Source organism: Borostomias antarcticus (assembly GCF_949987555.1).
Source record: "Borostomias antarcticus genome assembly, chromosome: 24".
Taxonomy (NCBI): domain Eukaryota; kingdom Metazoa; phylum Chordata; class Actinopteri; order Stomiiformes; family Stomiidae; genus Borostomias; species Borostomias antarcticus.
The window spans coordinates 8,156,970-8,229,058 of record NC_140257.1 but is presented as its reverse complement, the minus strand read 5'-3'; the positions used below and the strand labels follow the sequence as shown (position 1 = coordinate 8,229,058).

General features: G+C 42.8%; 4 protein-coding genes across 5 annotated transcripts in view; 3 read left to right on the top strand and 1 right to left on the bottom strand.

Annotated features, from left to right (window-relative positions):
- The window catches only part of LOC311325481 (high affinity 3',5'-cyclic-AMP phosphodiesterase 7A-like), a gene marked incomplete at both ends in the record, with an annotated part of 19,189 nt that extends 9,063 nt beyond the window's left edge, over positions 1-10,126 (top strand). Inside the window, 12 exons of the mRNA XM_084458195.1 lie at positions 3,047-3,128; positions 3,791-3,883; positions 5,353-5,504; positions 5,747-5,810; positions 6,100-6,195; positions 6,421-6,521; positions 6,746-6,877; positions 7,473-7,564; positions 8,144-8,288; positions 8,805-8,901; positions 8,997-9,077; positions 9,912-10,126. Coding sequence (XP_084314321.1) covers positions 3,047-3,128; positions 3,791-3,883; positions 5,353-5,504; positions 5,747-5,810; positions 6,100-6,195; positions 6,421-6,521; positions 6,746-6,877; positions 7,473-7,564; positions 8,144-8,288; positions 8,805-8,901; positions 8,997-9,077; positions 9,912-10,126 — 1,350 coding nt within the window. The remainder of the gene's footprint in view (positions 1-3,046; positions 3,129-3,790; positions 3,884-5,352; positions 5,505-5,746; positions 5,811-6,099; positions 6,196-6,420; positions 6,522-6,745; positions 6,878-7,472; positions 7,565-8,143; positions 8,289-8,804; positions 8,902-8,996; positions 9,078-9,911) is intronic.
- Positions 10,127-13,305: 3,179 nt separating this feature from the next.
- Positions 13,306-18,954, top strand: LOC311325329 (armadillo repeat-containing protein 1-like). Its single transcript, XM_084458006.1, has 6 exons — positions 13,306-13,480; positions 13,664-13,755; positions 14,152-14,341; positions 14,755-14,871; positions 18,203-18,277; positions 18,745-18,954. Exons 1-6 carry the CDS (start codon positions 13,319-13,321, stop codon positions 18,934-18,936), a joined length of 828 nt encoding a protein of 275 aa, XP_084314132.1. The 5' UTR covers positions 13,306-13,318; the 3' UTR covers positions 18,937-18,954.
- A 13,731-nt stretch (positions 18,955-32,685) lies between these two features.
- On the top strand, positions 32,686-45,216 carry cyp7b1 (cytochrome P450, family 7, subfamily B, polypeptide 1; the record flags this gene model as incomplete). The annotated part of the gene is made up of 6 exons (XM_084458182.1): positions 32,686-32,772; positions 38,983-39,112; positions 39,374-39,985; positions 40,163-40,369; positions 42,274-42,452; positions 44,923-45,216. The coding sequence occupies 6 exons, from the start codon at positions 32,686-32,688 to the stop codon at positions 45,214-45,216; spliced, it is 1,509 nt and encodes a 502-aa protein (XP_084314308.1).
- A 19,353-nt stretch (positions 45,217-64,569) lies between these two features.
- Positions 64,570-67,329, bottom strand: LOC311325129 (uncharacterized protein). 2 transcript variants are annotated; one of them, XM_084457789.1, is made up of 6 exons: positions 67,156-67,329; positions 66,627-66,800; positions 66,026-66,531; positions 65,761-65,887; positions 65,039-65,131; positions 64,570-64,918 (listed from the first exon to the last, which is right to left on the bottom strand). In XM_084457789.1, exons 3-6 carry the CDS (start codon positions 66,121-66,123, stop codon positions 64,769-64,771), a joined length of 468 nt encoding a protein of 155 aa, XP_084313915.1. In that variant the 5' UTR covers positions 66,124-66,531; positions 66,627-66,800; positions 67,156-67,329; the 3' UTR covers positions 64,570-64,768. Both variants share the same exon structure in this region; 1 of them encodes a protein (XP_084313915.1).
- Positions 67,330-72,089: the final 4,760 nt, after the last annotated feature.

Here is a 72,089-nt window from a genome sequence, read left to right as displayed (position 1 = left end):
GTGGAGCCTGTCGGCCCGTGAGCATAGAATGTAATGTCGAGCCTCTAAGCAGGAGAGAGTGGCATGAGAGATGGTAGCACATGTCCGCCCCAGCCTGACAGACGCCACAGTGTTTTCACCAGTGCAGTGAGGCAAGCCGGTAGTGCCGCACGCAAGCGCTGAGCCTGTCGCGGCCCACATAGTTGGCGAGTGTGAGGGGAGATGCCAGTTGCTGCCTGGTGTGAAGAAGCACATGTATGGGCACAGCAAGACTGGTTGTCTTAATAGTCCTTGTCCCTCAAAGAACCAGATTCATCCTCCCCAGCCGTAAACAAAAACTGAATTGTGTAGGCTAAACATCGTCTTTGTTGGTACCCAAAACGCTGCCCTCAAGGATTTGTAGGGTCTCTTCTGTTCCTTTACTTTGCCGAGTAGTGTATTACTCCAGTATGCCTTTGGTTATCAACAAATAAAAGTGCATAGTAAACATATTGTCCCCTACCAAACTTCCAACAGGAGCTCACAAGAAAAATCTCCCACAATGCTCTGCGAACGTGATGCAGTGGAATCCAAACACTGACATTTTTAAAAACAATGGCGGAGAAAAATATCTCTAATGCGAGAGAAATTAAACTTAAAACGCCACCACCTTATTTATTTATTTTTTTACATTTGTTGCCTCTAATTACCTTAATGGGACTGACTCAAAAATAATTAAGTTAAATCAAACAAACAACTGCTCACAATGGATAATCGTTGCTGTTTATGAGCAGCTGGGTTTGACACAGCTGGCATTAGCTGATCGGGTAACCATTGCTAGTTTCATGACGACGTCCCATTCATGTCCTTTAACAGCCAAGCAAGTAAATTAATATATCTTCTTAAAAAGTAACCAGTTCGCTAGCTAGACACAGTAGCCAGTCAATCAGGTCGTCTCTTGTCTCTGATAGCTTTACTGGATGTATTAAGATACGATAGTGGCTTCTAGACACGTAAGATATCCTTTTGATGACCTCATCACATCTTTAGATTGAAGGGCTTCCTACTCTGTTGTTTACACACTGGAGATTCTGTATGCAAATGAGATCAACAGCTGCTCTTTTGAAAATGAGCGGACTCGTGGCTGGTGGTAGTAGCCTAGCCTACATGTGCAATCCATGTCAGCTGTTCTTTAGCAGTTCAATATGCAAACTAGACCACTTGCTAACATGGGGTCCATTGCCAATTTGAAAGTGCTGGTTTGAAAATCGGCCGACAATTGCCAAGGGCCTTCTGATAATGGGGAGTTAGAAGTTGTAATTTATTGTGAAGTGAAATGGATTTTCAGCATATAAACCAGTTATTTTCACAAAATTACCCTTTTCAGAGTGAATATGTCTATTCTGAACCTTCTAAAGCATCTTGAAATGTGGAAAGAATACCCGATACAAGATGATACCTTGTTTGTGCATTCTGTAAACGGGAGGTTTCTAGCCCACGTGTGGATTAGCTGCCCGGGCCAGTTGGTCCCATGTATCTGCACGTGAGGAGGACTTCTACTGGTACAAACTAGTTTGTTGGATGTAGGATGGGCAATATGGACCGAATCCATTTCAGGATGGTCATATCAGAATAATCTTATTGTAACCAATAGACCAATATATTATGTGATCTGACCTGGAGGATTATTCTTCAGTGTACCCTTTGGAGTGCTAGCTGATGGCATTGACCTATTTTATGCTTGAAAATCTGACCACAGGCTGCAAAATGGCTCTTCACAGAAGAGTGTATGCAACTTAAAATGCATTGTTTAAAAAAAAATATTTGGAACTGTTGTTTTATATCCCAGCAACCTTAATTTGTTGTAAGGCTAGATCTTGTGACCAAAGATACTGTTTAATCTCAAATAAAGGTCACTTGTGTGCGTCCGTTGTGGGACGCTGAGATGGTAAACAATACAAAGTATAGTGAAACCAAAGGAAATCTACTGTATGTTTAATGCCCTTTGCATTTAACAGTGTGGCATGTGTGGATAGGGCTTGGGGAATATCAATTATGCAAAGCGGTTGAGGGGATTGACGTCATCGGTTTGAATTTGATGCCATCTCAGGGGCACCCCCGGTGAGCTATCTGAATGCATTTCTGGTGATGAGCCAGCAATGTTCAAAAGGGAGAGGGGAGAGGTGTAGTTAGCTGACTCTCTCTCTCTCTCTCTCTCTCTATCTTTCTCTCTCTCTTTCTCTCTCTCTTTCTCTCTCTCTCTTTCTCTCTCTCTCTCTCTCTCTTTCTCTCTCTCTCTCTTTCTCTCTCTCTCTCTCTCTCTTTCTCTCTCTCTCTCTCTCTCTCTCTTTTGCTCTCTCTCTCTTTCTCTCTCTCTTTTGCTCTCTCTCTCTTTCTCTTTTTCTCTCTCTCTCTCTTTCTCTCTCCTTTCTCTTTCTCTCTCTCTCTCTCTCTCTCTCTCTCTCTCTTTCTCTCTGAGTTTTTCCTCTCTCTTTGTCTGAGCTTCTTTCTGTCTCTCAGCTTCTGTCCCTCTACATTTCTCTCCCGCTCCCTATTTCTCTCTCTCTCTCTCTCTCTCTCTCACACACACACACACACACACACACACACACACACACACACACACACACACACACACACACACACACACACACACACACACACACACACACAGTGTCCTGGCTGTGGCCATTTAGAGTAGAAGTATCACAGGGCACCAGACTTCTGCAATGAAGTCAGTGCATCCCAACCATGAGAATCAGTGAGTCTTATTGGATGAAATTGTCCATTGTAACCTTTTGTATTTTGTGTGCATAAAGCTCTTCACAACTCATGGTTACAGCAAGTTAATGCATAATTTCTTGTCAAACGCAGTTACGGCAATGGAATGTTGCAATCCAGCTTTTTTCCACATCATGTCAACCACCCTTTTACTCATATGCCTAGATGGTAAGATGTCACTGCCTAGTTCTTCCTCCCTTCAGAAATAAAGCCTCACAAAGAAATTGTTTACCTCACAAAGACAGTTTGATGAAACTGTTAGTAACTCGCATTCCATTTTATTCCACTAAACGTTGTTTCTTTGCAGAGACGAGGGGCGATCTCCTACGACAGCGAGGACCAGACGGCTCTCTACATTCGCATGATAGGTGCGTGGGACATTGACCTGGGTAACACTTTTTTTTTCACAGTCCTCCCAGATTATGATTATTAAGTAACATTTAACTAAATATCCACGCTACTAACCCTAGACTAACACTTTAACCAATTGTTGTTGCATATGAATATTTTTTTGTCTGTTGCTAGTTTGTTGGCAGTCTGGTGCTAGTTTGAGAATCTTTTAAGTTTAGCTGTCACCAGCTGCTTCACCTATTATTGTTATCCAGTCCAATTTAGAATGAGTCTTAATTAAAATGCAAAATGTTTGTCACTCTATTCTATTGCAATCATTTATTTAATTGTGGAATTGTGTGGATTTAATATCCGGATTGATGAGTTTGAAACTGAATTGACCCCAAACCTGCCTACAATGTCTCATCTAGTATAACTGAAGAATGGGATTTGTAATCTCTAGTCTGAATAGAGACACAGGATTCTTTAGCATTAGCTGCCAGTGCTAGCAGTGTGTGAATACTAATGGCCACTCTTGACACCACGCTTTAGACTGCTTCCTGTCCAGCTGTGTCCCTCTCCTGTATGCAAACGCTTAACTGGATGAGAAGCCAGCTTATTACTGCCTGTACCTTGAGGGTGTTTTGTTGTTGTTTATTGGCAGTACCTTGAGGGTGTTTTGTCGTTGTTTTTTTCTTTCACTTTACCCAATTCCCTCCAGGAGATGTGAGAGTCAGAAGCCAGGGGGGGTTTGTGGAACCAGAGAGACGAGGCTCTCATCCGTACTTGTATGTTGACTTCCGAACTTTGCACTGTGAGTATAAACTGTATTAATTAGTTCAGTGCTTCCGCAATGTTACAATGTTTTGCTGTCTACTGTATATCCCCAATACAATCATATACAGTACTCTGTAACCAAAACACTAAACCAAATGTCTTTTATCTTATATCCTTGTTACTTCACACTGGGAGCTAGGCTCATTATGTACATGCTTTGATTCATTTAAAAGAGTGAAATGTGAAAAGCAACTTTGTCATTCTCCCTAAATATATTATTTTCCAATAATGCCTATTGCATATCAGGAAGGTTTGTTGTGCTATAATCTCCTAAACAAATTGATAGGTGGGATCCAGCTGGTTGTCCTATTGACAAGTGATGTTGATGTGTGTGCTGACTGCAGAGTACTTTTCCACCGATCAATATTCATTTAGTGATTTGTTTGCACCAATGCCCAAACAAAAGGTTAAATAATTTGACCCAATTTCATGGAATAATACAAAATCTGGTGAAATAAATAAAATAGGGGAATTAACAGATATCCAAAAACTAAAATCAGCAGGAAATATCCAGATAAGGACTTCTCTGGTGTTCCCTTGCACTGTAAGTGAGTTTTCTAGAATGTTGCTTTGCTGCAGGAGGCCATTTGAGAATGGTGAGTGTGTGTTGACAATGCAGGATTCCGATTGGTTGGCTGCCAGCTGGCTGGGGAATGGGCTGCTGTGTCAGCAGCATGTCTGCGCACACTCACGCACGCGCGCGCGCACACACCACCAACCAACCATTGCACCATTCACAGAGCTAGTGGGCTTAGTGGCCATGGCAGGCTTGGATCCTCTCTGTGTTTGTCTTATAACGATGTAGATGTCATTGAAGGGCTGCTCACTGTTTGAATTGCATTGGTGCTAAAAAAAAAGGTTCATAGTACATATTCTTGGAGATCTGTGAAATGCCTGTGTTGACCATGCAACAATGTCTCCACTTTTGTTTCCTAAGTTGTCCTTCATCATTGGCCTTGTCCTCAGCCTTGATGCGTTGTGCTGTCATGTGTTTTAGTGTACAGTCTACTGCTCTGTAGACTAGATTTTGTATAAACATGGACGATGAGTGTCATTCTGTAGGACGTATAGAAGTGATAAAGAATTCTTCAACAGAACTGTATTTGAAAACCTCAGTATTCTAGAATCCTACAAGCCCAACAGTATTAATACTAGTTTTTTCAAGTCATAACATCACATGCAAACTAGATAACTGTAGGTTAACTTGCAAAATATACATGTCTATGGAACATGATAGTAATGGTAGGTAAGATTTCATAGCTATGATGTTGCCTATGGTGTTGGCTATAGTGTGTGCTTTTTGATAACACATTAGATTCAGTTAATGATAGCTGTAGTGGAAACTATAGGTGCATGTCATCATCCACCGTTAGGTTGCTAGGTTAGCAAGCTACCACTAATATGAATGTTGCTGTAGGGTAACTGTTCTGAATGTTTATGTAACAGCTCGACCCGAGTCTGCGGGGCCTGTGTCTACCAGGAACATCCGCAGGCTACTGAGCTTCCAGAGGTACCTTCACTCATCACGGTTCTTCCGAGGTCTCCCAGCCCTCAACCCTCTCTACATCCTTGACCATGACTACAATGGTCAAGCCAAGGTGTGTATGTGTGTGTGTGTGTGTGCGCGCGTGCGTGCGTCCGCCCGCCCGCATGTGCGTACGTCTCTCTATTGCCATTTGAAACTATTGCCTTTTTTCACTCCCCCTCAAATGTACATGGCTAAAGCTCGTGTCACACACACACAGCTGCAAGTGCATATGAAAGAAATTCAACTTGAAAAAGTTAACAGAAAAACGAATGAGCTGGTATGAAGAACTACCCTTTTCATTTTTTATTTCAGTGTATGCTGGAGAAGGTTGGGACCTGGAACTTTGATATTTTTCTGTTCGACAGACTTACAAACGGTAAGGGTTTTCCCAAGTGTGTGCTATTGCCCCCTGCTGTTAGGGAATTGCACATGCATACTGACTTAATGTCTAGGTAATATTAGAAATAGCCATCATTGCTCTCAATTTTGGTTAGAGAATAAATGTTTCAACATGAAATTATTTAGAGTCTAACCTGTGGTTGTGATTTAAACCTTTAGTCGACCATTAGGACTGTTAAAAATAGGTGTCCCTGGTCTGTTGTGATTACAAACTCTGGCGTTATTATTGGACGCATCAGCTGATGTTGTGACTTCTTTCCTTACAGGAAACAGCCTTGTCAACCTAACATTTCACTTGTTCAACCAGTATGGCTTGATTGAGCTCTTCCAGTTGGACATGGTCAAACTGCGACGATTCTTAGGTATGGAGAAATGTAGAAACGGCAAAATAATTAAAATGACTGCACAAAATCTCAGTACTGGTCACCATAGTGCACTTAATTATGAGGATCTCACCTCAATATTGTCTTGCGTTTTTTGATACTAGAAGTAATTTATAGCTGAATTCTATTTATGATACGACAGTACATCCCTGTGTCAATAACTTATTATTTTTTAAGATTGTTGTGTTGTTACTGTGTCAATAGTCATGATCCAAGAGGACTACCGTAGCCAGAATCCCTACCACCATGCAGTCCACGCTGCCGACGTGACTCAGGCCATGTACTGTTACCTAAAAGAGCCCAAGGTAAGAGGAAATACTACTGTTGACTGGTTACAGATATCAATTAGATTTTGCTTTATCTGTATCTATTTTAGTCCATTACCTTCCAAAAGATAAAAACAACAAGGATTAGTCGACTCGCTAGTACACGAGGAGAGACCCTTGTGTGTGACTTATAACAACTGTGTCCATGTGTGGGTGTGTGTTTGTCTTTATCTATGCCTGTGTGTGTGTTCATGCACTTCCAGCTTGCCAAAACACTCACTTCCTGTGACATCCTGTTGGGCTTGGTGGCCGCTGCTACCCATGATCTGGACCATCCAGGCGTCAATCAGCCTTTCCTCATCAAAACAGACCATTACCTCGCTGCACTGTACAAGGTAATGCCCCAGCGCTTAAACACTCTTGGTTTTAGACCATAGAGATTAAAACAGACCGCAGAGATTAAAACGGATAAGCACATTTATCTCTACAGTCAAGGCTTTTACCCCAATCAGACTCAAAGCCCTAATCCTAAATCCCAGACCTATACATTCCAATGTATTCTCTGACTAGCTGGTTGAAATTACTAGCATATTCCTTTCATCTGTCCAGATTACTCTGACCCCCTCAGTAGGGTTCAGGGCATGATTGAGGACCAGCCCTAAAACTTCCCAGTGGAGAAAGGGTTGGCAGTACATGTTAATTGTAGGCATAGTATCAACCTCTGTGTTTTCAATCCCACTAGAATCAAGAGTTCACTTGTTTAATGTTGCTGACAAATACCTTGAAAAGAACAAACTATCTAGTGACTAGATAGTTTGTTCTTTTCAAGGTATTTGTCAGCAACATTAAACAAGTGAACTCTTCACTTAACGACATGAGCTGAACTCTTCAATATCAACTCATCTGAATAAAGAACTGCGCGCTGTCTTCAATGAAAGCTCTTCAGTTTGTCTTGATCATGTTGTGGGTCCGGTTTGTGCTGCGTTTCAGAACAGCTCAGTTCTGGAGAACCACCACTGGAAGTCGGCAGTGGGGCTGCTCCGAGAGTCCGCCCTGCTCTCACACCTCCCTGCGGAGGACAGGTCAGACAGTTCACGCCCATACAGCCCTAATCCTAATTGCACCACATCATGATATCCAGATCTGTCATTTTTTGGTTAGTTGCATTTAGATTGATGGGCTATGAATGCTATTAACAGGCATTCATCCGTTCAGTAATGGCTATTCCTCTTTCGAAAATATATATTTTCCATTTTGTTGAGATAGCTTTCCCAGGCTTTCAGATTACATTATTACTTGGATCAGCAATATTGTGTCTCTGTGTGTGTGTGTGTGTGTGTGTGTCTGTGTCTAAATACTATTTGGTTGGAATTATTTCAATTACTTGATTTCTCTTGTCTGGCACAATGAAACCAATGCACTGTTCCCAGAAAATTACAGCTAACACTTCAGGCAGACTCAAGCAAAATGAAAGGATTTGAAATAGTATTTAGACCAAGCTCCGATCTGTATCTGACTAAACTACAGTAGTTGTATGTTCATGTTCAAAATCTTGGCTATGAACGTCATCTTAACAAATGAGTGAGACTGATTTCTACTACTACTGTACCAGTATTATTTACTGAGTTTACTGATCTGATGTTTTTTTTGGTGTCGTCTAGACTTAATATGGAGGAACGACTAGGTTCTCTGATCTTGGCCACAGACATCAGCCGTCAGAATGAGTATTTGTCTGAATTCAGGACACACCTAGACAAGGGAGACCTCTGTCTCAGCAGCCCACAGCACCGCCATTTTGTCCTCCAGGTAAGCAATGCAGTGTTCTTTCAGAGAGGGCCAAGAATGAGAGAACATGAACCTAACCCTAACCACCTGAACCTAACCCTAACCACCTGAACCTTGTGAATCTTAATCATTGAAGGAGTACGAGAGAGAGAGAGAGAGAGAGCGCTAACTACACCTCTCCCTTCTCCCTTTTGAACATTGCTGGCTCATCTCCAGAAATGCATTCAGATAGCTCACCGGGGGTGCCCCTGAGATGGCATCAAATTCAAACCGATGACGTCAATCCCCTCAACCGCTTTGCATAATTGATATTCCCCAAGCCCTATCCACAAATGCCACACTGTTGCCAGAGAGAGAGAGAGAGAGAGAGAGAGAGAGAGAGAGAGAGAGAGAGAGAGAGAGAGAGAGAGAGAGAGAGAGAGAGAGAGAGAGAGAGAGAGAGAGAGAGAGAGAGAGAGAGAGAGAGAGAGAGAGAGAGAGAGAGAGAGAGGTTTGCCTGTCCTGAGTTTCTGCTCTTTTCACCCATGTGCCCTGAAGATGGCCCTTAAGTGTGCAGATATCTGCAACCCCTGCCGACCATGGAAACTCAGCAAGCAGTGGAGCGAAAAGGTGACAGAGGAGTTCTTCCACCAAGGTAACACCTATTCCTCATTGTAATCCAAGCATTATTGTGTGCTTGTAACCCAAAGTTTTACAATAAGCTAACCACCTGAATTCTCTTGTCATTAGGGGATATTGAGAGGAATCATAATCTTGAAGTGACCCCGCTCTGTGATCGGCAATCCAACTCTGTGGCCAATATACAAATTGGTAAGACTGATTCACCATAAACCTATATATTATAAAACGGGTAGTTAAGTACAGTATATGAATGCAATGGACAAATAATATTTTAATGCTCCATGTTACATGTTGCTCTACTGCAGGAAGCCTAGCAGCTTCCCCTACCTGTGATGATATTCCCCGATATCACACGGCCTTTCTGGCATTATCATATTAGAAAAATCACACCCAGGTGGTGAAGTAAGTGGTTCGTGAGCAAACTCTACTACCCTCTGCTGGTGTGGTATTGACTACTCCTGATTGGTCTAAATCTCATGCGATGAACTAGGGATGTGCACAACTCACATTTTTCATAGTCGATTAATCAGTGGGTGGTATGAACGATGAATTGTTTTTTGGCCGACATTTGAAAGATTTGATTCCAATGTTTTAAAAGAAGTGTTTATTTGAAAAAGTAAAGACCACAATTCCATTGATGATTATGACATTGTCATTTAGCCCCCATTCCAATCAATATAGCACTACAGAATGGATGATGCATGACATTAGTTCAGTTCAATTGAAATATTTTTTAAAGGACATGTTTATTTGAATGAAAAAAAAATTTTAACCACAATTTTACCAAAATCGACTAGTGACCAAAAATCGACTTTGACTGTCATGAACGATTAATCGATTAATTGAACCCATCTCTACTATGAACAGACACACATACACACTGATGGACCTACACACGCCATGTATAGAAACGGCTGCACTGCTTAAAAAGCACATCTTGGAATGGCCTCTCAGACAATCAACTCAACTCAGTGTTAATTAATAAACATGACATGCAGTTACCAACCGATTCCCCTCCTGCAGGTTTCATAACGTACGTGGTGGAGCCACTGTTCGTGGAGTGGCGGCGTTTCTCTGACACGCGTCTCTCTCAGACCATGCTGGGCCACCTGAGCCTGAACAAGGCTGGCTGGAATGGGTCCCCACCCGACGAAGGCTCCTCCTCCGACCTGGCCCCTGTCCCCATCCCAAAGGACAGTCACTCCAAAGTAATACCTCAGGGAAGCAAAGACTTATGACACACCAGGCATGCCCAGCTGTGCCACAGCGAGGGGCGAGACCGGCAGGGACAGGGAGTGGGAGGGGGATGTGCATCGGACTGACATGTAAATGTAAAACGCCGCTCCCCGCATTGCCCACCTCAGCCAACATGCTCCCATCTAGGTATACCACTGATTTTTTTTTTTTTCTTCTCTCACCTAATTTAACTTAATTTATTTAATTTGGACCCATTTTCATCACTAGCTTCAGCAATACCTAGATACCTCATGTTGCTGCTGCTGTGTTTTCCTTTAGTTTGTTTTAATTTAATGTTTTATTTATGTTTCTGTAGCTGTGCTCTGGCATCACTGATTTGACACGCCTCCCTTTTTATATATTTCCACACAAAGCAAGAAAAAAGCTATTCTGATTAAAGTGCCATTTGCAAACATTTTGGTTGAATGCTTTGACAGTGAGAAAAGTAAGAAGCCTTGCAAGCAGAGGTTCATGTCGTTTGAGACGAGCTGTACTGCACTGTACTGTAGTAGGGTGCTGCATTCAAGACTAATAATCTTCCTGATGACAAAACAGTAGGTGATCTATGTGTATATTAATTCTATAATTACTTTAGTAGCAATACTGGGTTAGCTTGGGTTGGCACAATTAGATTGATGTGTGATTACATTGTCAATAGGGTGAAATATTTATTGATATTATACAAGTGTAAATGGTTCCAATTACACTTGTACGGTAACCTGAACCTCTCAAATGATGCCTTGTTCCCTGAAAGTACTCTCTGGAACAATGTGTGAATGCAGTGTTGTTACTGTAGTCATTACAGCCTAACCATACAGGCACCAGAGCAACTTAATGAAAAGTCTGACCATCTTCCTCAACATAGGATCATCATGTGAAGAGCCCACTTCATCTGCTGCCTCTGAAGACTGTTTACAAGCATCCATTTTGTGATATATAATGATTTACATTATTTTGTGTTGGATTTTTACAAAGGAAAGCACATACTGTAAGTGTAATAACCACTCACATGAAATCCTTATCCTGTTGACATAACTGTACTTATTGAACAAACATCTGGATCGCAGATCAACATACCAAATGCCATGACCGGACTCCTTTTGGTCCCTTGGTTGCTCCTTGCACTGTGAATTGTGACAGGTTTGACCTAAGAGTCAGGTTAAGACTACTAGTGGATTAAAAAAAATGTTTCTTTTGAATATATGTTGTGAAGTACATTTTGGAATGATTGGTTGTCTGGCATTGGGTGTTTAATCCAATCCTACAAATATTGTTCTGCAAGATGGGGAAAATGTGTCACATGTGGCCTTTCAGCCTTTCAACACTTGAAAACCACTCTTTGATACTAGTAGCGGATGGCTGAAATTTAACGAGTTAACTTTAAGCTTAATGGTATGACTAGGGCCCAGAGTTTTTTTTTCTTCTGTTTTGGTTATATTGGGAAAAACTCAGGGCCCATAAATATGACTACTTATGTGTAATGAGGAGACTGGCAACAGGTTTTGCCTTTGGTAGGGCTACACTATAACATAAAATGTTATATTTTTAGAAGGTGAGGTCCAGAATGCCACAGAATACACTAACAAATTTAATTACTGCAACAAATACCTTAGAGCTATGCACAAATCTAAGTGACCAAACGACTTGTTTTTATTAGGCAGAGTGTTGTCTCAGTGCATTGGCAATTGTTTTCCCTTGGTTTTAATTTCTTTTTCTCTTTTTGGCATTAGTAGTTTGGATAGTAACTCAACATAAACATTCCATATTTGATTTCTTTGTTGTTTTCATTCTGTGTTATAGACACAGTTGTGTCTGTTCACACTTTCACAATATATGAATGAACACTGGTGCTTTTCATATTATGGCAAGAATTTGTATTTTCTGAAAATTATTGCAGAACGTTTGATATAATTGTTTACCAATTTGATGTAACACGTTTTTGGGTAGGAACTTCCCTGGCAAGCTATTTTGTGAAAGCTTTGCCAAATTGATATTTTGATACATGCCAGTTGCAGTTACATCGTCATTAATAAAATATGTTGTCACATGTGTTGATTTGCTTTTTAACTGATAATGAAGACAGTGAGACTATTAGTAGGCCTATAGATAGCAAGCCAGCATTGCTGTGGGAATGGATCACATCAGATCAGCTACCTTGCTCATGCATGGACTTCAGACAAATAGTGTGCTTATGAGGAATGCCTCTGGGTTCACTGAGATACATTATTTGTGCGCAATTAATTGCATTTGTTTCCAAAGACAGCCATTATGTGTTTTAGTTCTGAACATTTATAAAAACGAATGCGGTCTCATCATCATGGAGGGTGGTGATCACACTGCGCGATTAGAGTGCGTGCACACTGGGCGTCGGCCTTGCAGTTCTAGAACAAGGACGCTGAATGGCTAGTGGGGTGAGGTGGTCGCCACCATCCAATCAGGGACGTATATACTAGTGGGTGGCCACTTCGTCGGTCCACCAGGAAGAACAGCAATTAAATAAACCAAACCGGTGCAGTGCTCTACCTCCATGGTGTAGTGTTAGTGCTATATCTCCATGGTGTAGTGTTAGTGCTATTTTCTCATGATAATTAGCTAGCTACTTTGATCAGCTGCCTACGTTCATGTTATTTGACGGCTAGACTCACGAGTCAGTCTCTAAACGGTTGTGTTCATGTTGTCTTGTCTGGGCGCTGCGAGCACATAGTGCTTTTTGGAAGAGGTTTTTCCGTAAGGTAGGTAGTGCTAGCATAGTTAGCTAGCTCGTCTAGTAGCTAGCATTGAACTATCTCAAACGTCAAACGTGCAAGTCCCATTGAAGATAGCTTAGCTATTTTCCTGACGATTGAAGCAAAGACCGGCAGCAGAAAAGGCTGTTCCATTCGCAAGCTCATTTAGCCATCCAACGTTAGCTAGGTAGTATAGCCTACCAGCTTTATACGTTTTAACGAAATCAGGACATCCAGGTTTGCATTCCTGCCATTCCTGTGATTTTGCTGCTCAGCTGCCAAAGGCAAGCCCTATCCATTTACTTCCTTACTTTTAGTGTGGAATTAGCCTTTGAACCATCAACGATGTAGCTAGCTAGCTAAATAGATCAAAACTGATGTGTATCCATAACTGCAACCTCCCATCTAACCCAGACGCTATTTTTGTTCTTTCAGACTTGCATGGGTCAGTAAAATCGAGGTTGGATCATGAGTGGGGAGCCAGACGCCTTGGCTGTGGTGAACCAGCTAAGGGATCTCGCTGCAGATCCCCTAAACAGAAGAGCCATCGTTCAGGATCAAGGCTGTTTACCAGGACTCATTCTGTTTCTGGACCATCCCAACCCCCAAGTTGTCTACTCTGCTCTGCTGGTAAGCACATCTACAGTTTCTGTTGCATCCTTTTTACTCCTGCAACTGTAGGAGGTACTAAGAATTGGCATCTCATTTTATATTGGCATAGATATGACTGGGGACTGATAAAGGAAGTATTTCTTATACAATTTCGTCCAAATCCATGTTGAGTTCCCTAACTCGTGACTGCCCCTCTCTCAGGCAGTGCGCTACCTGGCAGAATGCCGTGCCAACAGGGAGAAAATGAAGGATGAGCTGGGGATGATGTTAAGTCTGCAGAATGTCATGCAGAAGTGAGTGCCTTATTCTTCGAAAGCTTACCTCTGTGTGTTGTATTCTTGCTCATTTACTAATAGTAAATAAACAATACTCGTTTTGCCTAGTAACATCAGGCTGGTCTTGATTACCCCCCCCCCCCCCCCCCCACACACACACACACCAAAAAATAAATAAAATCAAAGGTTGTCATACTTTTAATTTGGAACGTTTAATGTTGCGAAACCTGTGTTTTTAAGATTCTATATATCTTGTGGAAAGACTGACTGTCTTGTTGTGGCTCTCCTGTCTGCACCTGGCTTAACACCACTTGTTTCCAGCTGTATACAGTACTGCATACAAAATGAAACATGCACGATCCACTAGCTGGATTACTGGGGACTAATCCCCCTTACCTTCTCTCCCTCCGCCAGGACCACCACTCCGGGAGAGACCAAACTCCTGGCCTCGGAGATCTACGAGCTCTTGCAGGCCTCCGTCAGCGCCGACTCTGAGCAGGCTGAGGCAGTCGCCACCAGCAGACGCAAAGCCCAGTTCTTCCTGGGCTCTACCAACAAGCGGGCCAAGACGGTGGTCCTCCAAATAGACGGCCTGGACGACTCCGTGAGTTTACCTCTGTACAGTCGGAGGAACCTTTTAATAGTACAAGGTTCCTGAGTCCTGATTTTAAGATGGGTGCCTTCTGAGGCAAGACGTTGATAGATGATCAAACAAAAATATGCTAAATCCAGTTCAACACATTTGTTATAATGTGAATTTGTTATAAAAGATACAAGTAGAGTTAATTTTTTCCGCGGTAGTTCCACCATCAGAGATGAGCTCACAGTTGTTTTCTCTCTCGGTTCCTGGGTAATCCCAGGTAATCCTGATTCAGGCTGAAACATGTTGGTTGTTCATGAAATAAAGGACTAGATAATTTTTGCTCATCAAGTTCTGTTTTGTCTTCCAAGTGTGGCTGAATCCTGTCCACACCGAGCGCTCTTTGACCTCTACTCTCCCTCTCACCCCTCCCTCAGAGTCGGAGGAGCCTGTGTGAGGAAGCCCTGCTGAAGATCAGAGGGGTCATCAGCTTCACCTTCCAGATGGCTGTCAAGAGGTGCATCATCCGAATCCGCTCTGACCTCAAGGCAGAGGTCAGTCATTTGGCTTCCATTACAAATCGTTCAGAATGTGCTGGTGGTCCTTCCAGGAAAGTCCTACGTCACTGTTCCAGTCTACCAGTCTACCAGGTTTTCACATTGCAAATGTCCGAGGGACTATATGGCAAACAGGCTGACGGGGCGCAGCCGACCATAATGTGGATGACCTAGAACACAACTCCAGACCATTGTCCTTTCGCAGGCAGTTTGTGCTAAAGAGGGCTTGGAGTGTTTGTGTTTGTGTGTGTGTCTTCTTTTGGAAGGGCTATCCCATTGGAGGACAACACCTGCATGGTGTGGGTCTGGCCATCAAGAACCATCTCCTCTCAAGTCTCACTGAAACACCAACTGGTATTAGTGAAAGGCTCATGTCAATCCGCATCCCCCTCGCAGGAAAGCAATACGCCACCCTCTTCAGTGCTTATGCACCCACCCTTCCATCAGAGGAGGACGTAAAAGACCGCTTCTATGCGAGGCTGGATGAAGCCCTTCACAAAGTCCCCAAAAACGACAAGATCCTGTTGATGGGCGACTTCAATGCAAGAGTTGGGAGGGACAGTGGCATTTGGAAAGGTGTACTGGGGCAGCATGGCATAGGCCACTCCAATGCAAATGGGATACGTCTCTTAAGTCTCTGCTGAAGACGGCCTCACCATCACCAACACCATATTCCAACAGAAAAACAAGTACAAAACATCCTGGATGCATCCCAGATCCAAGCACTGGCACCTCCTGGACTACATCATCGTCAGGCAGTCAGATCTGAGAGACGTCCAGATCATTCGAACCATGAGAGGGGCAGAGTGCTGGACGGACCATCGTTTGATCATGAGCATGCTCAAAATGAGGATCCGACCAGCAGTACGGCTCAAAGTCCAGCAAGGAAAGGCTGCACTGTGCCCGGCTACAGGAAACAGAGGCACGTAACACCTTCCGCCGGTCCCTAGCTAATCAGCTAGAGAATGTTGAGCCTCTCATGGAAAGGGACGGCACGACTGAAGAGAAGTGGCTGTGTCTCAGTGCATCACTTTACAAAGCTGCAGCCCAATCCATCGGCTACAGCAGGAAGAAACATCAGGACTGGTTCGACGAAAACTCCACAGATATCTCCACTCTCCTCAATAGTATGCACTCAGCTCATAAAGCCTCACTCAATAACCCATCCTCTGCTGCCCTTAAAAACAACTGGCAGGCACACAAGAGAAAGGTGCAGTGTACTCTGAGACAACTTCAAAACCAGTGGTGGGTATCCAAGGCGCAGGAAATACAATCATACGCAGACAGATATGATATGCACAATTTTTATGACGCAATAAAGTCCATCCATGGTCCAAGAACCCATACTGTCTGTCCCCTCAGAACTGCTGATGAATCCTCCCTCATTAAGGATCAAACATTGATTGTCCAGAGATGGGGAGAACATTTTGAGGCCCTGCTAAACCAGCCAGCCGCAATTGACATCTCGGTTCTAGAGGAGCTCCCAACCCTACCCACCATCCAGAGTCTTGACCTCCCACCTTCCTTCTCTGAAGTCCATGCTGCCATAAGGTCACTTGAAAACAATAAATCTCCTGGTCCTGACTCCATTCGTGCTGAGATCCTGAAGCAGGGGAGCTACATCTGTACCAGAGCAGTTCATCTCCCTAGTATGGCGGGAAGAAAGCATTCCCCAGCAATGGAAGGATGCAAACATTGTCACCATATACAAGAACAAGGGAGACAAATCCATCTGTGGAAACAGCCGAGGTATAGCGCTCCTCTCTGTTGCTGGTAAAGTCCTGGTAAAAATCATGCTCCACAGGCTCATCAACATCATCACTGAAGCCCTGCTACCGGATTCCCAGTGTGGATTCAGGAAAAACCGCAGCACAGTGGACATGATCTTCTCAAGACAGCTGCAGGAAAAATGTCGCGAACAAAAACAAGACCTGTTCATGGCCTTTGTGGATCTCTCCAAGGCATTTGACACCGTACATCGTGACCTCCTGTGGAGAGTTCTCCTGCAGTATGGCTGCCCGGCGAAGTTCGTGAACATCCTGCGGCAGTTTCACGATGGGATGATGGCCAAGGTCACGACAGGTGGACTGGAATCTGCCCCCTTTGGAGTAGCAACTGGTCTGAGACAAGGGTGCACTCTTGCCCTGGTCCTCTTCAACATTTTTCTCCTATGCGTAACAACACTTCTGCACAAGGAAATGGAGGAGGGGAGTGGGGTGCCCCTGGACGACAGGCTGGACGGGAGCCTCTTCAACATCAGGAGGCTCCAAGCAACAACTAAGCTTCAGTCTGAACACATACTGGAACTCCAGTATGCTGACGACTGTGCCCTTGTGGCGCACACACCAGAAGCCCTGCAGGCCACTATTGCAGCTGCTGTAAAAGCATACAGCAGAATGGGACTGTCTGTTAATGTATCCAAAACAGAAGTCCTCTGTCAATGGTCATCAGAATCCCCGCAGAGACCTCCACCTTTCACCGTGGCAGGCTCCCCACTCACCATCGTTCCACACTTCAAATACCTTGGAAGCATCCTCTCAGAAGACTGCAGCATCGACCAGGACATACAAAACTGGATCAAACAGGCATCATCCTCCTTTGGGCGACAAGAGTCTTTAACAAAAATAACCTCCACCTCCACACCAAAGTCTCGGTTTACAAGGCAATCTGCATCACAACCCTCCTATATGGTTGTGAGACATGGACAATCTATGCTCGCCATCTCAAGATGCTGGAGGCGTTTCACATAAGGTGCCACCAACGCATCTTACAGGTGACATGGCAGGATCGTGTTCCACACACTCTGGTCCTTCAGCGAACCAGCTGCAGGAGCATAGAGGTTACCATCATGCTTCACCAACTCAGATGGCTCGGCCATGTCACCAGAATGCCACCCAGCCACCTCCCGCGCAAAACCCTGTATGGCCAGCTCCACCTAAGCTGTCCCTCTGCAGGGGGCCAGAAGAAGAGGCTGAAAGACCAGCTCAAGACCCTCCTAAAGAAGTGTGAGATACAGCCTGCTGCCATGGAAGCTGCTGCCACAGATCGTTCCTCCTGGCGTGGACTCAAAGGAGCAGAGCTGGCAGAGGAGAACAGAAGAAAACACCATCTGGCAAAAAGAGAGAGGAGAGAGGCGGCCATGACTAAACCTGCCCCATCGGGTCAGGCCTTCACTTGCCCTGTCTGTGGTAGACAGTGTGCATCACGCATTGGACTGTACAGTCACCAAAGAACCCACAAACCAGTAGCAGAAGTCATCGGTCACGATGGACTACCATAAGCAGCAGAGTGTGAGTGTGCTAATGCTAAACTCTGACTTCCGCTTTAGGCTCTGGCTTCTGCCATCGCTTCCACCCAAGTGATGAAAGCTCAGCGGGTGGTGAGAGGAGAAGATGGGAAAGAGGTTGGTGTTATTTCTGAATGCTCATTCTTCTGAATCTTCTCCTTTGTTAGGTCTCTGCTAAGTTAATTAGTCAGTGCCTTTAAGGCCCATTCGTACTCTACGCAAGCTACGCTAGCACGAGCTACGCCAGGTGATTTTGACGCGTTCTTGCATAGAAACGTGTGTCATGCCAAAAATTGTCACTATGCGAGCGCAAGTGCTATTTCACACAAACTGATAGGGGCGTGGATGCAAGGCAGCGAACCCCACGTGCTCAGAGTGTACCGAAATACTTGCGTAGAGCCGCGTTCACAGCTGCGTCAGCGTAGCTTGCGTAGAGTATGAATCAGGCCTTACTCTCATGAGTAGCGAGCATTTGCCTCCACCAAGGTATTTGTAGGTCTTGAAATACTGGGTATGTTTGAAGATGTTGTGCATGTAGCATTGACTGCGTACTGACGGTTCTCTTGTGCTCTCTTGCCATTCAGGCATTGATCCCATTCCAGGAGGACGGTTCAGTGGAGGTGGAGCAGAATGTGGACCTTCCAGACTACCTCCCTGAGGAGGAGAGCCCCTCCCAGGACCCGGACAAGGCCGTGACCCGCGTGGGAACCGGGCAGGACAGCACGGGCTGGCTAGGCACGGCCGCCAACTTCCTCTCCCGCTCTTTCTACTGGTGACAGACTCAGGCCACCATACCTCCTCTTTCTTCTGCAGGTGCCTGTACAGGATCTGGCTTCCAGCTGCCACAGCCACAGAGCTGGACAGAAAAATGTGTTTGCGTGACAAAACCTTTCCTGACAGAGTGTACAGTACGTTACACATACTCGCCCCAACCCCAGAGTCTCTCATCAAACACACTTGTATTCTACCCCACAAAGAAGAGAGAGGTTGGAAAGGACTGGCTTCTGGAATGGATTGGTTTCATATTCGTTTTGAGTTTTTTTTCAGAGTGAGAACTAGAATATTTCTTTCCGTGCATGCAAACGGGTCCATCTTTCTGAAAACCAAAAAGTCTCATTGTGAGGATCTTAATCCAAGGTTGTTGTTAGGAACTGATTTATTGGAGCTCAAACCTTGCTATGAAAACAGTAGTTGGTGATTTTTTTCTGGCAAGGATCTGAAAGTGTGTTTGCATCAAGGGGCTTTTTCTCCCACTCACTTTTTATCTTGACTTTTCTAAATGATTGGACCAAGAAATGACTGATCCACTTGTTTCTCTCCAATGGTATTTCCACAATATGCAGCATGTGTGTTCAGTTAGCTGTGCCTTTGGTTTCATTGCGTTTACACAAATACCCTCGTATGACTGCCTTTCCAGCTTGCAGCTGCAGACGTTTCTTTAGCCTACAAGGCCTCCTCTGGTCAGGCGTTCCAAATGTAACAGACTTGCATCAAATACTGTCAAGTACTTTAGAGGGTGCTTGGAGTCAACCCTATACTGTATAATGAGTCCAATGGCACAGACTCAAAAGTTCAAAATCAAATGCACCTCAAATACCCTTGAGTATTTGATATATATATATATTTATTTGAGAAATTGTTCTTGCGATCGATTTCTGGAGTCCAGGAAAGGTTTACAGAACTGTGTGGGGAAAAAGAGACCCATCAAACAAACGTGGTACAACAGCATCTTAACATTGCATGACATTCCTGATGGAGCGGTGTTGTGGATTATAAATTATGTTTAGCATAATGGCTCATTCAAGTCGAGTATTCTTTCATAATTGTTGTTTTCCTCTCTGTAAAATAGTTTGTAATTTTCTTTCCGCAACATACTTTACTCAAGGCTTTGTACAATTTATCTGCTTGTAAGAGAAATTGCAAGGCTACATAGGGACTTTCTGTTAAGAGTGAACGTTGATTGGAGATGGACTGACTAGCTACTGTTGTAGAGAGCTCATGCAAGTTCAGGTTTGACTAAGGAAATCTCAAAACACTGCATTTTTCATGTACTGGATGATGATTCTCATCCTGTTTATCATGTTTGATTTCAGATACACTGATTAAAACTCAAATTGAACTGAAATGTATATTAAATATAATAATATATTATAATTTCCACATAAAGTATAAAGTTCCATAGTTGTCAAAGCAGTAGTGTCGATGACGGTGAATGTCTTGGATTGGTTCTTCAGAATGCTAGTGGATCTAACCTATCTAGCCTTCCATGATGGTAATGCTATCAACGCATGATACGGCGTATGGATGGCCAATGCCTGCTCTGCTGAGTTCATAGCTGAAGTTAATCTCTGCGTTCGGGGTGGTCATGCAGATCCGTTAAAAAGTTCTCCCACTGCCATGTTGTAAAAGTTCACTATTTGCCAAGAATATTTTTTGACAGTATGATTGTCTGTGGAGGAAAAACAAAATGTGTATAGAATTATGTAGAGGTGTCCTGCTGTTCTCTGTGTTTGTGCACGTGTTGCCCCGAGGTGTCCTCATCGCCCTTACAGACTGTCCCCCGAGGTGTCCTCATCGCCCTTACAGACTGTCCCCCGAGGTGTCCTCACCGCCCTTACAGACTGTCCCCCGAGGTGTCCTCACCGCCCTTACAGACTGTCCCCCGAGGTGTCCTCACCGCCCTTACAGACTGTCCCATCTCACTCCACCACACCTGGCCAGACGGGGCTAATCCTACTAGATTAGGCTTGACACTGCATCTTGCCATTTCTTAATGCTACTCATGATACTGTAATGTTTGTAATGTTTAGTTTATTTGATTAAGAGGGACAACATACATTAATAAACACATCGTGTAAATGCACCCGATTTTAACCAAAAGGCTAGTTTCCGTCGGCAGGCCCCCTGCCAGGAATTAAAAGGCCTACCTGCAATGGTAAAATTGGTTAGGCAATGTAAAGGAAAACTGTACAGTACACAGTGGTTAAAATCAAGACAGTACACACAACATTCAGGGACAGTACACCTGTAGATACTGCATCTTGCCATTCCTCAATACTACTCATGAATTGCTATTAATGATAGGAACAAAATATCTCTTCTCTGGGTGCTTCTTGCCTTACCTCTTTTTCATATCCTTTCTTCACTCTCTTTATTCCACTCAGGTGAAATTTATACCAAAATTATTTTTTCCCTCCTGATGATTGACATTGCAACTTTTATTTATATTCAGATTCTGATCGTTACATCAATACCATATGAATATGTACACAGTACGTTTTGTGAGTGTGCATCACTGGTAATGCTGCTGTATTGTCTGTAGTGTAAATGGGACATTGTGTATATGAAAAGTGTTTGTCATACTGCACATCATTGATTCACAAGAGTTACATTTGAAGAATATTAAAGGTCATGCTATTATATATTAAAGATATCTTCACTGCCCCCTGATTGGGAAATTGAATTGTACAGCCGGTTGTTCAATTTCACAAATACGTTTCGTTGACTAGATTTCATTAATGCTCGACAGACAACAGCCATGTTGTCGATTAGTCTTTTGTCTGGTTTCACCATTGGGTTCTTATCATAGTTGCAAAACACCGCAACTAGTCACTTTTTCCAGAATCTACAGATTCACTTGTGCTTGAATTCCTGTAAAACATTGCCTCTGTCATTACAAAAGGCGATTGTCTGAGACCTCCCTCTCAACCCTCTGTCCAGGGCTCTGGTACTACAGTAGAGGCTTGGCATGTGTCCAACCCTCCCACACATGAGCCCAGTGGGGCCTCGGGATTATGTTATGGTGAAACTTGGGTGAGATTGCCTATGGGCTTGCAGCTGTACAGCACTTGTATTGTAACTCAGATTTTTTCCTCATATGACATGATAAGAATCTTTAAATATTAGTTTTGCAGATAACAGAAAGATCACATGTTTATTCACACTTGCCTTGATTTAGTGTTGTTAGAACTGAGTGAACTTGAATAACAGAAAATGGGCATTGTCATTCGACTGCCATCAGTTTACAAAGGAGAATTCAGATGGAAAAGGATGCAGTTAGAGCAGCGTCAATGGAAGCCTGCATTAGAAGCTGTTCCCATGCATGCAAGCATGGTCCATCTATACAGTGGAAACAATCAAAATAGACACCACTGCCTTTTCTGGTCCCACACAGGAAGAGCATTATTGTACTGTAGCAGTCAGTGGGAATTTGGTAAGTTTGATAAGTTGTATTGTATTGTGTTTTGAGAAAAAAGCAAATCTGTATACCATCACATGATAGTTTTACTGAAAAATTTAATTGATACTAAATGTAATTTTGATTTTGCAATGTACTGTAGCCGATGCAATACATACAAATAGACAGAGAGTGGCAGTGTTGATCAAAATAAAGTATTGTGGCCCGCAGGTTTGTAACCTTTTCCAAATCTGATCAAGCTAGTCCTGGAGCCGTGGTGTGAACCTGGTTTTGTTGGGTAAAGTTTTTTTTCTCTGCTGATTCTTGTAGCTTGGGGGTACCTCTTCAAAATACAGGAGGGTGCTCGGTGATTTCCCTTGAGCATTTTCAGATATTCACACCCTTTTATTCCCCAAAACCCAGAAAAATACGGATTTATGAGATTTCATGCGAAATACTCAAATCAAATACATCAAATTTGCTTTCTCCAATGTTCATTCACAAAGTTGGTCATGTGCAATGTATTTGATTCCACATTAATGATAATTAACACTTTTAGGCCAAATACATTGATTACCTTTATGAATAAACACTGCAAATTTGATGCATTTGACTTGAGTATTTTGCACAAAATATCTTAAATCTCTCTTTTTCTGGGATTTGGGGCATAAAGGGGTTAATATCTGAAAATGCTCGAGGGATACCACCGAGCACCCTCCAGTATTTTGTAGATGGACCCCCAAGCTACAAGAATGAGCAGAGAAAAACTTTCATAAAAATATAGCAGCTTGACTCCCGGACTATGCCACCAGTCAGCACCTAATGGAACCTGCCTCTTAGCAACCCCAAAGGGTTTTTAGGGACAGGCAACGTGGGGGGTGGAAGAGGCCTGGGGCTGTTAGGACCATGCTCAATAGAACTCAGCTCTCAATGAAGTGCCTGCCACATACTTCAATGAGCACTACAGGCATGGCCTCAATGTCAGTTTGGATTGTTGAACTTTTAAAATATATATGTTTGACGACTCCCCAAATATATATCTGTTTTTCCCTATTGTCTGCCAGCAAAAACACCAATGATCACAACACATTTTTGCTCAAAACTGTTCATAATGATGACTGCAGTAGCATAGTCATAGTAATAGTGCCTCCCGTAGCTCACAGTGAATAGCCACTTGTCAGTGCTTGTAGACCGCAAGCCCAGACTGGGCTCTTAAATATCATTGATTATTTTATTTCCACAGAATGTACCCTTTAATGTCATCGAGTGAGTTGTGCCCCATGTTAAAATCATCTATAAATCAGAGTACCTACCAGTGAAGCGAGTAGTGGGAAATGTGTTGTTCTACAGCACTGCCATAAGGACTAGGAATAATGTGCAACTCATCAGGTTCAGTCAACCAATGTTGACTGAGGTAATTATTAATTGATGTAATTATTTCTTTCAGCGAAACGGCCCGTTAGTTTTGTAATAGATTAGATCTCTTGCTCTCTCTAGTTTTCAATTCATCACTACAGAGTGTAATTTAACAAGTTTGGTAGTGAATGATGGCGGTTTTTGTTGCTTGCAAGTTGACAAAAATGTATTGGGTACATGACTGTGTAGACTACTATTGAAGTCAAACTAGTCTGATGGCCTCTGAGGCTACTGCATGTGCAGATATTCGCCATACAGCACAGCAGGTAGTCTGATGTGCTGGACAATGGCACATGAAGGTCAGTCACGCCTGTATTCATCTGTCGAGGCGCCTGCAGACAGGGACTAGTGCGAGTAGAGAACAAGCTACAAGTCCGAGCCCATATGGCCAACCTCCCCATACCCAGCTGGGCTCTCCATGTGTGGCCGTACAAAACGACATGCACATGTGACCGACTGCACAGCAGAGCTAAAGCCAAGGCGTTGGGTCTCTTTAAATCTTCAGGTCTCTGACAAGCCTATTCATCAGACAGGCTGCTGTAAAAACACATCATTACAGACTAGCCTTGAGTCATTATCTAGTCATTGCGGTGTACAGTATGAGAGACAATCAGAGTGAGGAAGGGTAGGAAGCGTACTACAATCGCAGTGGTCAATGGAGGGAGGTCATCAACAGATGGTTAAATCATGCAATGCACTTCGATGACTCCGTGAGTCAGCCTACTTCTCTTTATATTGGCCATTTGTCTTCCTAAGGACTCCATCTCCACCTTTTAGTCTTAAGTGTGACTAGAAGCAAGGCATTTCCATATTAACTTGAGCCAACGTAAAGACATGGTTTTGAAGGTGTGTCACTGTAAAGCAAGATAAGATAATCCTTTATTAGTCCCACAAGGAGATATATATATATAAGTAAAAACCTTGTTTGATATATAATAGAGGCCAATTTTGACTTGGTATTGGCCGCTCAAACAAGGTTACTCAATGTTGACTTATATCACATAAACATCACGGTGTTCTTGTAATTAGGCCAATCGACAGCTGGTGGGATATTCAAATAAGCATCTCTGCGTTTATGCAAATACAGTTGATCATGTGTGAATTATCTTCCTTGCAGAAGCAGTTGGCAAGAATCTATTACAAGGCCTGTGTATCTGGGAATGGGGAACAACAGCTTGGTCTGAGTGTGTGGCAGTGTGTGTGTGTGTGTGTGTGTCTGAGAGAGAGTTTGAAGAGGAACAGCTTGCTGTGTGTATGTGTGGAGGAGGGTTTGCCACCTAAGGGGAATGGGTTGCGTTCCCCTAATGGCCGTCCTCCTCCTGCACGGAGATAAAGACTTATGATATGCCAGCGTGTCCACCATCTGGGTTCTACGCATGTGGTCCGACCAGGGGGGAGGGAGGGGTCGCTGCCCGATCTGTGCCATTATGAGTGGCAGTGGACACCCGAGAGTCGGCAGTGCCAGGCAATCAGGGTGACAGATGGCAAGGCTGCTGCTCTCGGCCTGGCAGAGGAGACCAAATTCACCTTCATTAAACTCTAACTGGCACAGGCTTCAGACGTCGATAAGAACTGGCATGAGGGGGATGCATGATCACCATGACAATGGGCACATTTTCCTAGTCAGAATAATCAGATTTGGATTTGTAGTGTTAATGTTCTGTGCTCCAAGATTCAAAGAGTAAATCTGTCAGTATTTGATATGAGGTAGCCTATTCTATGGATTGTATTGTGTATTGTGTACTGTTAGCAGACAGACCCTAATCTAAATATATGTATGTATGTATGTATGTATGTATGTATGTATGTATGTGTGTGTGTGTGTGTGTGTGTGTGTGTGTGTGTGTGTGTGTGTGTGTGTGTGTGTGTGTGTATGTGTGTATGTGTGTGTATGGATGTAGTACTTTTTTTTTGTTTGTCAAATGTGTGTACTACGTTATGTGTTGCATATGTGATCTGTGTCGCAAGACCAATTTCACCATTGCTGACAATAAAGTTATATCGTATCGTATCGTAGTGCGGAACCTTGGGGCACAATTGTTTAAAAAGGCAGGGATACTCAGGAGCACATGTCACTGGCACACTGTCACACTGGCCCCGGTGGGAGTTACGATCTGAAGGTGTGTGAAGCAGTGGACCACGGTGGGAAGGGAGACATGAGGGTCTAGCCTACGCACACCATTAGTTTCTGTTTTATTCTTTGGGCTTGAGTGGGAGCGCTGGCGCAGAGAGGGGGTAGTCTGGTTACCTGGGCATATTCCCCTAACACTGCATATGGTGTGTGTGCAGTTGATCACTGTGGACCATCTAGGGTTTGCTGTGCTGTTGCTGTGCGTTTACTGTGTATTTGATGTGTGTGTTCACAGAGATTCATGTGGGCCATTTCCTGGGATTGCTGGGTGGTAGTATCTCACTCCACAACCCGTCTCCTTGCCCTCATTTGGTTCCTACAGTACGCAAGTACAGCCACTCTGTTACTGTTCCCTTGTCAGATTTTAATTAGAAGCCAAATAAACTGCCATTTAACTCCTCTCTACGCTCAACTTAATTAGATGTGTATGATCTAAACTAATTGTTTTCATGTCTCTGTTCCTCATTGCAAACCTATTTGTCTTTACTGTAACAAAAAGATGGCGTTGTCTTGCATTGTAGGACCTATAGCTCTTTACTAGCCTAGGCCGCTACACGGAGTCTTGAAGATCACATTGGTAGAAGATGAACAACATTTCTTGGGCCCATGGATAGTTGTGAGCAAGATCTCAGCTGAACACTTTGTTTTTTGTCATCCTGTCCTCTGATGTTTTAATCTGTCTATTCCATAAGCATACCATTTCACCTTTGTCTCTAACCTCACCAGGTTCCCAACCCATATCCCCACAGATTTGGTTCCCCATACCCCAGCCACACAGTCTATCACAGGACACAAATGGGATCTATACAATTGAGAGGAAGCATAGAAGCCTGGCTCCTAAAGACTTTCAATTTGTTCAGCACTGACCCCTGGTTATTGGTAAATTATGTTCTGAGAGATCTCATAGTAGCCTGAGGTCAACCAACAGGAAAAATACAGCAAGGGTAGAAGGAATAATAATAATAGTAGAAGTTTGTACTAAAGCACGGTGGTGTACATATTAGATGTCAAACTGGTGCTACAGTATCTATCCCAAGGAAGGTCATAATGAAGCATTGTTGCAAGCGCACCACACTTTGTTCTACTACAGAGGTTCCTCTCTTGTCTGAATCTGTCTCTGGCTGTCTTTGGGATTATATAAGGCGTTTGTGTGTGTGTGTGTGTGTGTGTGTGTGTGTGTTAGTGTGTGTGTGTGTGTGTGTGTGAGAGAGAGAGAGAGAGAGAGAGAGAGAGAGACAGAACTATGTTGACATGTGCAAACATGAAGGTGCAAATATGAAGGTACTGTAGCTATATCCACAGTGAGTTCAGTGAGATGTGAAAATTCTCAGGGAACCCAGCCATCCCAGCATTAGACTCTCTGCTACCCTCGGGAAGACATTACCCCCCCCCCACCGACCCCACACACACACGCCCACACACATTACCATACAGCATACTGTAACAGGAACTACACTACACTACACACTCATACACTTTAATCTATTTGCACTTATACAGTGTACATATGTACTAATCTTCTATATTATTGCTTGTTTTCTTTTTAATCTCTACCTAATACCTATGCCTTAATGTGCTATGTCTCATACTTACATATGTCATGTCACCTCAGAGAAAAGGCTTTCTTCATTTGAAAACTGTCTTCACTTCGGTGAGTAATGTAAGGGTAAAAATATTACATCCAGATTTATGGACAGGAAAGGGGAAGTTGCACATCTTCTGGTTAAATTGTGAAACACAGATTGCATTGGGTGCTCTCTCAACTGACCAGCCTTGCTGCAGGTTGCTTGACAAGAAGCCACACTTGAGTGTTTGTAACAATCCTTTGATAAATAAACTTTGGTAACTGTTTTGCTTCTTAACCCATATTGAACGAGAAATTCTACAACAGTAACACATTTATTATCTTTAACTAGAGACTGAAATGTAGACTGAGTGCACAGTGCTAATGGAGAAATGTATTGTCACTAGCAGGGTGTAAGAGAGAGCTACAAAATACATATTATGTAAAAACCTATGCCCTGGACCAGAGCTGTGTCATTAATGTTGGATGTTGTCTTTTTCCAGATCATTCAGTGATTTCCTGGTGTACATCAGTTGACTAATTCTAAATAAAGCATACAAATAAAGATGTTTTGCGTGTTTGTCCTTTTTCATACTGCTAATAATAACAAAATGTTTTATTCAAAGTTTAAAAAAATTAATGAGTAATGTAACAAATATAAAAGTACATAAAACAGCAGTAGAATATGAAAACATTTTTTTTTATTAAATGTAAAAAATATAGGTCTGAAATATATTGTTCATGTGATCAGAATTTTCATTACAGGTGTCTCCGGTGCCCTTATATTGTACAAGGGTCCGACCTGCCCCTACGTGCAACGTGTCACTTATCAGCCCACCTGGTTCTCCCCTAATGTGGGTTTCTGATAGCAGGGTGCTTGAGAAGATTCGAGTCCTCTAACAGTCTTCAACCCCGAGTCCACCCCACTTCAACCCCCACAGCGTCCCCCTAATGACCTGAGAAGGGAGATACCGTCAGGGGCCACTACTGATAAACGACTACTCTTCTCTGTGAGATGCCTGTTGATGTGGTTCCTGGGAATGGTTTTAACAACTAATATACTTTAGTTATAAGGGTGTGTTAATTTAGTAACAGAGGCAACCGATAACTTTTGGTGAAAAATGACCAGTTTTGACTGGTGAGCCATAGCCCTGTTTCCGTGTGGACGTGACTTCCCCTTTTCTTGAAGGTTGAAGGGTCAAAAGAGAAAACCTCTCGTTGGAGAGGTGAAATACTTGATTCTTTGTGGTTTATTTACCAAGGAAGGCTTCTCACTCGAACCACGGCAACCACAGATATGAGCTTGTGAAAAGTTATATTTTTTTAAGACTTTTCGCTCAGTTGAGACTTCTCTCCAATCTTCTGTGCTCGGTGCTTGAGCAAGTTGTGTGAGGTCTCCACTTCCCTTTACTGCTGACAGAGTGAGGAGCTTGCTGTCCATCACTCAGCAGTTACCATGACAATATGTACTTGTCCGATTTTAATGACTCATAAGGGAGATTGCTCCGTTTTGGGATTTTTCCAACTTCTTCAAGAGTCCCTCGATGATATTGAGTTTTCCTAGGTTGCAAGTTACCAATACAGTTCTCTGATTGTTCTCCCTCGTTGCTGGAGAACTTGTTCCAACTCCAGAATTTGTCCCAGAATTTTGGTGCAGAGGGGGAGTGCACCGACTGATCGTTGCTGGTGGTAAGTCTTTGTTACCAGTCCTACGTCGCAGAGGAAGCTCCGAGCCTGCTACCCTGATCTCTCGGTGCAGAAGAGGCTTTGCTCCTCTCTGGAACTCCCCCGATGCAAAAGAGGCTTTGCTCCTCTCTGGAACTCCCCCGTCGATCCGTTGTTCAGTCAAGCTTCATCCAGTCCTTCCAATTTGTCCATCGTCCTTCTAAGGCAGATGTTGGGGGACTCACCCCAATTGTTCATGTTGTTGGCAGCTACAGTAGTCCCACAATTGTTCTGTGTATTGGGGTTTTATACCCTGCTTCTAAGCCTACCTCTCCTCCCAATTTCCTTACATCATTGGAAACATCAACCAATCAAGTACAGTATGAATAAATGTGGTGTCAAAATCATCCGCTATTTTCATACCAGTTATGGCCGCCATCTTAAAAAAAAAGAAGAAATCGGGGGAGACAAAGACAGCCTCTACGTGGCCTCCCCTACGAGTAGCTTGCAGGCCCAAAAGCCTGCAAAAGTGAAACTAATGTCTTTTGACATCTGCAGACCGCAAAAAGCCAAGCTGCTTCGGCGCTACTGCAGCCCAACATTGAAGGCCTTACCGCCGCTAAGCTCAATGTTATAAAACAGATTGCCTGACCTAGACAATAACTCAGTAGCCTGTCTCACCTGAAAGGAGCTGCAGGTCTAAAAGACATGCGACAGAAGAAGAAAATTGATCAGAAAACAGTTGTCCCTGGTGACCGCTGGTGGCTATTTTGAAAAAATGGTTGCCATGGGCAACTTTGAAAATTCATAATGCCTCAATATCCAAATATTTTTGTAAAGCCTTTGGCTACATGTGTACCAAATTTGATGCTTTTATCACAGAAAGCACAATCTTTATGGTTATCTGCACAAAATGTGGTGACCACCGGTGGCCATTTTGAAAAAATGGTTGCCGTGGGCGACATATTGAATATTGCCAGGCGCTCCACTGCTAAAATTATTTGATAGACCCTAAGGAAACATTATGCAAAAAAATTACTGACTATAAGACTTAACATTTGAATTTAAATTTGACTCATTATTACCAGTTACTTGTGCTTCAAGGGTTTGAGTGGGAGAGTTAGTGCCAGTAGACCTCAGTCCTTTTCCAGAAGATCCACATGTTTTGACACAGGTCATGTGACCATGCATTTTACAGTAAATATGTTTACATATGTTTAATTACATGTGTAAAATATATGAAAGTGGCCAATATTGAATATTTACATATTTGTAGAAATATTAATATAATGGCAGTAGGCTACATGGGAATATATGAGCACTACATATATTTATATGTATTTATTTAGCATAGATACACTTAAACTGAAATATAATATAATACAAGTGAACACTTGACACCTTGCACTTTATCTATACAATAGACAACTGACTCTGCACTACTGTACACTCGAACACTTGAACCAACACCTGACAACACTTGAGCAATTGAACACCTTGTCTATACAATACACAACTGACTCTGCACTACTGTATACTACTGCATACTTGACATATTATGTAATTGCACTGCCTGTATCATGGCATTCTGTGTTATATTTTGACACAATCACTGTGTAGAGTTAAAACTCTCAACACAATAGTTGTGTTACTTTTACCCAGCTAACACAACTACTGTGTTGAGAATTTTAGTTGTGTTACTTGTGTTGGATTTTCTAACACAGTGATTGTGTCAAATATAACACAGAATGTTTAGTCCGTATATAGACAGATTAGTCTGTAAAAAACAACACATCGTTTTTAAGATGCAACTAGCATATATTTAAGCAATTGACCACTCGAGGCAGTGGGTTACAGGGGATTTTACCACAGCTACGGGGCGTTGTTAGAACTAAAACCCCCGTAGCTGTGGTAAAATCTCCTGTAACCTACTGCCTCGAGTGGTCAATTGCTTTTCTACAACGGTTACTACATATATATATTAACAAAAAACACTCAGTAGTAACATTCAATCATTTATTTACCGATCATTCTTATCATTTTAGTATTTACAAAATCTTCCGCGATAGGCTATAGTTCTGAATTAAATGGTTGCCAGGCAACATAGACTATCTCGCCTATTTGGGTTGGCCTTGTTCACATAAACTATAAGGCATAATTCGGGTGGTTCACGTTTATTTGAATATTTCCAGCTATGGTGCAGTTATCAAAACAGTTCTCCAGAGCACTTGTTTTTGCTGGTAGGGGTGTGGAAGTGTTGGAGTCGGACTGATGAGTGCGTTTTTGTAATAGGATACGAAAAAGGCGAGGTTGCTGCGAGTGGTTGCTACGCAAAGCATAGCCTACCGCTTGATTTTATCAATGGCCTTGTCAATGAGATTGACGGTGCATTAATACTAAATGTTATGCGGTCGCAGCCGTGGGTTACAGAGTATTTTACCACGGCTGCTAGCCAATCAGAATCAAGTATCCAAACTCTCCGTTGTAGAATTCAGTATAAGTGTATCTATGCTAAATAAATACTGTAAGTATTGTGTAAAAAACAACACATCCTTTTTAAAGGGGTAGTGTGCTATTTTGGACATTTAGTCATATTTGTGGTCTGTCTACCATGAACCTGAAACACAGAGACCATAATTTCATGGATTCTTCCAGTATTGAGCTAGCTGCAGTTTTTATGCAGGCTCTCACTGGGCTACAAAGTCAATGGGGAATACGTAAATGCTATGAAAAACTACAATGAATGTGCTTTTCTTTACAGGGTGTAATCTTACCCCTCTCAGTATTCTCTCCTGTGAAATGTATCGCAATCTGAATATTTTTAGGTGTTTGGAATGACTTGCACATAGTCCTCTGTGGGAACAGTGAAAACAAGCACCAAGGGAATGCTTATGTCCAAGCCAGGCCAAACGTAAAAACTTTCGGATTGTGATATATTTCACTGGAGAGCATACTGAGACTGGTAAGATTACACCCTGCACTTCCCGTCTCGGAAAACAACTTTATCATAGTTTTTCCAACTATTTATGTATGCCCCATTGACTTCCATTGTAGCCCAGTGAGAGTCTGCATAAAAGCTGCATCTATCTCAATACTGGAACAATCAGTGAAATTGTGGTCTCTGTTTCAGGTTCATGAATAGACAGACCATAAATAGGGCTACATTTCCAAAATGGCACACTACTCCTTTAATAGTGTGAATATAGCCTAGTGCTTTTCTGTATGGGTGCGTTTGCCCGAAGGGATATTTTAAGCATTTCACTGCGCATTGTGCGCTACAGATTTTTTTTCTTTCTTTTTCTCACACTGTTGCACAGTCCTACCACCAGCCAGTAGGCTACCGTCAAATGCATCACTGTCCACATTGCTTCCTGTAGCAGCTTGCACTGACTCACTCAACACTCACGTACATAACTTTGCAGTGGCTCGACCTCTTTGGGTGGTTGGGAAGAACTTTGCCTTAGTAGGAGGACTAGATCCACGTGACCGTGACCACAGGTCGTTACTGCTGACTAGCAGAGCACTTCAGTCCAGTTACAACAATCGTGGGACATCCGACCATCCCAACGGAAATGCTCGAGTTCCTCTTAATAATCTTGTTTGGCTTGCTCCCGCTTTACTACTTATTCACCGTGCGATTCAGAAGGAAAAGGCAAGTAGTGGATGATTGCTAGTCGATTCGTTATCAGAACATTTTGGTCTAGTTATTTTAACAGTATCAGGCTAGGTCTACATTTCTCAATTTTCCCATCAGGACGCGACTTTTTGGATGTTGGAAGTTCTGGAGTAGCCTGGGGGCATAACGCAATCCCGCTGTTGCAACTCACTAGCCAAAAGGACAATCCAAGTCCAACCCATTTCGTTTATTGTTGTGTGGGGTAGATGATAGTCTACTGATAGCCTACAATTGGCCATCTGTAATATTCACTGATTGTGAGGAATGGGTATTATAATGACTTGATTAGGATTAGAATAACTCTCTCTCTCTCTCTCTCTCTCTCTCTGTAATCACCTAACCTTATTTTAACAATGCTAATTAGCTCCTCATTCCACTCCTAGGTAGGCTACTCAGCTAGAAATGTAGCCTAAAGGTTCCCAAACTGGCAATTTACTATACTATCCGTCGTCTAGCAGTTATCGGTATCATCCTCATCCTTGTCCGACCAAGATTCTATTAGTCGAGCAATATAAGCTTGTTAGACAAAAGTAGGCTACAGGCTAGCCTATATAACATTAATAAAACAGAATAGGCCTACGTGCTTTATAATTATATGATTTATGTTATGTTGAGACTGATGACTGATTTGCTTCTATACATAGCCGCGGAGCGTATTTTGAACAGGATGCTGGAAAAAAGGCTCCAAGTCCAGCCCACTCTCTACATGCATGGTTGCGCAGCACTGTAAAACGTAGGCCTATCATCGGTCATCTTCGTTATTTCATGTTAGGCTATATTCTATTCGATTTGATATGTTCTGTTATTCTAATCTGTTATATCTGTGATGTTCTTTTATGCATTATAATAGTCAAAACACAATCTCCAAAGACACAGCGGCAACCATGGGCGATTTTATAGGGGGGGCAAGTGCCCCTCCTGATTGGCCAGCCCAACTCTGCTCAAATTCTTTAAAATAAATAAATAAATAAACTTCTTTTTTTAAACTAATTAACACAATTATTAAATACATAATTGTAGTTTAAAATCATTAATTTTAAAAGTGTATTTATTACTTAAACTAGGCTACCTTAAAAAATATATATATTCATAATCCACCAATGGCACAACTCGTCCGTCGACCTCAACAATTTACGGTTTGATCTGTTACTGAAAAAAAAAAAAAGATCTGACTGTACTGCTCAGTGCTCAACAAGCTACAACCAGCCAACCTGCTCACAATGGCGAAAAGAGCTATAAAAACAATTGACCACTTCTTCATAAAAAAAAAAAAAAAAAACTGGCAATGCTAATGAAGAAGCTACCACTCGAAATGACAGTGCAGCAGGTGCAATCGAATGCAGAAGTGCTCCAGAGGCTATCAAAGCTAGCACACTAGCAACATCACCATCGGCGAGGAAGCTAGCACCAGCAGGCAGTTGCAGTTTGATGTTGTGATGTTGGGTATGGCCTAGTGCTCGGTCATAAAGTCATATTGACATGCTTGTGGTGTCTAGATGAAGTTTGATGCGTTGTGCATATTATGTGCTTATTAGCATACTGTTCACAACTGGCATTCTTTGTAAATAGATGGGATGGGAGGGCAGAACTGTTTTTTTTCTCACGTCAAAATTTTGCCCCCCCTACTCTCAGATGGTAAAATCGCCTATGGCGGCAACATTATATCATCCCCAGACAGCAATCTGATCAGGGCCATATACAGGCCAGATCTGGCACTTGTGGCTTAGTTCCGGCTCATATATGGCCCAGATCTGCTTGCTATCTGGGTCTAGACAAAGTGCAATCTCCAAACATAGTCTACACTAGAAGACTTCGAAAAGATTTTTAAAAGTCTAACATCCTCTCACATCTAATGATATGGAGTTTTTAGTCACAGACTATACGAAAGACTGATCATGCAGGTCATTTGCATTAAGACAAAAAAAAATTTAAACCTGAACTTCAAGAAGAGAAAAAGACTGAATTAAAGCTCAATGAGATAACTTTTTTATGGTTCATTATACAACGGGTAGTTCCAACCTCGCAATCTGATTGGTTAAACGCCGTTGTATGTGACACGATATACCAGGGCAAAGCCTCTTTACAGTTCTATTTGAAATATTACTGCGCCTACCATTACACTAGCCTACATACTCGCGTCATGAACCATCAAGCTTTGAGCCATCTTGTTTCACTGTTGCAACATTCCAATTTAACAGCTTTTTAATGTTAATTTTCGCACTGGGTGTCAGTTTATCACGTCCTGATTTTTTGCCCTTACCGGATAAAGTAACCACAAAGACTCACAATATGTGGTCTGTTTACCAAAACACAGCCTGTTTAAAAATGTGTATAAAAGCAATAACTCACTCGAGGGTTGTGGTATATGGCCTATATACCACGGCTTGTGCTGGTCGACGGAACTCGGCTGTGCCTCGTGTCTATGACCGCAGCACAAGCCGTGGTATATAGGCCATATACCACACCCTCTCATGAGTTATTGCTTCAATATTCACCTTTACTTGCTATTAGTTTATGAATTGGCCTTAGCAAGACCTCAAAAATCTTTTTCGTGACATGAGACTGCATGAGACCCTGTGAATTTATTAATTTAGAATTTCGGTGTAGGCTACTGGCTAGTAGCTACATGTACTGGCGGGAAATCTTGTGGTGGAACGGAAGTGACACATGACACGTTTTGCGTACGTTTTGCGTGTCATAATATCAGGAAGACAAGAAACACTTCGCCCCGCGAAACGAAATCTACATGCACATAAAAGAAAGAAGACCGGTATTTACCTGCGTTGAAGCCAACTTTCCAGAAAGTAGCTACAATCCTCCAATCCGTCTGTGCCACGCGCGTTTAGGCTATGACTTTTATCCCCATCATTACAGTGAGTGAGTGGGGGATTGTGGGAAGTGTCATTCTTAAAACGCAGTGCCGATTTTATCACGACCAGAGGGGCTGCCAAAGTGCCTAGTTATCTCATGTAGCTTTAAGACTTGGATTTCCACCTCAAAAGGGGAGATGATGATTTGACTCAGATATTGGAAAGTGCATTTATTTAAATCATTTGGATGGATGGACAAAATGAGAGGTTATGGAATATGATCCAGGGTAGACCAATTTGAGGTCGAGTTGAAGACTATTATCCTAATAGAACAACAGCAATAATAATAATAATAACAACAACAATAACAATATTGATTAATAATAATAACAATAATAATAATACAACTTATGATGAATAACTAATTAGGCCTAGTTATAAGGCCTAAGGAATAGGATCATCCTAATCTGGAAATGTAGGCCTGAGAACAGGTAAGATTTCCTTTGGGTGAAGTCAGGCAGCCCAATAAATGCATTTCAAAAGTTTATTTAGGAACAAATTATTGGTAACACTTTACAATAAGGGTCACAAAAAACATTAGTTAACTTTTAACTAATGCTTATTAATGTATCCTTATTGTAAAGTGTTAGCAAATTATTTTCATAAATAACTGCCAGGGTCTGTTTACAACAGGCATGCGCTTGCCCAGTGTTACAAAGGGCCTACCGTGATAAGCGTGTCCATGTGAACTCGATAACCCCTGGAACCGCTGATAAAACGCTTGTGTAACCTGGAGGATCGTTCTCCTTTCGTTTATGTTCTCGTTCTCATCTCGACGTCGTGTAACCCATGGTGTCCATGACGTAGGCAGTGCAATTAACGTTCAAGTATGCAGTTGTGCATAGTGTTGAATTGTTCGAGTGTTGTCAAGTGTTGGTTCAAGTGTTCAAGTGTACAGTAGTGCAGTGCCACTGCTTTGAGAAGTAGGTCAGACTAGACTCTAAAGACATGTCAGCAGCATTGTCCCTTCCTGAGGCTGATTAGTTCTCAAAGGAGCACTTACTGAGGTTGTTTGCCGTTTTGTCCACCCTGCCGTTTTTTCATCCTCACACGAAGTTCCTCAGTGCACATTACATTGAGTTCTGTGTAAGAGAGTTGCAGAAATGAACTTCCATGGTAGCAAATTAATGAGCTAGAGCCATTTCTGTAGAAATCCAGTCTTTCTTTAGTCCAATCACATTTACTTGAATTCAGTGTGAAACCCAAAGAAAATTACAGACCAATAATACTAATAAATACTGAGTGCAGTGTGGTCATACTATATGTCGTTATGAAACCCCTTATACAGTCTAAATTTGCACTTTGCTAGTAGAGATGCAGAGCCCCTGATTGCTTCTGACAAGAGTCTGGCAGTACTCTTAATGTGTGTGTGTGTGTGTGTATGTGTGTGTCTGGATTGTGTAAGTGTGTGTGTGTATGTGTGTGTCTGGATTGTGTAAGTGTGTGTGTGTATGCATTTGAGTGTCTAGATTGTGTAAGTGTGTGTGTGTGTGCGCACATCAAGCAAGTCTTGTCTTTGACAGATCAGCTTGAGGCCTTACAAAACGAGAGACTCTTGCCAACTCTCCCCACCATACTATAATGAGAAACAGTCTTTTTTATGGACCAGCAGCACACAAATTAGTCTGTCCTGAATTCACACTGTGCTCATTGATGCTGTTTTGTTGACCTTACACAGTGGTGATAGTGTGTGTGTGTGTGTGTGTGTCTTGTGCTTTGTGGCATGCAGATGAAGCCTTCATACTGTAGTTGAAAGCCCTATATTGTCACACCCTGATAAGGAAGTACTGGGTGTGACATTATTATTCATCTGTGCTCATGTCCAGACTAATCACAGGAAGCATGTTGCAATCTTACCAACTGTAAGATTCAATTGGCAATTCTGGATGGTGAATTATTTTGTCCCATTTCTCTTAATTTAACTTACAATAGTGGGTAATAGTCTCTGTGTTTACGGTAAATAGTGCCTAATCTTTTTGATAGGATCAAAAGCACCTATGCGTCTCTTTAGGGCAGTTATAATGCATGGGTGAGTCCTCCTCTATCCATCAACAATACAGTTATTAATAGCTCATATATCCTGACATTTACTGGCCTAGGGACAGAAACAATATTTTGTCTGCCTCTTGATGTCTGTAGCCTTGAGCTGAGAGTGTGTCAAAGTGTGTTGGTTCTTCCGCTCTCATATTAAATCATACAATAGGATGACTGCCCTGTTTTAACAGGTCATGTTCAGATAATACGGTCATCCACACACATTGTAGATCTTTTTATTGGGCTTTGGCTTGTAAATGATGAATGACTAATATTGGCTTTTAGGAGGGTTAATATTTATGTTGTTGTTCCCCGTCCTACACTCACAAAAACACACAAACACACACACACACACACACACACACATTTACACCCTTCTTAGTCTGAAAATTGAATGGGTTAACTATTGGATTTTTAGCAGCCTCTCTCTGTAAAACCACGATGTTGTGGTCAGAGGGTGGCTGGAATGTGTTGTGCTTGGGGCCACCACAAAGCTTCCTTCATCTCTAATCACTCAAGTGAGTTGCTCAGTTAGCTCATTTTGTGGGAGAAGATTTTGGCTCCAATTCAGTCATTTGCAGATTTCCAGGGAAACATAAAGAGGAACCTTGCACAATGAACAGTTCTTGTCCTCTACAGAACAATTCAGTATTGAACCATGCTGAATGCTTTTGAAAGTGGTTTCTTTCTTGCAGAGTAAAAGAAACCACGGTAGTCTTTTTGTTTGTTAAAGGCTGTGGTTCATTGTGTAAGTTAAACAATACAAGAGAGAACCCTGCTTAATCTAGAGCATGCCGCAGACACCAGACACGTCTGATCTTTTCATGGGAATATGAAGCTGATCTACCCTCAGGTCAAAGTCATCTGATCCGTTAAGCACACACCCATAGAAAAATATTGGGTTAGGGTTAGTTAATATTGTATAACTTGTAGACAACTACAGCATTTTTGCATAGCGTCAAGCAACTCCCTAACACTACCCTTCAGTATGTGATGTTATTTGTACAGTCTAAAATACTAAAAATAATTTTCAGCAGAGAATGGTAGTTATCAGTGAGTCCAAATGATTCACCATGTTGCTACTTACTTGAACTGAGGACTGTTTGACTGTTGACAAAAAGAAGGTCAACATAATAAAATAAACACTTGTGATAATAAGATTTGAGCCAATAACTCGACACCGGAAATGCCTGTCATATTCACTGCTATATTTAGCTGACAAGGACTTTTGTTAAAGTTTGACTTATCAAAAAGGTTTCATATTACCCCTTTTACCCTGCAGAAGAAAGGGCGAACCTCCACTGATAACAGGCTGGATTCCATACCTGGGGAAGGCCCTGGAGTTTGGAAAGGATGCACATACATTTCTTGCAGCATATAAGAAAAAATATGGAGATATATTTACTGTGCAGATTGCAGGTGGGTACCATTTTGTGTGCTGTACAGTTTATCCTGACTCATACTAAAAAGGTGCACTGTACAGTATATTACTGAAATGCTTGATGAAATAATGTACAAACATATTAAATGCACATTATGACTCTCTTGTCAAGAATATTGTTGCTTTCTAATTGGAGTGTTTGATTTCACAGCCATGATGGTGTTAATTACTGTATGATCCTTAAGTCCTCCATCTGATCACATCCATTGCGATATAACACTCTCTTGTTCCTCTTGAAGGAAAATACATGACATTCATCATGAACCCGTTGCTGTATCCAAACGTCATCAAACATGGAAAACATCTGGACTTCCACGACTTCTCAGACCAGGTGGCCCCGGTAACGTTCGGCTACCCACCTTTGCGGAGCAGCAAGTTCAGAGAGCAGATCCAGAGATCCTTCCGCCTCCTGCAGGGCAACAGCCTCACTCCCTTAACAGAGAGCACGATGGGTAATCTTAACCTTGTGTTTCGGCAAGACTACCCAAGGGAGGTGGAGGTGGGTGGTGTCGAGGGAGGCGGTTGGAGAACTGACGAGATGTACCAGTTCTGCAATGCTGTCATGTTCGAGGTGACCTTCCTGACCATTTACGGCAAACCGGACTATGCCAGCCGACACAGTGGAATGAGCATGCTCAGAGAGCAGTTTGTGAAGTTTGACAACAAGTTCCCACTCTTGATCGCTCAGATCCCCATCTCGCTGCTGAGAGGGACCAAATCCATCCGTGAAGAGCTCATTAAGTACTTTCTGCCTCAGCACATGTCTAGGTGGTCCAACATGTCACAGTTCATCCAGATGCGAGCTGCGTTGTTGGAACAGTATGATTCCCTTGGAGATGTGGACAAAGCAGGTAAATGCAGCTGTACTTTTTTAATCTGTAATTTACTCAGTGGTGATATTTGACTTTCAGGCATTCTTTTACATTTCTCTATAAATTGGCATTTTGGAGTGCATTGTTCATTTTCTGTATGCTTTATAAACCTGTAACTACTGTATGAATCTCTCCTACCTCCTGCTGTTCATTCAGCTCATCATTTTGCCATCCTATGGGCCTCGGTGGCCAACACGGTCCCAGCCACATTCTGGACCATGTATTACCTGGTGATGCACCCAGAAGCCCTTGCAACAGTGCGTGAGGAAGTCCATGGTGTCCTAGAGCTCTCTGGGATTAGGGAAGTCCAAAACAGAGACATCACTTTCACCAAGGACCAGCTGGACAGCCTTCTCTATCTGGGTAGGCTAGCATTGCCTTTGTTGTTGTTTTGTTTGTACTATATATATATATTTTTTTTTTAAGAAAAAAGAAGAAGTTATTTAACCTTTAATCAGGTAGTCTCATTGAGATACGAAATCTCATTTACAAGAGAGACCTGCCAGGACAACAACGACAAAACAAGTTACTGACAGACAAACCACCCTATAACAGGACAAACAAGACAAAACAAAGTAGAAATACAGATAAAAATAAAACAGACAGACTTTTAGTGCAGAGGCAGAAAGCAGTGGAATAAATAGAACAAGCATCCACTAATATTTTGTCCATATTTTTAAGAAGAGACTTAAACTCTCCTAGGGGAATCAGGGTGTCAGACGGGGCAGAGTAGGAGAAAGCCTTCTTACCAAGCTCAGTACAAACTGAGGGTCTAGTGAGGGTGATGTTGTCCTAGGACATGAGGGTCTAGTGAGGGTGATGTTGTCCTAGGAAATGAGGGTCTAGTGAGGGTGATGTTGTCCTAGGAAATGAGGGTCTAGTGAGGGTGATGTTGTCCTAGGAAATGAGGGTCTAGTGAGGGTGATGTGGTCCTAGGAAATGAGGGTCTAGTGAGGGTGATGTGGTCCTAGGAACTGAGGGTCTAGTGAGGGTGATGTGGTCCTAGGAAATGAGGGTCTAGTGAGGGTGATGTGGTCCTAGGAAATGAGGGTCTAGTGAGGGTGATGTGGTCCTGGGAGCGGAGAGTATAGCGACACTGTTTACGCGGCAAGTAACAGGATAGGTAAGTGGGAAAAGTCCTAACGGATTTATAGATGAAGAGATACCAATGCAAGGTCCTTTGCATGGAAAGGGACGACCAGTTAACTAATATCAAGTTTCCCTTAGTATATCAGGACTGATCAAGAATGTATCCCTTTCTGCTATGATGTCCTGTTTTTCTAGTAAGGCTCCAAGCACTGACTGGGTATAGTAATTGAATTATTATGATTTTTTTCAATCCACTTAATACCAAATATTTTTGCACAACACAGTGTTCCACGACTTACCGTGCATTGAATTGGCCTTTCAATTTGAATATGAATCACAATAATAGCATGTTACACCCACTTTTATAATAAGCTTAGAGTTTACAAACGTTTACAAAAGCCTCTTTAAAGGTAGATGCCAGTACCTCGCCACCACATTATTGGAAAATTAATTATAACAGGCGAGTTCTATGTACCAGACAGGCTATCAATTATCCTACAGGATCTTTCATCGGGAACCCCACAGTAGCAATCATGACCTCCTATGGCTTTATCCCACAGCACCATCCCTACCCCCACCCCGACCTACTAACAAACCACTGTCTGTGATTGCTGTAACAAAGCCAGTCCTAGTGGGTATGCGCCCACAGAGTCCCCAGGTGTCACATTAGATCACGGCGCCACACACTCTGAGCTGGCGGTATGCCTTATATGCCTTATCTCTGGTGACACATCAGCAGGGCCCGGGGAAAAAGGCCTCTGGCGGGGGCTCACTGTGGCACTGTCACAAACAACGGGATCGTATCTCCTCAGGGAGATGTGGCGCTGGATCTGACTTCCATCCATTTGTTTTAGTGTTAGCGGTCAGGGAATGTTCTTGTTAAAGTGGCAGCCTTTCCGTGACTAGAGACCGTGGGTTTATATGTTTGGCACAGCCTTAGCCTGGCTGCTTCTGTTTCTCTGTTAAAACGTATTGTAACATTTTCAATACAGAACAAAATTTTATTTTAACAGTGGTTTGAACAGTATCCCCAACAAATACCCCTTGAAGTCAGACAACTCCTTGTGTGTGGGCACGTATCATACAGACATTTGTGCTTTAGCACAAGTCAATACAGCAGGGACGGTCCAAACCTCAAACTGCGCTGTGGTAACCTTGGAACTCGACTGTGTTCACAGAAAGCGCCATTAACGAGAGTCTGCGGCTGTCTTCGGCCTCCATGAACATCCGCGTGGCCCAGGAGGACTTCATCTTACGGCTGGAGGGGGAGTGCTCGGTGGCAGTGAGGAAGGGAGACGTGATCGCCCTGTATCCCCAGAACATGCACATGGACCCAGAGATCTACCAAGACCCCGAGGTTAACCAAACTATGCACGCACGCACGCGCACACACACACACGCACACACACCACATAAACACATACACACACTCTGTGGGTGTTATAGAGAGCCTTTAGGCTTTGTATTGCACATCTCTCTTTCTCTCCTTTGCTAGTCACTGTTCACCCTCACTCCATCCAAGAACACCACCTACTGTGTGTGGATACTGTAGGTGGCTAGATAAATAAGTCTGTGTGTGTGTGTGTGTGTGTGTGTGTGTGCATGAATCATGCAGGCATGAGTTGATGTTTGTATATTTATATCTATATGTACTGTGTGTGTGTTTCTGCATGTGCGTGCATGAATCATGCAGGCATGAGTTGATGTGTGTGTGTGTTTCGGTGTCGGGGTTGTTATTCCATGCTTAGTGCTCTGTAAAATGTCCCTATAGCTAATACAATTAAACTAGAGCTGTCAAACGATTTAAACATGTATCTAATGAATAACATCATCTCTAATTAATTAATTTTGCTGGAAACCCCCCCCCAAAAGAAGATATTTCAATAGACCTTTCCGACCTGTCAATCACGTGGAGAATAATAACCAATAAGGTTGCTTGATTTCTTAAGACCACGCCTCTGATGTCCCACAAACAAAGCTTGTCCCACGTTGTGTTTATAGTTTAGACATTAGTTTGAAGAAAATGATTCATAAAACATACAGAAAACCGGCCTGCAGGCTGCTGTAACATAATGTTATAAGAAAACAAGCTGTACGATACTCCACACCTCCCTCCACACATCAGTTTACAGCAGCGCGACACAAAAGCTTCTAAGTTAGTAACATTAGGTGCTTTATGTACAGTAGCTAATTAGCCCATAGCTAGTAGTAAACATATAATTCTCACAGGCTTATTTTCTAAGAATGGATGACACTAACTTACTCACCCTGCTTTACATGTGCAGTTAGACTCCACGATTTTATCCTGAAGAATTTCAATCTGAATGTAGCCTATGCTTTTGTGCCTTCCACATAGGCTACATCGCCAACACCTACCATGAACTCTGCTCTGTCCGAAATCCAAATCTCATGGCTATATCCTTGTTTAAAACAGTTCAGGCCTTTGCTACTGGGGCTAACAGCTATTGACACGTTTAGCATTGAGATGATAAGTTAGGATAAAACTGCTTTGATGGTATACAAACGACGACTAACCTTCTTATTAACTGTCCCATCTGGGAGGTTTTTTTTAAGTAAACTTTCCGCTTAGAGGGCAAAGCAAAGTCTGATTATCCACCTTCTCGAGTTTGTTTGAAGGTAAAGATGCGTGATGTAGCCTACGCGGTCATTCAGGTCCCATTAATGTTTGTTGCTTCAATAATGTTAAAGCAGGCATGACGCGGCAACTGTGCCACCTACAGCTGGACGAAATCGATGAATGTGAATAATTTGCATAATTTAACATTTTAATTTTTAAATTTAATTTATTTTTTCCCCCATTAATTTTGCATAATTAATTTATCTAATTAACACGTTCAATTGACAGCCCAAAATTAAACATTTTCCAGGAGCTTGCTTTATCATCTCGTTGAGAGAGGTCAGGGAAGAATTTTTACAATTCTCCTACAGTATATTGGCTCAGATTCTTTGGTTCCATCGGGAAAATTATGGGTAGAATCAGTGTGTACCCCCCCCCCCCCCTTCTGTAAAGCGCATTGTGTTGCCTTTATGTATGAAATGCTCTATATAAATAAAGTTGTATTTCTTTTTGTTTTTGGATATATGAGTGTCTTCCTCTGGGTTAGATTCATGAACATCGTGCATGGACTGTGAGTGGTTGAATCCTCCCACTGGCTTTCAGAAGGTCAGCACACATTGCCCATGCTAATGTACTCTGGGGTTTGAGACATGTTCACCTTGCTACGGTCTGTTATAGACAGCAACTGAAAATGTACCAGTTTATTGCAGTGAGTTTGCATACTCCAAATTCACAGTAACTCACTTGAGTTGTTAAAGTCCTTGAACACGTCGGCTTTTTCTTTCTTTTCGTCCAGTAAGAGACTTGAGGGGTACAACTCTTTAGCCAATAATGGTTTAGTCAGTTTACTCTTCGGATAGTCTGGCCCAATGGATGCTTTTGCGAAAAACCTCTCATTGGTGCTTCAGATTCAATCCCCGACACTATTTTACAAAGGCACTGCTGAAAAAACAAAAAACAAGATTGTCCAAGACGATTGTGATTGGCTTAAGGAAATGTAGCGTTTTTTTCTTTGTCTCATAATGATAATTGGGTGCAGCCAAACCCAGCCTTGTGAGCCCATAGCCAGACCCTTCTCCAGCACTGGAACAGTGTGAGACGAAGTGTGGAGAAAGGTCTGGCTATGTGAGACTACTCTTTGGAGAAAAGTGAGACAGGACTCAACTACTCTGCCGTTCAGCAGCACTAGCTTATCAAAGTGAAAGAGCTTAAAGATATAACGCTGTCCCTATTCTCCCTGTCTGAATAGAGTTTCAAGTACGACCGGTACGTGGCGGACGGTAAAGAAAAGACAGACTTCTACAAGGACGGCCAGAGGCTGAAGTACTACCGCATGCCTTTTGGCTCAGGCTCCACCAAGTGTCCTGGAAGGTACTTTGCCATTAACGAGATCAAGCAGTTCCTGTCTCTTGTTCTGCTCTACTTTGACATGGAGGTGGTTGAGGGTCAAAAGCAGCCCACCCTGGACATGAGCAGAGGAGGGCTGGGGATCCTGCTCCCTGCCACCGAGGTTAGATTCCGCTACAGGCCTCGCCAAGCCTGATCTATCCAAGAGACGGCAGTGGGACAGATTTGGATGTTATTTACGTCTGGGTCATAAGCAAGCTATACCACTAATAATGGTCCGAACTGTGGACCAAGAATGTATCATTGTGTAGATTCCATAGAATCGTCATGATTAACAGTTGATATGGCAACTAGTTGAAGCATTTGTGTGTGTGCTTCTGTGTCAATTATATTAACTATGTTTCATAGTTTGAAATAACTCATTCTATGACCATGTTATTGAATGTACAGCTCTATTGCCTTATGGGTTATGTCTCAGATTTCAATTCCCAGATGATTGTGTCATTGAAATGATTGTCATTATCCTACTTAGACTTTTTTTTTCATTACATTATGCCTGACCCATAATCAACAATTCAAAGCTTTATATTCAAATGTCTTACTGATTTAAAGAAAGGGGCAAAACTACTCATTATTCATTAAATAAAACGGAATAAACCAATACAACTGACCTATATTCATGTGATTTGAATCTTTCTCTTTCAATTGTGATGACCTCTCCGCTTGGTGTCATCTGGTTTAGTATATGACAGTTTGGCTAGATGTCTCCATTACCTTCAGTGTTGCTGTTCCTGGTTCTGAAACTAAGCAATACAATAATAAATCTATGAGGCTATTTCGATTGTCACAATCAATGACACGTCAAAGAATCGAAATGTTTGAATTACAATGAATGATCATATTACTCGGCCAATAATTGCTTTTGTAGACCCCATGTGCTTTATCCTTTACTCAAACACCACCATTCTGAACAGTTCTTACACATTTATTTAATTAAATCAAAGCCATATGCCTAGTTCAGTGCTATTAAATACATTAAACCTCGACCAATGTATATCATCAATACAATTCATTCCACATTGGCTTTATCAAGACAAATGAAGGAAAACAAGTTCAGTGAACCAAATGAGTCGACTCCCATTTCAAATAATCTCTACACATATTTACTGTCAAATACGTCACAAGTTGGCCTGGTTTCCATACCCAAACGCTACAGTGGAATAATTAACAGTTAGAATTGAGTTGTGGTGTGGCGCTGCGTCCTGTCACTCATCTCAGTTGCGCACGCGAAGTTCCTTTGCAGGCACTGCTTCATTCAAGGTTTATTGTTGAATTCTTTTAAGAGTCTCGATGGGAAAACAACACATTTGTCACGATACGGATCTTGAATCCCAGCAGAGAACGGGTATTGTGTCGGCTGCTCGTAGAACCCGGGTGCACCAGTTGTAGGCCTATTCGCGGCAGTATGAGTAACACCATGTCCTTGGTTAAGATAACTAACAAGTCTTCTCATTTCATCCAGTGCTTGCGACTGCATGAGGATGTAGTTCTTCGCGAGGAGCAAGGTGGCAATTTTTGACAACTTCCGTACGGACGGGCTGTGCGCATAGGGGATAACCGAGCGTAATTCATCGAGCGCGTCGTTCAGGTCGTGCATCCTCCTCCTCTCGCGCGCGTTAATGTTTAGCCTCAGGACCTTCTGCTCTTTGTGTTTTTTACCCCCGTCACATTTACCCATAGACAGTAAAAGTCTCTCCTCAGGAAAAAGTACCATATCACTCCTGCCAATGCCATCACTATCATCGTCCTGACTCTGCTCCCCACTACTGCTATCCGCAGCTGAGGCGCTCAAGTTGAACCGTTCGCCGTACTTTACGCAAGACGGTACGGATGAAAAGCCAAATGTTTCCGGTCGACCTTCTGCCATCGCAGTTGACTGCGCGGGTGCCTGGTCGAAACAACTGATCGAAGATGGTCGATCCAGAGGGAAAAATCCATCATTGGCGGCAGAACCGAGAGGGTCCATCTTTCCCTGTCCGAGCGCTGAATCTTCTGAGGAGCGTCTCTATGCGGACACTGCGCAGTGTTGGAACGCTCTCTCTCCTCCCACCCACTACTGCCCCGCGCCTACACCTCAATAGACTTGTCATATAGGGTAATGCACTCCGAAACGCTGCTGCCAGTTTAACATGGAATCACCTTCACCAGACCTCGTACGAAATCAAAAGCCATGGGAGGTTAATTTTATGGGCGAAATCGAAAGGCAACCACCGTGCGAAATTCATTATGGCCTTGCCATAATTTAAGATAACCGATTTGTGGTGGGGGGGGGGGGGGTCATTTTGTTCTTTTTGTCAGTGTTATTGGTGATAGCATGTCATATTGCACTTTACGTGTCGGAAGACAACAAGACTGTATGTTGGACATGCAATTGGTAACTTTGAAATAAAAAATTGATAACAAAAAAAAGATAACCGATTTGAAGTGACACAAATGTGTGTTAAATTAAATAAATTACATAGGCCTACCACGTGCTATTAACAGACATTTCCTAGAAACACAAGTGCATTCCATTCCTATTAAATATCCAAGGTAGGCCTTCAAAATATATTTGTTTTGCAGTAGCCTACTAGAACCCAAGTTTTCTTGACTGAACTATTAGGTCTGCATCATTATCAATCATTTAAAAAAAAGATCGTCATTTATATGCTATCAACAGACAATAGCTGCAAACAGCTTCAATTAAGTAGGCTATCACATAATTTTGTGTTGCAATATTGCTTGCATATAAACCGCTGTTTGACACCACAGGCCTTTGAGCCCCCCTGGGGGTTCCAATGCCCCCTGCTGATAGAGAATCACTGCACTGGATAACCTAAGGGGGGCAGCATTTTAGGCTACTATAAATCTCCCTGGCTCACTTCTTTCAGTAGTATCAGAATTCAAGTTTAAACCCTTTTTTGCCAAGATCCCCAAATCAGCTCCAACCCTTCTCAAGAATGACCTCTTACAATGCACAGAACATGTTCCTCTACTTATTTCCAATCATGTTGACAGTTTGCTTTAAAAAAAAAAAAAATACTATTTCTGCTTGCTGCATACTACTTTGGTACGATATATTTGCTGTTTGTAGGCTACTTTTTATCTGACCAGGGATTTGGGATTTATTTAATTTATACATAGTATTGCTCTATACTCTCTGGGTTTTATTAAGTATGATAATAATGACATTACTAAATCGGATTAAAAACATTTTCAGCTTGTAGAGGTGAAGAGGCCATTGGATCCCCCAGGGCTGCTCCAACTGCTCCTGACTGTCCAATGTCGTGGACCCGCCCCTTGATACGGATCTGCTCCAGAGTTGAATGGGGCGGCTGTAGCTCAATTGGTAGAGCGGGTCGTTCAATGATCGAAGGGTCAGTGGTTCGAATCCCAGCGCCGACTGTCCACATGTCGAAGTGTCCTTGAAGAAGACACCTAAACCCAAATTGCTCCCAATGAGCAGGTTAGCACCTTACATAGCAGGTGTGTGGGTGAATGAGAGGCCATTGAGTGCCGCTAAGGTGGAAAAGCGCTATATAAGTGCAGTCCATTTACCATAAAAAAAGAAGCATACATTAGTTTAAGAAGGATTAAAAAAAAAAATGCTGCATGACTTGTGTAGGTTTTCAAACGTCACAGGTGTGCTTATGTCTCAACAGCTTTTTCGCAATAAAATATGCATTTCATTTCATATTAGAAATGGTGCTCAGAGAGCACAGACCTCTGTCCCTTAATGCATTTTGTGGCTCTGTGCACACCAAATTGAATGGGTTCTAAATTGGTCCATGCTACACCCCTCCACCGATTTTCATGAAAAGTCCCGTAGTTTTTGTGTAATCCTAGTCTAAAAAATGAATGGAGATGAATGGATGGCCTGGCCATGATTGGGCAGCTCATGGACCTGCCCCTTGATATGGATCTGCTCCAGAATTTAATAGGTTGTTAGTTGACCCATGTTACACCCCTCCACCGAGTTTCATGAAAATCGGTCTGGTAGTTTTTGCGTAATCCTGGTCCAAAAAATGAATGGCAATGAATGACCGTCCATGTTCGGGAAACTCGTGGACCCGCTCTGTGATTCGGATCCACCCCATATACTATATACATACACAGTACACGCAGGCTTATTAACACGTAGCTATTTACAGAGAACACTTAATGCTACCTGCTGACTCAATCAAAGTATGTGTAGATGTCTAGATAAGCCACTGTGTGTTGGAGTACTTCACTCAATCAATCAAAGCTTTATTTGTATAGCACATTTCATACCCAGAGGCAACACAATGCGCTTTACAGAGAACAAGGGAGGTGGGCATACGTCCCACCCCTACATATACCAGAGGGAAGCAAAAAAACAATATCACCCGGGGGCCAGAAAAGTGAGCTGTAAAAATTCTTCCCTGACCCCTCTCAACAAGGCGATTGAGCAAGCTCCTGGAGTATGTTTGTCTAACGGCTAAGAACATTTATAAAGCAATAAATTACATTAAATTACATTTTCAGAGTAAAACATCATAGGAGAGACATGGCAAACACTGGTTTATGTCTGTGTGTGCGTGAATGTGCCTGGGCCCAGATAGAGGCAGGGGTTGGGGTAGTGCACACCTAAAGGGAAGTGCATAGGGCAGGTAATTCTACTGTAGGCCTAAATCTTTATTGTCCCAGAAAGGTAATTGTTGTGTATAAAGGCCATCAACCACAAGCCAGACTGGACCTGGCATAGTTAAGATCACTCATAATGCTGCCCTTACTCCCCTGGAGAGATTGTTCAACTCTGCTCTGAGCAGATGAGCAGGCCTACAAGGTCCGCCTCTAGGGGGCAGTGTAGTATTCCAAAACGAGTTACTGCTTTTGCACAAACTGCTTTCTCTGACAAAGTCATTAAATGAGAGGAATAAGCTCCCCACTTTTAATTACATTGTATTGTATTCTGGATGCTTACCTGCCCAGAGACTGCAGATGGAAATAGGCTAATTAGCTATACTCTGGCGCAATGCATCTTCTCTCATGATGTCAGATGAATGTTTTTTGTACATGGTACCTGACTAAATAAAGTAAATGAACTAAACCAGACACTCTCCTCAGTATGTTTTAAGAAGAGAGCAATATGCATCAAGAAGCAATAACCCTGAATTCAGAGATATTTAATTCCAGTTTGAATTCCACCTCAAGATTGGTTCCTTTGAGCATCCAGAGGCTGCAGCTGTCTGACTCTGCTGTGTACTACTGTGCTCAATAGTTGAGTCAGTACCTGTACAAAAAAACTGGGGAGAGAAAAGTGTTCTAATAAGTGGAGACACACAAATGGGGCAAAATCATGACACATCTAAAGGTAGCCTGTATCTCATGTTCAGTATAAGAAAAGCAAGACAACTCTATTTAGACTCGTTTCTACTGTTATCTTCTATGCATCAAGCATTCTTCTTGGAGATGGAAAACACTGACTCTAAATCCCCAAATCACAGTACATTTCAGTAAAAGTAATTGTTGAAAATCAATTGTTTAACATAGACAACCTTCATCATTTCAGGGCAACAAAAGACAACGCTAGAGGCTTCTCAAAATTAAAAAAGATAGACCACTTAAGGCCATGCACAGACAGAGGTGGAGACAAGGATTTCATGTCGTCTCATCACACATGTACACGAGACTGTAAAGTTCTTCTCATTCCACTCATCTCACTGCAGACATGGACCACTGGCTGAGGAACATACTGATCCTTACACTATGCCTTGGTATGACTATCAATTTACATTTTCCTGTCAGTTTATTAGACATTCCAACATATCTTTTTTTTATTTGAAATTGTCACAATGTCACAAACAAAATGTGCTTTATCTCTACTCAGAATGCCGAGCAGCAGACACAGTCACCCAGCCGACAAGAGATGTGACTGCTACTGAGGGAGAAACAGTGCTGCTTAACTGTACGTTTGACACGACTAACGCAATTCCATATCTGTTCTGGTACAAGCATGAAGAGAATAGCCACGCTGAGTATATGCTGAAGCGGAACACTTTTGGTCCAGGGGAGAACGCTGAAGAATTCAAGAGGAGATTTGATGCCCATCTCAACTTCACTGCCAAATCAGTTCCTCTGAGCATCCAGAGGCTGCAGCTGTCTGACTCTGCTGTGTACTACTGTGCTCTGAGGCCCACAGTGATGACACTTGATACAGTCCCTGTACAAAAACACTTGACACTTGAGCAGTGGAATTTTACTGGATGTAAAATAAATAATAATAAAAAAACATACAGGACAACTACAGTATCTTAAATTAGGTCACTGCAAAACTGTGCATTGCACGTAGTATTTAAACCTCCACAGGAAAACTACTGCACCCCCCCCCCCTCCCACCCACACACACACACACAGCACCCCTCCCCGCCGATCTCCTCCGACTGTTGCTGGGAACTTCTAGTACACAGGCAGTGGATGATCGCAGTGTTCTTAAAGGGACGTGGTTGACAAGAGAGTTAGCAATGTAGCTTGGTCCTCACCCATTAAGGGTTTTATATATAAGGAGGAGGACCTTAAAAGCAACTCTAAATGTTACTGGGAGCCAATGCAGAGCAGCTTAGACTCCAACCAAGATCCTCTTGGTTCTGGTTAAAAGTCGAACTGCAGTTTTGAATGAGCTGAAGTCCCTCAGTGTTCTTTGGGGGGAGGCCAGTGAAAAGTACATTACAGTAATCGAGTCGGCTTGACATAAAAGCATACCATACATAAGAGTAGAATTTACCCTGCCTTGGAGAATAGCCTACTCTCACATAGGAGAGGTAGGGGTACACATGTTTCCTGTTTGTGCCAGTAGCCAAGTGGAACCTCTGATCTGTGCTTGTGTGAGATGAAATAACTTCACACCACCAGGTGGTAGTAGTCTGTATCATTAAGGGGGAAACGGAAGTCCACCGGATGTATAAAACGTAAACAACAGCGTTTGTTTAGCTACATATAGACTAGAGGAGTTTCGCTCAGCATATACGGTAATCTCAGAGAATGTCCCGCATGGGAGTCCAATGCTCTGACCACTACTCTACTTGTGCAGTGGAGATCGGCGGGTTTATTTGTGTCCTTCTTGATTTTGGCTACTGTGTGTCTGTTAGAAGTTGGTATACTGCGTACTAGCTTAGGCAATGGCTTGATAATTATGACCTTACGTGCCAGAAGTGCCATCTAGTAATCATTATGTGTCAGTACAAAGCTCCCCATTCTGTAGACTTAGGGGTAATTCGACCACCTAATGGCACTATAAGTAAGGAAACCAGGCCAGGTACAGCCTGGCTTATGTGCGTGGCTGGCTTGTTTCTGTTCAAGACTAGTAGGACGGAAGCTAGTCATGCCACTGAAATAACTGAATTTAAATGACATGAAATGATGTCTGATGAATTAAGATAGGTCTTGTCGCCTGGACACATCAGTTCCAATGTTTCCAATGCTAATCCTGCACAATAAGAGCGAGATAGCCAGTTAGCTCATGAGCTCACAACAACTAGCAGCAGCTTCCATAACATTAATGGTAGCGGTCAGTGGCTAAAGCAGTTACACTGATAATTACTTTAACGTTAGCTATTTTGCTGCAATTGGTTCAACTTCTGTTTCTGGACAAAGGTAAGGGATAAACCCAGATAACACAAGGCTAGCGGACCTACAGCGGGTCCCCGATGGATGCTCCACCACTATTCCACCGGTAGTTAATTGTCTATATCCTAGGCCCATTGGCCGTGGGTTCCGTGGCGTGGTGGCGAGACTCCGCCCCCTCGCATCAGAGCGGTTGGGGTGTAGTGCAGTTACTTCTGGGCAATCTCCGCCATGGCGAGACTCCGCCATATGAACGGTGGGGTGTTGGAATATGTGCGTGCTCAGGCGTCAGAACAATGTCCGTGATCCGCAGCGGTTGTCCGTGAGCAGGACGAGGGTCGAGTCCAGGGGGTTCGGTCTGAGGGGTTTTCCAGGAAGACAACGGGAAGGGCAGGGGTTCCAGGTAGGCACGGGAGGAGCAGGGATTCCGGGGAGACATGAGAGGAGACACGGGGGAGCTGGGGGTCCTTAGGAAAACAACACAGACGAGGATGAGACACAAAAACACGCTGGGAAAATGATTAGGCAAGAAAAAGGCTGGAGACGTGACAAACCGAGTAGGTGGCTATGTTCTGGCACCGGCAGGCTGGTCAACAAGGCTTTTGTAGGGGTTGCTGCTCATCAGTCTCAGGTGTGCCGATTGGAGATTGAGCCCAGGACTGGGTTGCACCAGTTTGGCGTAAGTCATTACTACATTCAAGCATTTAGTCACTACTAAATCCTTACTAAGCCCTTAGTTGTTACTAGCTAGTTTCAAACTAGTTGCTTACTAATTCCGGTTGCACCACTCCAACTTAAGCAATATCTTAAATAGCAACAACGTAGTATTTCGGAAGTTCTAGAAAGAGATTGTCGCAAAACGTGATGAAAAGAGCTTTATAGCCAATCAGAGCAAGCAAAGCAAAATGTAAACAATGAATGTAATCCAAGCCCCCAGGGTTCGAACTCAAAAGTGAAGGCCTATTGAACCGCGCCATCTTGGCAAATTCTGCGTCTATTAATACATCCATGATGTAATCACGAGTTGCTCCATGAAATAGTCATCCTATGTGTTATTATTCTCTGCCTGCATATGCCAACATTTTAAAAACAGCCATGAGCAACACATTTTGAAATAATGGCTTATAAAGTCCATTAGCAGCAAAAGACAAGACGATTAGTGATTTTCCAGTTTCAACGTCAAAGTTTTCCAGCAAACCAGTAAGTACGAGCCAAATACGTAGCAAATCTGTACAGGAGGAACTAACATTAACCTGTAACTTTCCACTTCTTTGAAACTGAAACACACCGTTATCGGTGACTGTTACCGTATAACTTTCGGTTATGGCTGGAAGCTAGTAGTCTAGCAGGAGGGGCCCTCAGATTTTGAGGTACCCCTACCTGAGTTAGAACAAAACACAACCATGCTTTTTCATATCCCCTATGTGTCTCATTAATGAGATGGATGGTTGTGGAACTTTAGTTTTGTGGGAAATACGTTTATTTAGACCTACCCTAATATCTGAAAAAGAGCCAAATTAGGCCTGTGTGGATAGGAGTGAGGTGACAAAAAAGCCCATAATTTCATAATGCTCACTCAAATTTGCATCAACTTTGCTGTGGTTTGACCCAAGTAACTGTCCAACAACTAGTACTACTAGAATATAGTCCTGCAAACATGACTTTAGTGTAGGCGGAAATTGTCTAGCAGGAGGGGCTAGTTTAGAACAAAACACAACAATGTTTTTTTTTTTTTTATCTTCAGGGTTTCCCATTCAAGAAATGCATGTCGTGGAACTTTATTTTTGTGGGATATTAGTGAAATCAACTGATGAGGTGATGCACCCCACAGAGCCAATAAAGATCTTTCTGGGGGGTGCAAGGGTTACATTGCACGTCTAGTTTTCCAAAGGAAGCTCTGATCCACTTAAAGTTTTGTGTGAGAGTAGTCAGGTACCTTGTGCACATGGATTACCTGAATTTATGTTGATAATTTGTTTTAATTATGTACTGTTGACCTCTAAACACAGTGATGAAAAGGCGGAAAGCATATACAGTAAATTATTTTTCATGGTGAAATAACACAAAACTTTTTTATTTGAACAAAATCAAAAGGATTTGGAAGTCAATATCCTTTTCATTTAACCTACCATAAGCTAGCCCTTCCTGAAAAAGGTATATTCATTGTTTAGTGTTAATTTGGGATATGCAATCCATATCACCCTCTGAAGTCAATATAGCACCACATTCCATTCAGGCATTACATTCCATCCAGGAGTGTGCCTCCTTGTTTTTTAAATTTGAACTGCCATTTTTAAACTGCCACATCCAGAGGGTTGTCATAATGTTATGTGGCAGAAATAAAATTAAAAAAATAAATTAGAAGCTACCAGTCTAATGACAGAACAGACAGGTAACACAAATGTCTAAATATGATTCATTCATTTTTATATATTCTTAAATTGAGTATTGAAATTGAAATGTTTTGTGTTGAAATAATAATAATAATTTTAGCTAGCTTAGCCAGCTTACTATTCCTTTAGCTAGCTAGCATACCATTGTACAATGCTAATTGCAGATACAAAGCTAACTCTTGACAGTGTGTGTGTGTGACTCTGTGTGGCAGCTGTGCACTTATGGAACCAACAGAGCCAGCACAGTCAACAAGCCAGACACTGGCACTAAATGAAAAGCTATGCCTGATATGTGGTAAAGCTCTGCAAGATGATACAAAAAAATCCATATATCAAGAATCCCAAATTGGAAGGACTAAAAACAATATTGAATTGCCCAGGAATGAAATGATGAGGTTCACAAGAGACTCTCTCCCCACTCAAGTGACCTACTCTCCTTCAAAGTGAAAGTGTCATACCACAAGTCATGCAGAGCAAATTACTCCAGCACAACCAACCTGGCCTATTGCACTAGGCTACTTCCACCGTGACTGTGCAAGACCCAGACAAGGATCAGTCCCTAATCAAAAAACCAAGACTGAGCAGAGGCACCGAATTTGACTTTCGCAATCAGTGTTTCATCTGTGAAGAGAAAGCCAGGTCCAGCCTGGCTTATATGTGTGGCTGGCTTGTTTCTGTTCAGGACTGGTAGGACGTAAGTATTATTAGTTATTAGTTCAACTTCTGTTTCTGGACAAAGGTAAGGGATAAACCCAGATAACACAAGGCTAGCGGACCTACAGCGGGTCCCCGATGGACGAGTTGGCGGACCTCCGGCGGAATATAACACAAGGCTAGCGGACCTACAGCGGTTCCCCGATGGATGCTCCGCCACCATTCCGCCAGTAGTTAATTGTCTATATCCTAGGCCCATTGGCCGTGGGGCGAGACTCCGCCCCCTTGCATCAGAGCAGTTCGGATGTAGTGCAGTTACTTCCGGGCAATCTCCATACACCCACTGGTGAAAACCGTGTGTCTCTAGCCCGCTCAGGGGCTGAGTTGTGGAGTTCATGGCATGGATAGTGGCGTGGTGGCGAGACTCCGCCTGCTTGGGTCAGAGCTGATTGAACGCAGTACAGTGACCTCTGGGCAATCTCCTTGCACCCACTGGCGAAGACCGTGGGTCTCTCGCCCACTCAGGGGCTGAGTTGTGGGATCCTTGACGTGGATAGTGGCGTGATGGCGAGATTCCCCCCCCTCGCGTCAAAATTGGTCGGGAGCAGTGGACCCCTCTCTGGGCTACCCACCTGCCCCCACCAGTTTCCAAAATGCGCCCGCACACTTAGGTAGGTGTAGGTTTGTGCTAGCTAATGTTACCTAAACTAACATCACTTGTCTTTCCATTGTGGCAAATTATCAACTGGTGATATAAGCTGGCTAGCTAGCGAACTGTTAAGATGGCTTCTATCATCCTGTAACATTAGGATAGCAGCAGCCATTACATTATTATACATTAGCTGCCCACCAGAAATTTAATTGAATGGGACATCACGGCGTCCTCACAACTCTATTAGCTAGCTATAGCTTTGTCAAACCCAGTCTGTGCTAGACGGGATGCTAATTTTCTAATTTTAAATTCCCATTAACTTATTCTAAAAAACTTCAGTGATATTAAAGTGGGAGTTTTGATTTAAAAATAAATACATTGTTTTAGCCTGACTGGGGTTCTTGTTACAATTATAGGGGAAACTGAATACTCAAAAGGTAACGTTATCTAGAGGTTATCCAGCCCGTGAGAGCCGTTAACGTTACTTTTATGAGGACTCAGACTCCTGTTTTCTTACAATGTATAGCTGTAATTGGCAACAGTTTTTAAAAAGCTGTCTGATCCAGCTAGCTATCTGTATTTATCCAGCATGTTGACGTTAGCTAGCCTAATGTTTGGAATGTCAGCTAGCTGTGTTAATTATCCTAGCATGCTAACATTAGCTCTCAATGCATTTGCTTTTGGTAACGTTAGCCCTCCAGTGCAATGGCAGAAACAGCGCACCATACTGTACTCTTCCCTGGCATAAAATCTACTTGCACCAGGTGCAAACTGTGCTGTAAGGTTTCCGAAGCGATAGCCTACCATAACTGTTGTGAGCGTGCTTTGTTGTATAGGCCAATACAATAGGCAACGTTACGAAGTCAAAGTTGGATATAAGTCAGTTTGTCTCCACAAGAATCTCCCTATTATCTCTCGCTCAAACTTAATTCGATATAATGTAGACTTACTGATAAATAGCCTATTGTTGTAATTTATGCTGTTTTGCATATGCAAAATAACGATGCTATTACTAATCGCTTTTATAATTTGCCCCCTTTTCTTGTAGCCCGATCACTACATTTCCAATACTGGGACTCGGGAGGTCCAGGTCCCGCGCTTCAGGGCTCTGGAGGTGTGCCGGTCCTGGAGGGCAGGTTGCAGCCAATGTAACCTAATGATATTATAAATATGTTACAACACCGCCCTGTTTTATGAGAAAGTAGCCTATGTCTTAATTTAATGTAATGTTGTATGCCCAACAATTACCTCGGAAAATAAAGACGTAGTCCTACAGTACCCGTGCGGGTTTTTGTCATTTATTTATTCTCACATTGAGATCTTAACTTGATCAAACACACCTGCTGTGTACTGAATCGTTTGTCCTAATGTCTTGTATTGCAGCGTTGTGATGCGCATATAGAGGCTATTGTGCTAAAATTATGACTACATTTCAGGGTGGGTGGAGGTGAAGATATTAAGTCAAGTTATTATATTCCTTTCATAATTTACAACTCCAAATAATTGTAATTCTGCAAAACATTCTGAAAGTTGTGTAAGCCTAATCATCACTGTGGCATCTGCTCCACATAATGTTGATCATCCCAGCACCTCGATCCGACCCAACTTCAGGAAGCATTGCGCATTTTGGGATTAAACAGCTCCAGTAGCAATATTCTATTATAACCAGAGGGCATTACAATAACATTCAAAACGAGATCTATTGACTGCATGACCTGTTAGTCTCCAGACTCCGGAGTAGGCTATACCCCTTGACCGCTGCGCTCACGGAGTCGTGGTGCACGGCCCTCTGTCTCCAAACTCATCGATTATGTTGAATCGCTGCGCTACGCATGCAGTCTGCAACATATTAGTAGGATCAGTAGGCTAGCCTATATGTAGGCTACATCACCAGCCCCTTTCTGCAAAATGTATTGTGTTGCCTTTGTATGTGAAATGAGCTATAATGATTTAATTGAACTAATAATCAGTTATTGCAGTGGTATTCCGCTCGATTCCTTATATCACCACAACTGACAGATGTTGAACCCAGAACAGTAACGTTTCAGTGTTCAACTGGCTTTGTTGGACACCTACTAAGATAAATAACGTTAGACTGGTGAACAATGCGGATGTTATGTCGGTTTCACAGCGCAAATGATCTGTCTTCTGGCAAGACCCACAATTGCAATTATTTGACTAAATAGGTACTGTTCGTAGCTGGCTGAAAGCTATAACGTTAGTCTAATAGCCCAAGCCTCCAAGCCTGCGTGGCCGGCTGCTTTTTCCTCTGTGTAGACGTGTCGTCGTTATACCTTTGTCGTCGTTATACCTTTATCGTACTTTTCCCAAATAGGCCTAATGCAAATTCGAGGATACGGCCTGTTAGGTAGCGTGTATCTTTATAATGTTTGGGGGTTAATATAATATTAAGGACTTTGTAAATGCCCCTGGTTAGCAGCTATAAAAACATATTTTAAAATAATTTTTATGGATGAATTCTGAAATAGTTAAACACATTTGTTTTGTTGTTGCCTAAAGATATCTGGAAAGTGTTATATTGAATTACCATGTTAATCCTTCAAGAGATCTTGCTCGTGTCCCCAAATTCAAATCCCAACTGACACTCTGAGCAGCCTTTCATTCACTTCAATGTGCTCGTGTCCCCAAATTCAAATCCCAACTGACACTGAGCAGCCTTTCATTCACTTCAATGTGCTAGTGTCCCCAAATTCAAATCCCAACTGACACTGAGCAGCCCTTCATTCACTTCAATGTAAAGGCATGTCGGATTCAGACAGCTCTCTCTCAAAAAGTATACATGTTACAGCTTAGATATTGACACCGTAGGAATCATGGGAACTTGCTGAACATTTTTGTCATGTATAGTGTCTGTTTATCTTAAAACTGTAGCCATGGCAACAAGTTAGAAAACAGGTAAAAATGAAAAATTAGCAGCTCAAAAGTTAGTGTGCGGCACCATACCTTTCAATGGGGAGCGCAGTTGCGGAACAAATCGTGATACTGTGAAAACTATAAGTCACACAGCTTAGATACTTACATTATACGAATCAGCACAGTTGTGTGAATGTTTTGATGTATAATATGGGTATGAGCTGTTAAAACTGTAGGAGTGCCAGCAGTTTACAAAATGTGTGAATATTTCCAAAGCAACAGCTGCCACCACTCTAAAAACATTACTGGAGATTTTCCCTATTTCCATTCAAGTCAATGGGGAATTGAAATTCACTAATAAATTAATATAAATTAAACTATGAAAGATATTGCTTAGCAATAAGGAAGCACACGATTCCAGATGAATCCGGTCGATTTGACATATGACTCGTGTGTGTGCTGTTAGAACTGTGGGAGGAGTAGCGTGGCAAACTTTTGGGGTTGCTCTAGATCCAAACAAACAAAGTCGACCAAGTAGGCTACTAGAGTGTGTTGCCCCACACTAATAAAGAAAGAAAGAAATAGTGGAAATATCACAAGTGGGCTAACTTTTGCAAGCTAGCCCACCTAATAAAGAAAGAAAGAAATAGTAGGAATACAGTAGAACCTCGAAGATCCGAACCCACTGGGAATGACAGTCGTTCGGATCTCTGAAATGTTCATAACTCTGAAGGTCATCCCCAAATACACAAAATGTAGAAAATATATGTAATGCGTACACTTGATATATGTTAAAAACACCCTCTATTTGAATCGAAAAGGCACTTACGTGCACTCAGATGATAGGCTACAAGCCCTTTTCCATTATTTTGAAGCGAATTAACTCCTGATAGTAGGCTATTAGCCCCTAGCCTAGTCGCCTTCAGAATAGGCATAACCTATTTAAATCACAAACAAATGACAGATAATATAGCCTATAGGAGAAAACAACCTTTTTTTCTTTTTTTTTACCGTTACTTTTTCTGTCAGGATTTCACCCGTCGTTAGTTTGGTGCTCATTTCCTGTTCTATCTCCGTTCGGTTGACCGAGCTGTTCGGATCTCCGAGGTTCTACTGTATCACAAGTTGGGCTAGCTTTTGCAAGCCAGCCCACCTAATAAACTCTAAATACATTATATAGGCCTACATTACAGGTCCACAGGTTTGCCTATCAACTGGCTGTGCAATATCAGTGCCAGTTCCCTGAAGTGTGGGCCAGGACTGAAATTGCAGAGAAGGACTGGTTTACGTCCTTCATGAAACGACACCCGGCGCTCTCCATCCGCAGGCCCCAGGCAACGAGTCTGTCATGTTCAACCTCCTTCAACCGCAAGAACGTGACAGACTGCGGTAGTCGCGACGCGGCGGAGAATTGTATTGTAGGTTCAAGCAAATATTAGCCCATGGAAGTATTATATTGTAATTGTGGGTGCAATCCCAAAACGAAAATGACGTTTTGTACTGCATACATGCATTTAACGTAGACCTACATCTATTTACAGACTTCTGACAGCCTGACTGGGGTTTTTACATTCAAAGTGCTGTTGTTTAAAAGTGAAACATCATCCAAGTAAATGCCGAGAAATAAAACTGCATACTGTTACTTAAAAACAAAAACGTTTTTTAATACGTCTCAATGAAAATACATTTTAACCACAGATCCAGATACCCTTGACAACTTTATTCGTCTAAAGCGACTAGCGACAAATTTAGCGATTTTTTCTGGTCTTTGGGGAATGGTGTTGAGAGCTCTGCAAAAGCATCTAACAAAAAGCATCTCTACAGTTCACGTTACCACCGAGCTCAATAGAGCCCAGTACAGCAAGCAGTGTTGCCAATTTAGCGACTTTGTCGCCATATTTATTAGCAAGTTGACCCCTTTAGCGACTCTTCTTCAAAAAAGCGACTAGCGACAAATTTAGCAACTTTTCCTGCCGTTATTGGAGACTCTGCCGTTGATTTCTATGCCAAACTTAGTGATGTAAAAAACACATGACAACATAGGCTACTCAAAAGGCAAAGCCTTACAACAGTTTCAGCCAAAACGTAAAGCCTTACACTGTGTCCTAACTGCTTGCGACGCGAGTAACAGAACGCGACATCGCATGCTTGCTGTCCTAACTGAAACCGTTAAATTTCCTGTTCTGTTACGTCATTTGTCTATATTTCCAACTGAAGACAGACGCCTGTCAACGCGAGCGACAGGAGGAAAATAGGAACAGGGCGAGCGTCAAAAGAGCAGTTAAAACGTCGCGCTGCGTCGCTCGCGTCCAGTTAGGACATAACAACAGAAAACAAAGCAATGGAACCCATTTTGTCGCTGACGCTCGCTCGCGTCGCGTGTAGATAGGACACGGTGTTACAACAGTTCCACCCAAAACAAGCTGCCATTTATGGTTAAACAAATTGGCCTTACTCCCCTGGCAGCCATATTGGTCAGTCTGACGTAATTAGGGGTGCGGATGCGGAAGTGCCCGTTGACTTCAATGTTAAAAGTTCACTGTAAAAACACCACTTCAAGAACCAAAAGTCACTAACAGGCTGAATACACTATCAGGGTTACAAACCCATCATTACCAGACTAATTGTTTTTCACTGCCATTGTTTTCGCGTTTGGAAATACATGGAGGTGAATGAGCCATAGTTGCATTCACTCCGAATTCACTCGCAAATTGACTGCAAAAATGGCATTAGCTATTGCTGAACACTGTTCCATGCTGGCATGTGACCACATTGGAGAAGCATGTAGAGCTGCTTTCTCAGACACAACTGCTGCTACCCACCTCATAATGCACAGGACAAAGTGCACAAAAATGATTTATGGTATAGCACCATGGGAACCAACCGCCTTTCCGAAGGTTCCCAATTCCGATGATTTACCTCCATTCATGTTGTGAATGGGATAATTGGATGCCCAATGCTGACGGCAGGTTGTTATGGAAACACCACAGAAAATGCCTATCTAAATCGTCTATCTAAACTCGTAGATACAGGCATAATTTTGATAAAGTTTCCACATATTGGGATTCTATGGTGGTACTATCAGGCATGAAAATGTATTAAAACGTAATAATATTAACATCAAAGCGGTTTAAAAAAAAAAAAAATCAGAGCAATGGCGTCTGATACAGGAATTAATCCGGACCGAAATGCATTCTGGGAGGGAGGCCGCGAAGGATCCAGGGCCGTGTCCGAAATGCATACTACTTGCTATATAGTAATAAAATAAAAAAAGATGGCGAACGTAGAGGTCACCGGGACCGCAGCGGGAGTTTTCAGATGTAAGTATTGACTTAATTTGTCGATGGAAAAAAAAAAAAATCTGTCATATCTTAGTTATAACGACACAGAGCTACAAATGCAGTTTTGTGTATATAGGTGGGGTAGAAATGACATTTCGAAAAAGACCGTAATGATAGCTAGCTGCTAGCATTGACCTCTGTGGTGGACGTTACGTTAGCTAGCTACCAGGCTGCAGGCTGCTAACGTTACAGGTGTTCGGATGGCTCTTGCTCAAAACGTATTCATGTCAAATCTTAGATGTTTCTATAGCTAGAATCGAGAGAAACAGACTAACATTTCCATGTAATATGACCATGATTGCTTAAGAAATGTGTAAGAAATGTCGAAATTGTGACGAGTTGTTAAATGGTTAACCTAAGCCACCGAACGTTACTTGACGTTGTTTAAACAATTGTCTGTTCATTAGGTGATTTAAACGAGTTCAACTGTTCATATATCATTATGTTCATATATTAGTATTCATTGTCCCATAATACTTCTGGATGTATTACAGGGACTGAGGACCACACCAGGGACCTGATCCTCTGGAGGACGGCCAACTCTTCCCTGTTCACAGAGAAGAGAAACGCTGCTCTGAAAGGCTACGAGTAAGTTAACTAATGTATGCATTGTTGCTCAAAAGCGATCCAGTGATGTAGCCTTTCTGTTTACTTTGGATATTGATTTATGTAGGACCTACATCGTAGAAGCTGGGCTGCAGGGGAAGATTGAGGGGCCCATGCTCAAGAGGAAGTGAGAGAACCTTGTAGCCAAGTAAAAGGTGATTTTGATCTACAGGCTACATGGCCAGGCTACATGATGGCAAAAATATTAATAGGGATTCACAGTTTGTATGACACTAGAAATCGTTATCTAACCTCCCTTCATAGGACCTAAAGAGCCCCAGAACTGGGGTTAGCACGGAGGGAGGGGAGGCCACAGCCGCTTCGTGGAAGTGGTACGGGGCCTTGGACGAGGCGATGGGGGCCACCCATGCGGTTACACCGGTGGTCCTCATCTCCTCGTCCGCCCCGTGCCCTCCACCGGCTGTGGCCTCCCCTTCCGTGGTGCTGACCCAACCAAAAGAAAGCCAGGTGACGGCAGAGAGCAGCGGTGAGGTGAGGCCAGGGAGAGGACAGAAGAGGAGGAGAGAGAGTGAGCTGGAGCAGTTGTTGGAGATGCTGGAGAGGGAGAAGAAAGGAAGAAAATAAGGATAGGGAGAGAGCGAGACTGGACAGACAGAGGCAAGAGGAGAAGGAGGCTGGGTATAGAGAGGAGTGGAGGGCAGAGAAGGAGAGGATGGAAAAGGAGAGGGCAGAATGGATGAGAGAGAAGGCAGAATGGGGGAGAGAAAGGGTGCAGATGAAGGCAGAATGGGCGAGAGAGAAAGAAGGTATGAAGGCTGAGTGGAGGGAGGAAAGAGGATTGTTCAAGGAGAGGGAGGAGCGGTTAATGTTGCTCCTGGAAGCCGCCGTGAAGAAAGTTTATTTTTTCTTAAATGTTTTTTTCTTAAATTAAATTGGTCTGTGTCTCATTCCTTGTAATGTATTCCCAGTCAAAGGAGAACAAATGTCACTATACCTAAAACCAGTCATTAGAGTAAAATAACATTCCTAATGGACATTGTAGTTTGCAATTAGGCATAAACGGAACACACATGCTGGTTCACAATGCTTCATTGGAATTAATCAGAGACGGTTATGAAAGCATCACTGTTTTTCAAATGTGTTTGACTAACGACTACTTGATAAGGGAGTTACATGTCCAAAGCTCTCTGCACGTTGAGTGTTAAGACCTTCCAAGTTACATGACATGTAGACATATGTCCTTAATGTGTAGATATTACACTTTTTGTTGAAATTGTATACATCAAGAAGTAACCTTTACATGTATAATGGAAGAAGCACAACCATAAACATTTCCTGGATATTTTTATTACACAATGGTCTTCAAATATACTTTTGACTTGTTTATATTTGGTCAGATCATTAGCTTCCCTCGCAAAAGGTACTGACAGGAGACGCGACGAGAACGCTGATCTGTTGTTTCCAAAAAAACTTAAAAGAACTGTTTACTATGTACAGTGAAAAATGAAACACAGACATTTAAATACAAATACATTTAAACAAATGTCTCAAGGCAGTCTATAAGGAACTGATTGAAGTTTAAAGCCTCAAGGCTGTCTTTAAGGAACAAGGCAAAGCAAACTCATGAACTGACTGACTGACTATTTATGGCAGGATGGGGTAGTCATGCTCACCAAGAGCTGGGACCAAGGCAGCTGGTGCCGATGCTGCTGCTGCCATACGGTCTCTGAGGCCATCACCAGGGTTGGGAAGATCTGCAGCAGCAGGACCATGGCCACCGTCAAGGTCATCAACCTTTAAATGGTTAAATGCAATTACTGTAAGTCGCTTAGCAGACACAAAAAGTGTCTGCTAAATAAATGACTAATGGAATGTTGGACAAAAGTGTCTGCTAAATGACTGATGTAATGTCACCTCCTCTGGCTCCATGATGTCTCCGTTCTCCAGGCAGAGGTTGTGCAGGACAGCACACGCAGCAATCACCTCCGCAGCCAAGGGCAACTTCACCTAAAAACACAGTTTTGCACTTTGAGATTTATTTCAAATGTAAAGTGTGTTACAAAGAAAATGTATTATTATGATTTATTTTCTACAACGGAGAGTTGGGATACTTGATTCTGATTGGCTAGCAGCCATGGTAAAATGCTCTGTAACCCACGGCTGCGACCACATAACAATTAGTATTAATGCGCCGTCAATCTCATTGACGAGGCCATTGATAAAATCAAGCGGTAGGCTATGTTTTGCGTAGCAACCACTCGCAGCAACCTCGCCTTTTTCGTATCCTATTACAATAACGCACTCATCAGTTCGACTCCAACACTTCCACACCCCTAGCAGCAAAAACGAGTGCTCTGGGGAACTGTTTTAATAACTGCACCATAGCTGGAAATATTCAAATAAACGTGAACCACCCGAATTATGCCTTATGTGAACAAGGCCAACCCAAATAGGCGAGATAACCTATGTTGCCTGGCAACCATTTAATTCAGAACTATAGCCTATCGCGGGAGATTTTGTAAATACTAAAATGATAAGAATGATCAGTAAATAAATGATTGAATGTTACTACTGAGTGTTTTTTCTGAATATATATATCTAGTAACCGTTGTAGAAAAGCAATTGACTTAAATTACCTCCAGAGCCTTCAGAAAGATCCCCCTCCACCTGGTCTTCATCATCCCGAACGCCCTCTCTATGATGCACCGGGCTCTGGCATGCAGGGCGTTGAAGCGCAGACGCACCGGCCCCTGCACTGGCTCTCTGATATATAATAACAATATAATAATCATAAATGTAATACATGCTTTAAAGATAAAATAGTACACGTGATTTTAAAAACAAGAACCAGTTACTGTAACTAACAAGAACATAAAGAAGCAAGGCTTCCTGTAAAAATACCTGTATGGCGTGATAAGGGCGATGGGTTCAGCCTGGCAGGGGGTAGCCTCCGTCCCCGAGGAGGCACCAGCCCTTCGGCGGATACTGCCGGTGGACATACATGTCCGAGTTCTTCAGGACACGCGAGTCGTGGGCTGATCCCGGAAAGCCAACAAGAATGTTGACAAACCGTCCCTTGTGGTCACAGACAGCCTGCCTCTGTGGTAGAGATTTCGGTTGAAGTAGCTCTGTTGCTCTGCCGCTGGGGGGATGAAGCGGACATGCGTGCCGTCGATGGCTCCGGCCACACTCCTGAAGGCACGAGATCTGGCCAGGCGGGCAAACCCGGCCCTGACCTCCTCCAGCGCTGCCTCCGTGGGGTAGCGTATCACACGGCTTATGATGCGCTGAATACCCCTGCTGACTCTGTTGACCACATCACAGACGGTCGACCGGGGCATGTCAAAGGCCTCTGACACAATCCGGTAGGAGGTTGCACTGGCCAGCCAGTAGACAAAGACTAGCACCTGTGTGTGAATGATAAGACCATTGTAAAGGGTGAGTACTGAGAAAAGCTCTAAATGCAATGAATTATTATTACTGTTAATGCTATTATTAGCACCTCCATGGTCTTGCCCCATCCTCCCTGACCATCATCAAGGGTATCAATGAGGTTCCTCAGTGTCGGTCTTGACAATCTGAAGTCCCTCCTTGTGTCCGCGCCGTCAAAATAGGTCCTCAACAGGGGGACGTGGAGGTTGACTTGTGTGTAAGGACCTCTGTCTTCCATGCGAGCCTACAGGGGGAATATTATTAGGCCAAACTTTAACTCATTTGCGCTTATGGCATTTAATTGTCTTTACAATATGATAATAGATAGACAGATGTCATTATCTGAAGAGCTAAAGTAACATTACAAAGCAGGCGTGTAGTGATGAGTAAACCCAGGTAGTTTACCCACCTCTTTAAAATGAGTTGTTGTTAAAATGAGTTGTTTTATAGTACATGCATGGTTACTATCAACTAGAACGTAGCTAGCAAGTTAACGTTCAATATTTACCTCAACTACAATAGCCCCAAGCCAGCTACTGTCACCAGCACATGCGGGGCTATCAACTAACGTAGCTAGCAAGCTAACGTTCAATATTTACCTCAGCTAGAAGCATGTTGAGAACAAATCTCATGACGGCTCTTTTCCTTGCAACACGTCTTCTCCTGGCGGCAGCAGCAGCCACACATCCCATGTCAGGAAAAGGCAACATTTTTGTGGATAATACACAAAATGATAACAAAAAACACCAGATAATTTTTACCGCGGTCTGAGTAAACAGTATCGTAACCCGTCGTAGCCCCGTCACTTCCGCTGAATGACTCGAGTAGCATGCTGTATTTTCTCGCATACTACACGCGTTTTGTGGATGCAGTATGCCTACTATATAGCAAGTAGCGGGTAGTATGCATTTCGGACATGGCCCAGTTGTATCCTTCAAATTCGTCAAAAGTAGGCCGCATATGTGGGCTGCATTCGGAGGACTCTTCGTAGGCTGAATGAATTGGGAGAGCACTTGTCGCCCTGCTGTGACGTAGCAGCCTTCAAATCCGGCCTAGGTAGGATGCAACCCTTGAATTGGGACAGACCCGTTATATGGCATAATTCACCACAATACGTATCTTCTATGTAAGGCTACTTTCCCAGATATATATATTATTTCCTCACTTTATATGTTATATAACATCTATGGACCTATATCGCTGCCATTGTTTTGCAGACTGCTCCTGAAGAATGCTTACTATGCACAAATAGGCCTATTACCCCACTCACATGCAATACAAAGCTTGACATGGAATGTAATGTCCTGCCCCAAATCATGTAGTCATAATTGGTATCACAAAGCTGACATATGGCCTTGAAAATCATAATTTCGGAATGGCGGAGCTTCGGTAATTTTCGGAATTAAGGTATTTCGGAATGGAGCCATGTCACCGCCAACTCCTCTGTGAGGGAAGTTGCTGTTTGCTCTCCCAAAAGTAGCTGTGTGTGCAAGTGCGCTACGTTAGACTTAATTCGAATAAAACTGTTTCCATCCCACGTTTAGCGAATCAACACTTTTTTGAATCAGCCAAAACCTGGCCATAGCGAGCGTTTTTTTGTTTGTGCGAATCAAGGGATTTTAATTGGAATTTTGCCGTTTCAATCGTCATTTTCTGATGCAATATTTATAGATGCGCATTTAAACAGGCTGATGGAAACACTACTATTGTCCTTATACACCGCTAATCAATGCTTGCCAGGTAAATCGGATATATGCGTGTTAATAATCATACAGCAGAGGTGTTTCCAGTTTTCTTAGGAATCTGATCACTGGCAAAAACACCTAGAAAATATATATTTACAGAAATTTGGTCCATTTGTTAGCTGTACAGTGTTCATCCCCTCAATAGTAATCCACCAGGACCTGTCTGCGGTTAGACACCTCTATTAGGCTATCATATATGGTGTAGGGCCTACACGATCAGATTAACGGGGCACCGTGAAAAATCATTCAAAAAAACATGTTAAACTCTCAATTTCAAAGACAAGAAACTCACTGAGGTGTTAGTTGGCGTTCTGACATATAATTCGCCATAAAGTAAGATTCTAGTTCATCTGGAAAGGCTTTTATAAAAAAATAAATAGCATAGAACTATTTAGTCACAGCACGTGTATAAACTTCCGCAAACTAGGTAGCTTAGCAACATAAACAATAACAATAGCTACCGTAATAATTCCGCTTCCTGAATCCCCTCTGCGGATTAATCTACACATCTACAACGGTCGCTTCAGGCTATCATATATGGTGTAGGGCCTACACGATCAGATTAACGGGGCACTGTGAAAAATCATTCAAAAAACACTTCCGCTTCCTGAATCCCCTCTGCGGATTGATCTGCACATCTACAACGGTTGCTTCAATACAAATCAATGGATTTAATAAAATGATCAATAAAATCCTACAGGATTCGTACTTTGCGCCGAATTTGATGTCAGAACACCAACGGACACCAATTACCCCCTCGGTGAGCTTCTTCTCTTTGAAATCGAGAGTTTAACATATTTTTGAAAGATTTTTCAAGGTGCCCACCCACATCCATTGTATGACCTAAACGGTGGTAGAGCAATTATCAGACTTTCTCAAAAGTGCTAGTTTTGTCAACGTTCTGATCTGAACCATTGTATATGATCATAAGTAACCTTAAAACAGGGCTAAACATGCATTTTCCCTTTACTACTCTTTCATTATGGCCCGTCCCCACTGGTCAACTGTCACGCACGTCAATAGGCCTTATGCCGAAGGTCACATGACCAAACCGGAAGCTGGGTCAGCTCACTTCCGCTTCTCCCGACCTGCTCTACCTGCCTGGCGATAGAAAATAAAAACCCAAACACCCAGCGACGCAACGTGACCCTCATCCTGTTCTTCACCTTCATCAGTTATATTTTGTTATTTTATTCTTTGGATTTTGATATTCGTTTTGGAATATGGCGCTTTTTTACACGCGATGCCTCCAGGAGCTACCAAGGATCAGCATAACCGATGTCCATCGCATATGCAGGGTAACATCTAAAACTCCTACTACCAAAATGGACAAGGGTTTTAAGCTATATGCTTCCTCCTACATCTGCGACTATGAGGGTATGTAGAGTAAGAGAAGCTTATGTATTTCTGCATTATGGCGCAAATTTGACAGAAACATTTATAACGTTAGCTAGCTAACCACATCAAAGCATCATGAAACTGTTAGCTAGTAGGCTATGCATGTTTGGAAACTTAAACTAACGTCATATGCTTTAAATGTCACTCTGCCCCCTCAGTCTCTAACAAAGACAGGCTGACTTGTGAGGTTAGCATCAGATGCCTGTTACAGGTCTATGAAGAAAAACGAGAAGCCACACAGCCTGAGAGTAACGTTAGGGATGGGTTGGGTGTTCTGTTCTGAGTTCTCCATCAGTTCCAGTTCAGGGACAGTTTTCCAACTCTCTCAGGATAAGACTAGAGACTAATCAGTGACCAAGATCATGACTGGGTCCCCCTGACTGTAAAAAGGCAAGATATCATATTCTGAGAGCCTTGGTGAATGCATGCACAATTGTTCCAAGTTACTTGTGTTGATAGTAAGGTCACTGGGGTATAGTCAATTCTGACTGTGAACGCTCCATTCTTGGGCGCCACCCATCATTGCATGTAATCAGGCCTCTGATTTTATATCCTGTTATTATATTTATTTTATTCGTGTAATTGCCAAACTTGCCCCAGCAACCTAACTAGACTGTTACATGACATCAGTGGCATGATGGCATCTCATCTGTTATGACCACTGCTCAAGTAGGATAAGTTCAATCATACTCAAATCAGTGTCAAGTCTGTAAGAATTCTCTCCATATACTTTTCTACAGATAGTGCTTCGGGATTCAGACCCTGTGATCCTCGTGTCATACCGCTGCTCCTGTGTTGCTGGTACTGCAGTGTGTAACCACACAGTTGCTTTGCTGTTTCAAACGGCGCACTATTCTGAGCTTAATGTACAGGTTGTGCCCCCTGTCCACACCTGCACTGAGACAGAGCAGAAATGGCACAAGCCCAGAACAGCGGTAAGTGATGAGATGCAATTCATAGAGCCACTGAACTGGCAATGCCAGAATCCAGCTTTTTATGGGTGAGGAACCTTATAATATAAGGATGTATTATTGAATTGAATTTTGTTTTGACAGGATTATTAGGCACTCATAGATGATTTCGCATATGCTTTATGCACACCCACACAATTTTGTTGTCTAATTGTTGAGATTGTATGTTATTTGTCTTTTGTCAGGGAGTGAAACCTGGGCCAATAAACAAAATGGTTGTCACCAAACCAAGACTCAACCGGCACATGGGAGGAGGAATCAGGTGAGATAGTGAGCTGCCTGTTAGTGTGTATAAAGAATTATTTAAAATTAACTAAAATTTAGAATGGATGTCAACGGGAGACCTACATACATTTTTTGGTTGGTCAGTTTTCCTCTCTATACATCCGTGCACGTGCGTCATTCTGCATGACACGATGCCTGACGCTATTATTGTCTTTCACAGAAGTACACTTTACAAGGGCTTGGTTGGGGACCCACTTGACATGTCCATGCTGCAGATTGGAGAAATATACAAAGACTTTGACATTACAGAGAAACCCCTTGCAGCAAATATGGACATCACTGACGAGAAGACCCTTGTTGAGACAACACTTAGGCTCCGATATCAGCCGCAGATCTGATGGTGACGTTGCCGCTAGCGACGCAACAGCTGATCAGGTCGGTCATTCGACGGTCAGCGAAGCCACCGCGCTCCTCCCAGTAGGGGGACGTCTAAATGAGCAGCCTCTTCGTGTTCTGGGCAGCCCCCCTTGTCCTCTTCGTGTTCTGGGCAGCCCCCCCTGTCCTCTTCGTGTTCTGGGCAGCCCCCCTTGTCCTCTTCGTGTTCTGGGCAGCCCCCCCCGTCCTCTCTGTCTCGCCCGGCCGCGACACGCTCTTCTCACTTTTGACAGGGCTGTCGTCGCTGTGGTAACCGGCGTCACAGACACAAAAGGTGTGCGCTCCTCACTGAGGCGGAGGTGTGTCTGTGTGTGGGGGTCACCCCCGCTCCCAGGTGATAAAATCAGCCTAAATGACTCCTCTGAGACTGTTAAAGGTGTTAGAGTGCATGTATGCTGTTAAAGGTGTTAGAGTGCATGTATGCTGTTAAAGGTGTTAGTGGGCATGTATGCTGTTAAAGGTGTTAGAGTGCATGTATGCTGTTAAAGGTGTTAGAGTGCATGTATGCTGTTAAAGGTGTTAGAGTGGGCATGTATGCTGGAGACTTTAGTCCCCCGTTCAGCAGCACTAGTGAATAAAACAGCCAAACTGGAAAAAAAAAAAAAAAAAAAGGATGTGGTACAGCTAATTAGATCTTATCCTGCTCTGTTCCATGATGTGCCCTCCCGTACTAGCGTTGTGGAACACGATATTGATGTTGCTGGTGCCAGGCCTGTTAAGCAACATGCATATCGTTGCCCAATGGCAAAAAGGGAGGTA

Bases quoted from the DNA above. Each gene is read 5' to 3' on its own strand.
- LOC311325329 (XM_084458006.1), top strand. From the start codon at position 13,319: ATGAGTGGGGAGCCAGACGCCTTGGCTGTGGTGAACCAGCTAAGGGAT. The intron at 13,481-13,663 runs GTAAGCACATCT...CCCCTCTCTCAG, and splicing joins TTGTCTACTCTGCTCTGCTG to GCAGTGCGCTACCTGGCAGA. The intron at 18,278-18,744 runs GTTGGTGTTATT...CTTGCCATTCAG, and splicing joins GAGGAGAAGATGGGAAAGAG to GCATTGATCCCATTCCAGGA.
- LOC311325129 (XM_084457789.1), bottom strand. From the start codon at position 66,123: ATGTCCACCGGCAGTATCCGCCGAAGGGCTGGTGCCTCCTCGGGGACG. The intron at 65,888-66,025 runs GTATTTTTACAG...ATTATATATCAG, and splicing joins GCCCTTATCACGCCATACAG to AGAGCCAGTGCAGGGGCCGG. The intron at 65,132-65,760 runs GTAATTTAAGTC...CTGTGTTTTTAG, and splicing joins TCTTTCTGAAGGCTCTGGAG to GTGAAGTTGCCCTTGGCTGC.